At 38.8% G+C, this 72,089-nt stretch overlaps 2 protein-coding genes and 2 pseudogenes across 2 annotated transcripts; 2 read left to right on the forward strand and 2 right to left on the reverse strand.

The window, feature by feature from the left end:
• Window positions 1-21,644: 21,644 nt before the first annotated feature.
• On the forward strand, window positions 21,645-41,434 carry LOC149817020 (uncharacterized). The gene is made up of 2 exons (XM_089986858.1): window positions 21,645-21,827; window positions 41,110-41,434. The coding sequence occupies exons 1-2, from the start codon at window positions 21,645-21,647 to the stop codon at window positions 41,374-41,376; spliced, it is 450 nt and encodes a 149-aa protein (XP_089842984.1). The 3' UTR covers window positions 41,377-41,434.
• Window positions 41,435-46,262: 4,828 nt separating this feature from the next.
• On the reverse strand, window positions 46,263-52,400 carry LOC149817021 (uncharacterized). The gene is made up of 6 exons (XM_089987008.1): window positions 52,268-52,400; window positions 52,069-52,127; window positions 48,560-49,203; window positions 48,221-48,345; window positions 47,632-48,073; window positions 46,263-47,037 (listed from the first exon to the last, which is right to left on the reverse strand). Exons 1-6 carry the CDS (start codon window positions 52,398-52,400, stop codon window positions 46,263-46,265), a joined length of 2,178 nt encoding a protein of 725 aa, XP_089843134.1.
• A 9,277-nt stretch (window positions 52,401-61,677) lies between these two features.
• Window positions 61,678-66,127, reverse strand: LOC149817022 (putative pentatricopeptide repeat-containing protein At3g15130 pseudogene; annotated as a pseudogene).
• Window positions 66,128-66,460: 333 nt separating this feature from the next.
• On the forward strand, window positions 66,461-68,059 carry LOC149817023 (pentatricopeptide repeat-containing protein At2g20540 pseudogene; annotated as a pseudogene).
• The last annotated feature ends 4,030 nt before the right edge of the window (window positions 68,060-72,089 follow it).

A 72,089-nucleotide genomic window follows, 5' to 3' on the forward strand; every position in this document is an offset into this window, starting at 1 on the left:
GACTGTAGTGCCGGACCAAGCTCAACCTCTGACCAGGCCCAACGGTTAGACCACATGGCCAAGCGGGCCACTGCAACGCAGGCCCAACAGTAGGGCCGCAGGCTTGGCCTTTGGCCAGGCGGGCCACTATAGCGCACGTCGCAGGCCTGGCCTTCTCAGGCAAGCCACTGCAGTCGCAGGCCAGGCCTCCGGCCAGGCCCAACGATTAGGCCGCAGACGTGGCCTTCGGCCAGGTGGCCTGCTGCAACGTAGGCATGGCCTCCGACCAGACCCATTGCGGCAAGGCCGCAGGCCTGTTTATTTTTTTTGGATGGATCCTGGCATTCAGACAGGGTCCATGTGGGCAGAGGCTCATGGCCTACGGCTGGTGCCGCAAGCCATTTTTTTTGGCTGGGCCCCAGCTAGTTCGTGGATACTCGGACCCGGTCCAAGATTATTATTATATTTATTTTTATTTTAATTTTTAATATATATATATATATATGCATGATATGCTATATATACATATATTGAAGTATATATAATTTGTCACATATACATGTTTATGTTATGCATTTGAGGAGTTTGAAGTACTTACTCCATGAGTTAATACTCTATTTATACAGTTATAATATAGTTTAGATGAATATAATCATCATAGAGAAAGTGAGAGATATTTGTGAACGTACTGAGCTTTTGATTCCACGCCCTGAGAGAAATTATATATTATCTAATCGTGTGATTATGACTGCATATAGATGTGCTAATGATTAGATCACAACATGCATAAATAACATAATTGTGCATTGTATTTTTATTAGGACATGACTGCACGTACCAAGCAAATCCATAATGAACTTAGCACGAATTGAGAAACTGAATGGTGATAACTATGATATATGGCATAAGAAGATTCAGTTTACACTAGAGGAGGCTGAGGCCATGGAGGCTCTCAACCATACTGTGGAACGACCTAAAATTGGTAATGGGGCACAATCTCATAGGGATATGGAGACCTATGAGAAATGGAAGTGCATGAATATTGTTGCGCGTGTTACCATGCTATATTATATGCAGAATGACATCATGTGCCAATTTGAGTATTATAAGACTGCTCAACAGATGTGGATGACCCTTAAAGATAAGTTTAGAGGAACATCAGCTACAAAGCTTAGAAGGCTGACCATCAGGTTTGATTCCTACAAGAAGTCTCCTCAGCACACTAAGAGCCAGCATCTCAGGGAGATGACAAATATGATAAGAGAGCTCAATAGTGCATGACATATCCTTACAGATAAACAGCAGGTCCAGGCTCTGATTCGGTCTCTGACACATAGTTGGGAGCATATAAAAATTAATATGATACATAACGAGAGTATTAAGACTTTCAATGATATTCCTTGTCATATAGAGCTAGAAAATGATTGCCTAAAAGCGACTCAACCATCTAGCATGAGAGCATATATGGCAGAAAGCTCGAAGAGGCCAAAATTTTTTAAGAAAAAATTTTATGGACCAAGGAAGTTCAAGAAGGGACAAGACAAAGAGAAAGAAAAGAAGCATTATCATCGCTCTGGGAAGCGTGGTAGCAGAAAAAATAAGGTGAATACAAAATGCTTTAAGTGTGACAATTTGGGTCACTATGCTCGTGAATGTCATGAACAGGAGAAGGTACACTCTCTTATAACTCCTGATTTATGTACAAATGTTTGTAGTTGTGCACTAATTATTGAATCTAATCCTATGTGGATTTTAGACTCAGGAGCTACCGACCATGTGACCAAAGACCGCACAAACTTCGTCGAATACAGGAAGATGTCATTTGGTTCAAAGTGGTTGTTCCTGAGGAACCACTCTAAAGCAGAAGTCAAAGGGATCGTAACCTGTAAATTGGATTTGCGAGAAGGACGATCTTTATTATTACATGATGTTCTGTATGTTCTAGAGATTCGACGAAATTTGATTTCAGTTTCTGCTTTATCTATGTTAAACTATAAACTTGTGTTTGGAGATGTCAATGTTGACATCTTTTGTGGATAAACTTTTGTTGCTTTTGGTTTCTTGATGAATGGTTTCTATGTGTTGGACACATAACTTAAAAGTTTGAATGTTAGTGATGAATGTTTTTCTCTTGTTTCAACTGCTAGTAATATGAATGTCGATGTATCTATATGGCATGCTCGACTTAGATATATAGGGGAAAAGAGAATGGATAGGCTCGCACAAGAGGGTCTTTTGAGATCCTATGCAAAGATTGAAATGCCTATATGTGAGCATTGTCTCGCTGGAAAAGTGACTCGATTGCCTTTTGGAAAGATAATTAGAGCAACCTATCCTCTTTAATTAATTCATTCTGATATATGTGGACCAATGAATGTGGCAACAAGGCATGGAGTCTCTTATTTCATTACTTTTATTGATGATTATACACGATTTAGCCATGTGTATTTATTTTCACATAAATCTGAAGCATTGGATTGCTTTAGATCTTTTATGAACATGGTAGAGAATCAACTTGATCGTAGGATCAAGGCTTTGAGAACAGATCGTGGACGTGAATATCTATCCGAATAATTCAAAGAATTATGTGATGAAAAAAGGATAGATAGACAATTGACTACTCCTCGAACTCTGCAACAAAATGGTGTTTCAAAAATGAGGAATATGACCCTCTTAGAGATGATCAGGTCCATGAAGGCGCAGACAAATTTACCCATTTCCTTTTGAGGTGATTGTTTGTTGACTAAAGCCCATGTATTAAATCGTGTATCAACTAAATCTATTTTTTCAACTTCCTACGAATTATGGACAGGCAGAAAACCTGATTTGGCTCATCTCAAACCCTGAGGGTCTGCTGCATATGTCCATAATCTTTCCCATCAACATGGAAAATTGGGTCTTAGGAGAAAGAACTGTATCTTTATAAGATACTGTGAACATTCAAAATGATATATATTCTTAGGAGAGAATACAAATGGAAGTATTTCTGAGATAGATTCTAGAGATGTCACATTTATTGAGAGTGATTTTCCTAAAAGAGGAGAGATAGAGTGTAACTTTTAATTCTATGAATTGGATGATTCAGATCAATCTAAAGAGATTGATCATCATGTTTTAGAGATACAAGAGGATGTTTCTATACCACTATTGGATAGTGAGAGTAACACTCAAGTGGATATCGACTTTGATGAAGATTTGACAACTCAAAAGAGTTCATGGAAGAAAAATCCTCGCCGGAGATTTCAAATCGAATGGGAAGCTTTTGTGATCATGCCCCAAGATGATAAGATACCTAAGAGTGTTAGAGATGCTTTATCTTGTTCTAAAAGGGATTAATGACGCAAGGCAATAGAAGAGAAAATAAAATCCATGGCATCCAATGAGGTCTGGGATCTTGTTAATCTTTGAAAAAGAAGAAAACCTATTAGGAGCAAATGGGTTCTCAATATAAAGAGGAATGCTGATGGATCTATCGAGTGATACAAAGCACGTTTGGTTGCTAAAGGATACACACAGATGGCAGGGATAGACTATGAGGAGACATTATCTCCTGTGGTCAAATTGATCTCTATTCGCTTTTTGTTAGCCATGGTGTCACATATGGATTTAGAATTACATTAAATGGATGTTAAGACAGCATTCCTAAATGAAAAACTAAATGAAGAAATATACATGGAACAACCCGAGGGGTTTGTTACTGCTGGATTTGAGCGCAAAGCATGCAAGCTCAAATGATCTATTTATGGATTGAAGCAATCATCCAGACAGTGGTATTTAAGGTTTCATGAGACCATCATGAGCAATGACTTTGCTATGATTGATGAAGACCACTGTGTTTATCTTAAGCGTCAAAGTCCAAAATTTGTAATTCTAACTCTATATGTAGATGATATTTTATTGGCTAGTAATCATTTAGAGTTTCTGAAAACCATTAAAGAATGGTTGTCTATTCATTTTGAAATAAAAAACATGGGTGAAGCATGCTTTATGCTGGGCATAGAGATTAAAAAAGATTGTTCAAAAAGAGTTTTTTCTCTTTTACAAGAGTCGTATATAAAGGTCTTAGAACGATTTCATATGCAAGATTGTAAACTCATAGATACTCCTATTGCAAAAGAAAATGATTTAAGTCTTAAAGTACATCCAAAGGAATCAAAAGAAATAGAAGTTATGTCCAAAGTCCCTTACTCCAGTGCAGCAGACAGCCTAATGTACCTAATGATCTGCACTCGACCTGACATATATTATGCAATAGGGTTGGTGAGTAGATATCAAACTAATCCGGGACAAACGCATTAGAAGGTTGTCAAGAGGATTATGCGATATCTTAAAGGCACATCAGATTCAGTTCTTTGCTACCATGGTGGTAACATGCGTGTAGTAGGCTATACAGATGTAGATTGGGGCGGGGACCCTGATGAGCGTAAGTCTATGTCTGACTATGTGTTCTTGATAAATAATGGTGTTATATCTTGGTGTAGCAAGAAGCAGACGTGTGTAGCCTTGTCCACAATGGAAGCTGAATTTGTTGCAGGCTCGTTGACAGTGCAGGAATGTGTTTGGTTAAGGAGATTCGTCAAAAAATTGGGTGTCACTTCTGATGCAAAACTGCCAATGACTTTATTTTGTGATAATCAAGCGGCAATTGCGTTTGTCAAAGATCCTCAGTTTCACAGTAGAACAAAACATATAGACACGAGTTGCAAGTATATGCGCGACATTGTATCTAAAGGCAAGGTTGCCTTGGCATATGTTAATACCCAAGATATGGTGGCAGATCCCTTTACTAAGTTGATTAATAAGGATTCTTATGTTAAGCATGTAAAATCTATAGGTATTTGTAAGTTTTGATACTAATGTTATTCATATTTCTTTCTATGATTATTGTATAGCATGTTGCACATCTATATGAGTATGCTACCAGGTTTGAAATAAATCTTCTCACACGGATTTAGATGCTGCTTGTGAGCGAGATGAGATGGGATGTAATAAAATTCAGGGTTGCTAAATTAATAAGCATGTCGGATTTTGGGGATACCATGTGTTAATAACTCAAAAGAGTGAGAGTATAATGAGTTATGATATCCGCCATATATATATGTATATGGGATACATCGCCCTAACTGGGTTAGGATGAGGTCTCGTGTATATTTAACTATATGGAGAGACCGACCTTGCTATCTAAATATCAAGGGTAACCTGGTTGACCAGATCTGAGGACTTGGATAAACATTGTATGGGAATGTGCATCTTGAAGGACTTAAGTTAGTTTCTCAGGGAGAAACTGAACTAGTAAAGATCTGTACGACAAAGAATTTATGGTGTATGCATACACTCACTAGAGTGAGATAGTCTTGTTGTAATATGTGAGTCATACCACGTATATCGCACCATAACTATAGGTCAACCACAAAAAGAAATGAAGAATGATCTCTACTTCTTCACTGTGTGAGTTCTTGATATATATATATATATATATATATATATATATATATATATATATATATATATATATATATATATATATATATATATATATATATATATATATATTGGTATTGGTATCCTTATTGACTTTTGACCTTATTTTAAGGAGAAAGATGAGTGTTGCTACTTTAGCATGTTGCTTAAGGCTATGTCCGATCCGGTCTAAATGAACATGTCTGAGAAAGCAACTTATCTTGATTCAAAGAAAGAGTGTTGGAAAGGAAGATCATTTGACATTTTCAGATTATGCACATGTTAAAAAGCTAACTTATTTTACCACATCCTGAGGATGCTGGGTTTATGATTAAACATGTGACATAATAGAAGGCCTTGTCTGGCATAACTTGGCACTATAAATATGTGCAGAGGGATTCGGTATGCTAGAATATGAAAAATGTATTTGATCTAGAATACAATGAGCTTCTTACCTAGCTTGTGCAGGTATACCTTGTGTCATCTTATTTTTTGCAGGTTTAGGCTATTATGTTATACTAACCGGTATATAATATGCCTCCATTCCCTAAGCTCACAGGGCGCACAATCTATTTGCCATTTTGAATACCTGATGTCATTCACCATTTGATATGAACACATATGGTGTTTCTACTTTTAAGATCTCTTCTTATCATGTGCGAGTGGGAGAATGTTGGGTTGGGTACCGGGTCCACCCATGATGGGCGAGATCCAGACCCGTCCCACCTTTTGATGAGGGGGCGGTTTGGAAACCGTTCACCTCCCCATCTTTTCCTAATTTTTTGATTCCTCATTTGTGTGAGGTAGAGGGAGAACAGAAAGTCTGAATGTGTGTACAGTGAAACATACAAAGAGTCTGAATGTGTGCATAGTGAGAGAGAGAGAGAGAGAGATAGAGAGAAGTGTAAACACACGGAGAGAAAGAGATCTTGTGCAGTGAGTGAACATTTTGAAGAAGAAGAAGACAGTGAGGCCATCTTCGTGGTGACAGTGCGTCGTGGGGCACTTGGATTCGTGGGTTCACCATTCTCTCCAAGTGAAGGCATGCATCCGTTGAGCAAGACAAACATCAACAATCGTTTTTTTGCTTCCGCTACAAAGAGGTATTTATTTATTTTATCCTTCAGATTGTCTATGGGCAGAGGTAGAAATGGTGGATAATATGCATCCTGTGGCTGGTAACTTGTACCATGTAAGTTAACTGTCCCGACTTAAAATTTAGGTTCTTATGTGTTCCCTCTTTTGTTTTCCTTTTCATATCCAGATTGGTGGATGCAGATGTACAATCTCAACAATTCTTTGCTTGAAGAATAGGATGTCATCCGAAGTGTAAATATGGGGGGTAGATTGAGAAGGCTATCCCATTGTAGTGGCCCTACTGACAGCCTTGTTCCTCTTTGGATCTGTGGCTGTCCTCTGCTAAGCCTGTATAATGGGTATACCCATTCTTTTCATCGTACGTATGATTCTACAACCGTGTGAAGTAAAATCGAGTCCAGTCCGCACTCTGTTAGCTTGATGTTGCAATCGAAAATACACTTGTAACCTCAGCATGAACCTGTTGTGCTATTTATTGGTCTTCTGGATAGCTGGAAAAAAAAAGGAAGAACTGTTTGAGCAGAGATTACTGTTTTTCTGCTTTTGCCCATAATTTCATTATATTAGCTATTTCTTGTGGTATCAGTGTATATGTCATCTTTTTCTCTTCAGCTGTTTGAGTCAGCTTTTCTGCTGCTCTTTCTTTATTTCCAGTGAAACTGCAGTTTTCCAACGGTTATATCCTGTTGAATAACTCAGGATTTGGTTATCTATCCCTAAAACAACATTCTAGGATGAGTATTTACAGGAGAAATCAAAGAAACCAAAACCCTAATTTAACATAAGTTCAAGAAGGATCCAATATCTATCTGTAATCCAAAATGCATTTCAAAAAACTAATGCCCATATTAAATCTAAATAAAGAAAATTGATCCTGAACTCGGACGCATCTTGATTCCCCCCTTGCGTCACTTGACTGGTTGTGCATGAAGGGTTTTGTATGGCAAACAAAATCTCGTCCTTGAATTTGTTTGAAAAACGAGATCGGAGACTAAACTGTTTAGCCAATTGGATTTGGAAAGATTTGCCAAGTACCGTTCGGTATGAATTGATCAGTTCCTTTGGAGCCGAACCCTGATCCATCAACTTTGCGAAGCTCCATGCAATGCTGGACCAAGTCTGTGTGATATGCTTTGGGTATTCTGGTGTAAGTTCAGACAGTTGAGACTTTCCCCTTGCTTTGCTGGAAAGTCACCATCTGTTGATCTGATCTAAAGTTATTTATGGTGATCAAGGACCTGTTAGTAGGGATGGCAGTGGACAGGGGGAAAGCGGGGCCCCGCCCCGCCTCGCCCCGTTTGGACCGGGGATTAAGGGTATGAAACGGGGATGAAGGCGGGGGTGGAGGATAAAATCCATCCCCACCACGGAGGCGGGGCGGGGGTGGACGTGCACTTTTCCCCGCCCCGCCCCGCCCCGTCCCCGCCACGATCCCCGCCTCATCCCCGCCCCGACCACTTTTCCCCGCAATATCCCCCCCCCCCCCCCCGCCTCATCCCCGTTTGGACCGGGGATGAAGGGTATGAAACGGGGATGGAGGCGGGGTGGAGGATAAAATCCATCCCCGCCGCGGAGGCAGGGCGGGGGTGGAGGATAAAATTTTGAGGCGGGGCGGGGGTGGAAACCTTGTCCCCCGCCCCGCCCCACTGCCATCCCTACCTGTTAGAACCTCGTCGCATGTGCCATTGGTCCATTTTTAAAACAATTGCTTGTGAAAATGTTCTTGAATAGGGGTTTACTGGCAGTTTCGTTTCTAATGACATACCGCAATTCTTAAAAGAGAATAAAGTAGCTGCTGCTCCCTAATGTTTGTTTTTATGGTGTCAAGGAAACTTTCCCAAAATTGTGGCTTTTGGGGGAAAGTTTTGAACGTGTTTGATGGCACATGTGGGCCCCAAAAAAAAACTGAGTTTTTTTCTTTGGAGATAAAAAGTTGGCGCCATCAAACACGCCTTTAAGTTCATATTTCTTAAAATTTGATTCTCCCCTTAAACCATTATGTGTTTTCACGAGTAACGTGTAGGTACTAAGCAGATCTATAGAAACCGCCATTTTTAGGCACCTTTGTTTCTTTTCTTGTTTTTTTCTTTTTAAATCTAACTGTACGGTGTATTCTACATGCTTGATTTTGTAAGAATCAGCTTTTGAATAGTCCAAATAAAATAATTGAGTAGGCTTTTTAGAGCTTGAAAATCAACAGTTTAAAATTTTCATAAATATTTAAAGTCTCAAAAATTATTTATGGAAAATGATCTTGCCTACTGATAGTTGGACCCGATTCCAAAAAAATCTTACAATTTTTTTATATTTCTCTTTGATGTCCAAAATCGCAAATTTTTTACATTGTTAGGACCCTTTTACCCTTCACAACTGCTAATTTGTGTCTTTTTTGTAAAATTGTGCTGCCTGTCGACTAGTTTCAACTCCCACTTAAATCCAGAATTGCATGTTTTTTTACGCAAAAACTCAGACCTCACGAACTCGCATAAATTTATTTACGAATTTTTGGTGAAACTAAAACCACCAAAATCGCAAATATCTTACTCTTTTTGCATATACGTCAATATTTCTTATAAAAATATTTGCAAAACTCCATTTAAACTGAAACCACTAAAATTCTACTGTTTCACATAAATCATACTTTTGTGCATATAATTAATAATTGTGCATTAACATATTTGTGAAAATCCTATTGTTTCACAAATGAATTGGTTATTTGCGATTTTAATTGTTTCAGTAGTTATGCAAAACAATAGGATTGTTGCAAAATTGTTGGATTTGTACTAGTTAATAGGATTTTCATAAATAGTTGCAAATTTATGAATTAATATGCAAAAAATATGACATATGCAATTTTAGTGGTTGCAGTTTAAGTGGACATATGTTTAAGTGAATTTATACAATATTTGTGATTTTAGTGGTTTCAATTTTTTAAGTGGATTTTCGCATATAACAACCTAAATAACAGTGAAGTAAGCAAATAAACATTCAAATGATTTGAAAACATATGAGCGTATAAACAATGATGTTATATACAAATCATTCAACAATGCTTTCAGTTTGAATATTTAAATCATTTAAACATTCAACAGTGCTTTCAGTTTAAACATCCAAATGATTCAAACATTCAACAGTGGTTTCAGTTTTACATTCAAATAATTTAAACATTCAATAGTAGTTTCAGTTTTACATTTAATCAATATCATTATATACAAATCAATGACAAACAAACGACTTTGTATAAAAATTCATTCATAGAAACATTCAAATGACATTAAACACAAATCAATGAGTTATAATGTCGATCTTCGAATATAAAAAAAAATAAAAAACAAGTAAATGGATTTCCACAGTTGAGAATGATGTGATTGTCACGATCGTAGCTCCTCGATGACCTTATTTGTGTTATCCAAAAGGCCAACTTGAGTATATATCATATCCTCTCGAGTATGTATCCTATTTTTTAACATGCGAACTTCTTTTAAGTGCAAAAGTCAACTCTTCTTATGATTCACTTACAATCGTTTTGTACTTCTCTCCAAAATTCTTATTTCTTAGAAAGACCCTCTTTGCTGTTGAAGAACATGCAACCTTCTGAGCGACTACAAAATCGTCATTGGTGGCACGTTTTATGGATGCTAAGTCGATGTCTTTACCGCCCTCGTGTTAGTCTTGAAGTTCAAAGAGGAATACCACAGAGTAATCCTTCGTCTAAGCATGCACTTTTTGTTGTGCATGAAGAGCAATATCGAACTCCTAAGCGATATTTGCATCCGACCCAACTACACGATCCTCACTTACATCTACTTTCTGAGGAGGGTCCACATTAACCTTAGCCCCTTTGTCAGATACCTCATTCGTGCTCGCACTACTGCCACTATAGGTGGCCGCATCTCCAACTTCATTTATCTGGGTATTGAGGTTAGCAACAACCTCATAGTGAGCCAATGGGTCACCCTCCCCTTCCTTAGATGCTTTTGGGATGGGAGACAAGATTGTGCTTACAAACTGCTTAAATTTTTTTGCATATTCTGCTTTAGATACAGGCCACTTGGGAATTTGCAGTTGTTCATATATGACAATTCAGGGTTTTTTTTAGCTCACTGCTTGAACGCAGTTGCATGTGATTATTTATGGTACATTTTTTATAGAAAAACATTGGACACCCATATTTTTGTCTCTGGATGTGGCTCCCTCTCTACCTAGATCTACACACTAAGTCGTGCTTCAAAATTATCAGGATGACCGAATTTATAGTTCTTCGTTGGCTTTTGTTGTTGTGTTTGCAAAATTTCAGATGATGTGCGTGTGGTCCCCTTTGACATAGTCTTCTTCTTATTGGTCATATTGTATTAATAAACATATTCAAATTTTTTTACAACAATAATACATAGAATATTGAACAAGCATTGCAAAAACCAAACAAATTATTTGAGTTTCAAAAAGCATTTAAAAAAAAGAAAACACTATGCTTACCAAAAATAACAAAAAAATATTTTATTTTAAGAAAAATAAAACAAAAGTGAACATTTTTTCATTCAGTCGTTAAACAAAATGGAACCGTGTTTGATTCAGCCGTTAAACAAAAGGGTACACTGTGTTTACCGAAAAAATATGTCGTCAATGATTCAGCAATGATGAAATGCCTTCGATGAATAGTTGCCAAAAACATTTGACGAAAATAGTTGTCAAAAGGAAAGTAGGTTTGGGACCACTGGTTGAGGACAAAAGACAAAAAAACCTAGATTATGCAAAAATAATCAGGTTGGAGATCACAATGGGTTTATATATGATTCAAGAAAATATTTTACAATAAATAAGCAATATCACATATGTGTCATACTTTTGTAAATAGTGAAGTATGATATTTGCAATATAAGGCGATTCACAAATTATGTTATGTGAGATTGTGTAGTATATGTGAATAAGTAAGATATTTACGAATTTAGTGGGTTTTCACTGATAAATTTATGTGATATCGTATCATATATGTGAATAAGTAGGATATTTGCGAATTTGGTGGTAAGTGGTAAGTACAGTTTCACACATAAATTTATGTGATTTCAGAAAGTATATGCAAAAACACAAGATATTTGCAAATTTAGTGGTAAGTGCAGTTTCACACATGTTTTTTTTATTTCATGAAATATATGCGAAAGAGTAGGATATTTACAATTTTGGTGGTTTCAGTTTCACAAAAAAATCGCAAATAAATTTATGCGAGTTCGTGAGGTTTAAGTTTCTGCATAAAAAATCTCCATTTCTGGATTTAAGTGGGAGTTGAAACTAGCCGACAAGTGGTACAATTTTATTGTAATAAGGCATAAATTCGCAGTTGCAAAGGGTAAAAGGGTGCTAATGATATCGAATATTTATGATTTTCGACATCGATAGAATATAAAAAACTATAGGATTTTTAGGAAATCATTCAAATTATTTGTATAGTTCAAACATTTTCTAAATTATTTACTTATTCATTAAAGAAACATGATCTAAGTGTCCAATGGGCATCACCCCTCTGCGTAAGTCAATGCATAGCATAGGCCTTGGGGGTAAGGGTCCTAGCCTTGCAGTTTTACATTACCGGCATGACGACCGTAGGTATGGCAGGCTGAGCTAGCACCACCAGATATTTATGTTGGGTATGGTTTCTTCGGGTTATAAATAAAAAAAGTGTTGATTTTAGCAAATGGATCACGTGAAATGCATATGCAAGGTCAGATATCTGGAAAAAGTATAAAAAATGCCCAGTTCATACTAAGTTTGTATGTATGGTGGTGTGTATCATCTTGTTCTCTTGTTTTCCTCAACTGTCAGATGTGTTTGGGTAGATACAAAAGAAATCATTGAGAATCCTCTTGCAATGAAGTGAGATTGTTGGTGAAAAGTGATTGACACCTAGTAATTCAAGTTTGCATGGATTCATTATTGGTGATACTTGTGTCTCGTTTGATATATGCAAGAGAGATAGAGAGAGGTTATATATAAAGTGCTTATTAGCTGCAAGCAAGGAGCTTTTCAAATACCTTTGGAGTTTTTTTAAGCGTAAAAAATCAATGGTTCAATTTTTTTTTAAAGATTTTTTAAAATGAAAAAAACATGTTACAATAGTCGATTCCTATTAAATAAGTCATTTTGAAATGTTTATGGGGTCAATTTGCTAAACATGGCTTGAAAGATCAAGAATTCATATTGTCACACTGTACTGATAGTAGAATGGCAGAAAATGATCATAGTGTCATCGAAAAATTGCATGTTTTTGCAAACTCCTATAAATATGTCAAAATTCTTCACGTACCCGAAAGTGTCGATTCTCAACTTATTTAGAACCATTTTACCCTACATGCAAAAATTTGATAAGAGTTGTGTGACATAAATGAGATACACATATAATTTACACGAACCTGCAAATATTCACATAAATATCTTGCGGATCTCCTTCAAATGAGAGGAGATTTGTACATAATTTGTGTGAAGCTGCTGACATTTACACAAATATCTTGTGAATCTCTTTGAAAGTAGAGGAGTTTCAAGTATAATTTATGTGGCAGACATTCATATAAATATCTTTTGAATCTCCTTAAAACTTGAGGAGATTCACGTATAATTTATGCGGGCTTACTTTCATTTGCATGAATATCTTGCAAATCTCCTTTAAACTAAAGAAGCTTTCCATGTTTGCATAGACCCATTGCCGTTTAAATGAAATATTTTATAAATCTCCTTCAAACTAGAGGAGATTCTCATGTAGTTTGCACATACCTGCTAATATTCACACAAAATTTTGTAAATATTCTTTAAACAAGAGGAGATTTGAGAATAATTCATGTAGACCTATTAAAATTCACACGAATATATATCTTGTGAATTTTCTTTAAACTAGAGGAGATTCACGTATAATTTACATGGACCTACTGATATTCTAAAAAATATCTTGTGAATTTCCTTCAAACTATAGGAGATTCATGTGTAATATGCACATACCTACTGACATTCCCATACATATCTTATGAATCTTCTTCAAACTAAAACAGATTCACATATAATTTGTGTGAACTTATTGACATTTGCATAAATATCGTATGAATCTCCTTTAAAGTAGAAGAAATTCACATATAATAGGTACAAACCTGCTAACATTCTCACTAATATCTTATGAGTCACCTTCAAACTAGAAGAGATTCACGTTTAATGCTCTAAAATAGACACAAGATATCTATAAGAATAGTTGTAGGTCCGCACAAACTATATATGAATCTCCTTTAGTTTAAAGGAGATTCACAAGATATTTGTATCAATGTCAATAGGTATGTTCAAATTACATGCAAATCCTCCAGCTTGAAAGAGTTTCACAATATATTCGTGTGAGTGTCAGAAAGGCAACACAAATTATATATGAATATCTTCTAGTTTGAAGAAGATTCATAAGATATTCATATGAATGTCAGTAGGTTCACACAAATTACATATGAATCTCCTATAATTTGAAAGAAAGTCATAAAATATTTCATATGAATGTCAGTAGGTTTACGCAAATTACACACACATATTCTCTAGCTTTAAGGAGATTGCAAAATATTGGTGTGAATTCAGAAAGTCCGCATAAATTATACACAAATTTCTTTTAGTTTGAAAGTGATTAATAGGATATTCATGCAAATGTCAGCAAGTTCACACAAATTACAACATGAATCTCCTCTAATTTGATGGAGATTTACAAGATATTGGTGTGAATATCAGTAGGTCCACCCAAATTACATGTGAAACTCTTCCAGTTTAAAAGAGATTCACAATACAAGGGTAAAATGATCCAGAATATGTTGAGAATTGACACTTTTGGCTACACAAAAAAATTTGATATATTTGTAAGCATTTGCAAAAAAAATATACATTTTTTTAGAATAATGTGATCATTTTTGCAAAAATATTGCAAGTTGACACCATGCACTTTAAAATAGCTATGCAAATGGGTCATATTGAATGAATCAAATCTAAATCCAAATTTTTACTAGTGAGACCAAATTTAAATTTGAAAAATGATCATACTGTACGACAAAAATGATATGTTTTCTGAAAAACTTATACTTTTCAAAATCTGCATGATGTCCAAAACCAAACTTTTCAGTTGTAAAAGGACCTTTTCACCCTTCGCACATGTAAATTTCCTCCAGATATGCAAACTTTCCTCTTAAATATCCAAATATGTAAATTTTCTCTCGTATTTGCAAATTTTCTCCCAAATATGTGAATTTCCTTCCACACATTTGCAAATGTCCTCCTTACTGCTTCCACATTTGCAAATGTCATAACCTTTACATGTGAATGTCCTTACACATTTAAGAACATCCTCTTGCTTGTGCCCCTTATGCAATTTTTAGTAAAAAGAGTTTGTTGAAAAAAATCGACACTTGAAATGTGTGATGGACCTTTAGTGACACTTTAAAAGCACATAAAACCTTTAGTGATACTTCAAAAGCGTCGTTTTAAAAGCACATATTTAGGGGGGAAATCACAAAATACAGTATGCCATTCACATATTTTGGGGAAAATTTGCATATTTGGGAGGACATTCATATATTCTCATATTTTTACAGGAAATTCGCAAATGTATGGGAGAAAATCTTTATATTTGAGAGAAAATTCACAAATATGAGAGAAAATCCATATATTTGGGAGAAAATTAAAAAAAAATCACATATTCTGATATTTAAGAGGGATGTTCACATATCTAAAAGAAATTTACATGTATAAAGGGTGAAAAAGTCTTTTTACAGTCGAAAAGTTGCAGTTTTGGACATTGACAAATTTTTGAAATTGTAAGGTTTTTATGGAAACACGTCATTTTTTCGATTTAAATTTGAGTTGCAATATAGATCATATTGAAATTTTAAATTATTAAATTGTTCTTTTAGCTTTTAAAGGAGTATCCATGTCATGCAACATTCTGCAAAATGACGGTGACTGTTGAGGCTTTTAATTGTCATTTGTCAAATTGTTCCCTTGTGACCTACTTTGTACGGTTGTGTCTAGAGTCTGTTTTGCTTTGGTTGAGTCATGATGTAAGTGTTGAGTCACTTGTAACTTTCTACAGGCCATCCTTATACTTTGGTTCAGGTTGATCAATACCCTAAAGGGTTAGCCCGTAGATCTGAATTGTAATGCGCTTGCGAGCAAAATAGTGAATGAATGCAAATGCATTAAGCTTTCTTTGTTCACCCTCATTGTGATTATCTTCAAGTAATTGCAATCTCTCTCTCTCTTCTCTTTCACTCTCCATACTCAAAGCTTCCGTTGTGGTAAGCAAGTGACCGGAAAGGCTTGCGGTGGTAAGGAAGGACTATCGCGCCACACTAGCCTATTAAAGAAATAGGTCTGTGACAAGTGGTACCAGAGCCCGTTCTCGAGCTCGGGAAGAGACTCCGGAGTCTGTGTCGAGAAACACACTGACAGGTTACGATTTATGAGTAAGACATCGTGGTGCCCTAATACAACTTATGTAGCACCAAAGGAAAGGCAGTCGCTGAGACCGAGGATATGGGTTCACCTCGGGGCCATGAGCAGATGATTGAGATTGTCAATAGACTGGTGGCTGATGTAAGTTCGCATAAGGAAGCGATTTCATGCACAATTGAGTTGTTTAGAGCAATGGACGATGAGGTAACAAGACTGCAAGAGCAGGTAAACTTGTTGATGGGACATGCTACATCGCTGACCACAACAATGACTGCCCTGCAGACTGAAGTAAGGAAGCTTCAGTTAAAGAACCGCATGTTGTAATGGACAATGACCTTAAATGGCAAAAATGATGATAGGCCATCAAAGATAGATGTGCCGAGGCTAGTAAAGTTCAATGGTTCTAGAGACAACAAGGCCATAGAGAATTTTTTGTTCCAGATAGAAGACTATCTGGATATTCAGAACGTATTGGCCGAGGACCTCATGGTGAAGACTGCAACAACTCTGCTCAACGAAGATGCTATATCCTGGTGGAGAAGGAAACGTAGCAACATGGAAAGAGGGCATTATGTCATTAATACTTTTGAGGCCTTCAAAACTGAGCTACGAAACTACTTTATGTCGCAGAATGTACAACGCCAAACATATCAGATGGTGTTAGAATTGAAGTACATTGGAGTCTTGATAGATTACATCAGGACATTCTAGAAGCTCATATTAGACATACCTAATATGCCAGATGAAGACATACTCAACTAGTTTATTGTGAGACTATATCCATGGGCACAATCTAAAGTGAAAAAGAGCAATCTCGAGACTTTGGAAGATGCATATATGACGACCGAGCACCTAGTGGATACTCAGTGCAAGACCTTCACTCCATCGACCAAGGTCGGGAAGAAGCCAGACTATAAAGGCAAGAAAAAGGATCAGCGCAATAATAAAGGTGAGGCATCGACCCAACACCATTTTGACAGAAAACAGAACTACAAGAAGTACAACAATAACAACAACAAAGGGTGGGTTGTGACTTGTTGGTTCTGTGGCGATAGGTATATCACAAGGCAATGTACTAAGTGTCTCATGAAAGATGATGGATATGCCAATACGGTATAAGCAAAGAGTGAATATACTGAGGTCGTGTGGCTCAGAATGAGAGCCATGCAGACCATAAATGTGGTCAGAAGCTATGCAATAAAAAATATACCAGTTAGCAAAAAACTCATGTACTTAGAAGTCATTGCGAATGGGAAGTCTACTATGGCAATGATAGACTCTGGGGCCACACATAACTTCGTCTCATAGGAAGAGGCGGAGCGGTTGGGCTTGAAGCCCAGGCCAAAGCAGAGGACCATCAAGACGGTGAACTTTGAGGACAAGCCTATCCTTGGCGAAGCAAGGGATGTGGCTATCTAAATTGGGAGTTGGGCTGACAAAGCCAACTTCTCAGTGGTGTCCCTAGATGATTTTCAGATGATTTTGAGCATGGAGTTTCTTCGCAACTAGAATGTAATGATGTTGCCGAAGGTGAACTCATTGACAATCATGGGGTCAAACTCATCGCACACGGTGTAGTGTCTGACTTTTGGAGGCAAGACTTCAATGCTATATGCTATGCAATTGAAGAAGGGTGTCAAGCGGGGATAACAATAATTCCTAGTTGTTGTGCGCACTTAAGAAGGGAAGGTTGAAGTAACAGTGCAGCCGACACTTGCCCCATTGTTGGTGGAGTTTTAAGAAGTGATGCCTCTGAAACTGTCGAAGCGTCTACCGCCTAGACGCGAGATCAATCACAAGATTGAGTTGACCCCGAGAGCAAAGCCTCCTGCCATGGTCCCTTATCGTATAGGACTGGCTAAATTGAAGGAGTTGCGTAGGTAGCTAGATGAGATGTTAGAAGCAGGCATCATTCGTCCTTTGAAAGCACCATTTGGTGCTCCTGTACTCTTTCAGATGAAACATGATAGTTCCAAACAACTATGTGTAGATTATTGTGCGTTAAATAAGGTTACGATGAAGAACAAGTATCTGTTACCACTGATAGCGAACTTGTTCGATCAACTAGGCAGTGCCTGTATCTTTTCAAAGTTAGATTTATGATCGAGTTAGTGGCAAGTGAGGATTGCAGATGCTGACGAGCCAAAGACAACTTGTGTCACTTGTTATGGTGCCTATGAATTTATGGTGATGCCATTCGGGTTGACGAATGCTCTGGACACATTAATGACATTGATGGATAATATCTTCTACCCTTAAACAAGTTTGTGGTAGTCTATCTTGATGACATCGTGATTTACAACATCAACATGGAGGAACATGTCGAGCACTTGCGAATAGTATTTCAAGTGCTGAAGGAGAATGACCTCTGTGTCAAGAGAGAGAAGTGTATCTTCGGGCAGAAGGAGATCAACTTCCTTGGCCACGTTGTGGGGCGTGGTTTGCTGCGCATGGACGGGCAGAAGATAAGAGTCATCTAGGAATGCAGTCCACCAAGCAAAGTGTCAGAGTTGCAGTCATTCATTGTCTTGGCAAACTATTATCAGCAGTTCATCGAAGGCTACTCCCTCATTGTTACGCCCCTTACAAGTTTGCTGAAGAAGAATCAGGTATGGCTCTGGACAAAAGCCTGCCAAGATGCCTTTGATGGCTTGAAGAAAGCCTTGGTGAGGTAACTTGTGCTACGGTTGTCGGACCACACAAGACCTTTTGAAGTCCACACAGATACTTCAAACTTTACCATCGGCGGAGTTATTATGCAGGAGGGACATCTGATTGCTTGCGAGAGTAAAAAACTGAAGGATGTGGAGAGGTGCTACACTATGCACGAACATGAGATGACAGCCATTGTGTATTGTCTCAGGACATGGCAGCACTATCTTCTCGGTGCCCAGTTCGTCATCAAGATGGACAATGTCGCCATGAGCTATTTCCAGACACAGAAGAAGCTGACACCTAAGCAAGCTCGATGGCAAATGTTTCTAGTTAAGTTTGACTTCGCTTTGGAGTATAAGGTGAGAAAAATCAATGTTGTTGGTGACACCCTGAGTCACAAAGTGGAACTGGCAGTTGCGCAGGTAGAGCCTTCTGAAGTTCAGTTGGAGGGTGCATTGCTGGACAACATCCATGAAGGTATACAACAAGATACAATGGCGTAACACCTTGTCTCTTTGGCGCAAGCAGGAAAGACTCGATGGTTTTAGCTACGGGACGGTCTCCTTGTTACCAAAGGGGGACACCTCTTTGTGCCATGGTGGGGAAGCCTTCGCTGCAAACTGCTTAGGGAGTGCCATGATACGTTATGGGCCGATCATCCAAGTTAAAAGTGGACCTTAGAAATCCTTGAGCGCGGCTACTATTGGCCGCAAATGAAAGATGATGTGGAGGGGTATGTGCGAACGTGCCTCATTTGCTAGCAAGACAAGGGGACCAACCAGAAGACTGTCGACCTTCTTGAGCCTCTGCCCATTCCAGAACATCATTGGAAAAACATTTCCATGGACTTCATTATTAGTCTGTAAAAGGTAGATAGCTTCAACTCCATCCTGGTGGTGGTGGATCATTTCTCTAAGTACGTCGCCTTTATCCCAGCTTCAAAGGAATACCCCACAGAGAAGACTGCGGAGCTATTTGACAAGCATGTTGTGAAGCACTGAGATGTACCAAGAATTATTGTGAGCGATCACGATGCTCGCTTCACAGACAAATTCTGACGTGTAGTGTTTCAACTACTCGACTCTGATCTGCTAATTTCAATAAGTTTCCACCCACAGATGAATGGGTAGACAGAGCGCATCAACGGGTTGTTGGAGCAGTACCTCAGGCATTTTGTTAGTGCCAATCAAAAAGATGGGTGAAGCTCCTGGACATAGCCTAATTCTGCTACAATCTTCAGAAAAATGAGTCTTCAGGCCACAGTCCATTCAAAATAGCCACGGGGCAGCAACTGCTGATTCCATATACTCTAGCTGCACAAGAGAAGGGAAGGCCATCCTTTGTCTATCAGTTTGTTCGAGACTGGTACGAGCAAACCAAGCTGACAAAGGCATTCTGCACAAGGCGGCTAAGAGGATGAAAAAGTGGGCGGACAAGCATCGTTGGCTTGCTGAGTTCCGTGTTGATGAAGCTTTATCCTGATCACACATGCATCTTCCGTGGATAGTACCACAGACTGATCAAAAAATATGAGGGATCATTCACCATCACCAAGAGAGTGGGCAAGCTGGACCTGCCCCCAGACTTCAAGGTGCACCAGTGTTTCACGTGTGCAACCTAAAACCGTTTTATGCGGATGAGAGAGATTCAGAACATAGCGTGCTATAATGTGCTCCTATCCTGTAGAAGGTTCCGGCAGCACAACACGCTGAGAAGCGTCTCAACAAGATCCTTCATCACAAGGTCAACTATTTGGGCGAAGCGAAGAAGTATTTTGTGTAGTGGGAGGAGACAGTGGAACCGATGTGGGAGCCAACATTCCGGATGAAGAGCCACTATCCAGATGAAGAGCCACTATCCAGATGAAGTCAGGACTTACCATGAAACAGATGGCATAAAGGGCGGTGCATGATTTAAAGGAGAGTACATGTTCTCTTGTGACCTACTTTGGTCCAGGTTGATCAATACCTTGAAGGGTTATCATGTAGATCTGAACTTTAATACGCCTACAAGCAAAATAGTGAATGAATGCAAATGCGTTGAGCTTTTTTTGTTTATCCTCATTGTGATTACTTTTAAGTGATTGCAATTTTTCTTTCTCTCTTATCTTTCGTTCTATTGCACTCTTTATACTCAAAGCTTCTACAACAACAAACGAGTGACAAAAAAAGCTTGCGACTGCACTGGTCTGTTGAAGAAATAGGCAGGTGACACAAATGGATTGTCGTTTAAATGTAAGCTGAGAGAAATTAGGAAAGCTACTTAGCATGGCATCCTGTGGGACGAGAGAGACTGAGAGTATCGACTACTAAAAGTGTCGTAATTCATAATAGAAATTTCGATAATAATTATACAAGCGCGACTTTTAAAAGAACCGAAGCACGCGGGCACCAAAAGTTAGGGGTGGTAAAATCTGACACGACCTGCCAACCCGACCCGCCAACCCGCTTCTTAGCCGAGTTCGGGTTCGGCTTAAACGGGTTCATGTCGTAAACGGGTTGATCCGCCTAACCTGTTTATTAAACGGGTCGGGTTCATGTTAGGGGTATGCCAACCCGGCTGACCTAAAATAAACGGGTTAGGCGGGTGGGTCAACCCGTTTACCCGAACCTGACCCGCCCGCCAACCGTTTACCCGAACCCGACCCGCCAACCTGTTTATTAAACGGGTTAACCGTGTCGTGTGGGGTTACCCCATTAATAAATGGGTCGGTTTCGTGTTTGCCACAGTCGACCCGTTTAATAAACGGGTCGGGTTCGTGTTGAGGTATGCTGACCCGCCAACCCGACCCGACCCGATTGCCACCCCTACCGAAAGTACCTTACTCTTCTTTTGCTGCGGCGTGGGCCCTGTTCCTGGTGAGCTTCTCTCTCTCTCTGAAATGCTCTGAAATGTGAAGATAGTGCTTACTTCCATCTTTGTGGGTATTCTGTCATTGATAAGTTCTGGGCCTTCCGTCTTGTGGGAGTTCGTTTTTCGAAGGGAACATTGCAGAAATAATGCCGCTCTATGATTGTATGCTTCTGCTGAAGCCCCACATAGAGAAGGCAGCCCTCATTGATTTGGTGGCAAGAGTGGGGAACCATGTCTGCAAAAGAAATGGGGTTGTCACGGATATGAAATCATTCGGAAAGATTCATTTGGGGTATGGGATCAAGAAATTAGACGACAGATACTACCAGGTGAGTGGTCTGCATTTCCCTACTTTGAAACTTTCGGAGAAGAATGTCTTTTTAGTGCATATTTTGATCTTTATTGGCGAGGTTTGTATAGATTTTATGCACCATGTTGAAAATTCTTTCTGTTCTTCATATTGGGTGTTTGGATTGTTTTTATTGCGCTTCCTTTGATCGTGGGTTATTCTTGTACTTGGCTTATTTATTATTTTCTTTTGATTGTTGGGTATTCTTATTCTTGGCTTCGTTTGATCGTGGAAAATACATTTATGTTCTTTTTTGGGAAAGGAACGGGACTCATTTCAACCTTAAAACTTCAGTTGTGCACTAATAATGCTTTTGAATTGCTTGTATAAGTGCAATAGAATGATTCCATAGTTCTAGTGAGAGTATCATCGAATGATCAGGTTGTGGAAAGTGCATTTTGGAGGAACAGCTTGGACAAGATTCTTATATATGGAAATGCCTGGGAATATCATTTCTACTTGTGAAGCTTGGGGCGCACTTCTTATGATGGAAACGATTTGGTCTCAAAGCAATTGTGGCAATGATTTTGAAGAATTGTTGGATCTATTGGGCTAAACAAAACATTAAGTATAAGAAATTATTGGCTTGAAAGCACGTCTGATGATTGCTCGCTTCGTGGTTGTGTGGATGCACGCTCTTATACCAGTGTTCTTGATAAGTGGGTGCATGCAAACACCTACTTGAATAGAATAGTCTTATGACTTCTGTAGACTTTTCTACAGTGTAAAAGGATTCCAAGAAGCCCCAACTCCAAGATGGAAACAATTTCAGTCTTCCCACTATTTTGATGTATCAGATGGCACTTTTGGAGATGCAAAAGGATAGCAAGGAGCCAACAGAACCTGTTGAAGACAATGGTAGAACTTAAAAAGAACTCAAAGGAATTTGGCACAAGAATTTATAGCAAGAAGTATTCTAGTTTCTTGGGCACGAGGCTATCACTCTCCACTCAAAAGCACATTGAGCATGTTATGATTTTTTTTCTATTTAAGTTATTTAATAGGAAAAAGTAGTAGAGTGGTCAAGGTGCACCCCTTTCTAATATAATCCCATCATCCATAATTGTGGATAGTTTTTATAATATGAGATCGTCTACATGTATGAAACACAAAGCACTTATTGGAACATTTTTGTCTTTTATCAACATCCATATGCACATTAGCTCTTTACAATTGATCCAACTTGGGCCCAAACTTGTATAATTTTTGGCAACTCAATCAACATAAGGTATTGTATTTGAATCCAAAGCAAAGTCTAAATCTAAAATTGGACGTAGAAATGAACCTAGACTCAATAGAGTCATTTAAAGCCAAAGCCAAGGTTGAAGCCAACTTGAATTGGGTGAAACATAGATGTTACTGGCTCTTATAAAAGGCATACAACCACTAGGGATAACAGAGTTTCCAGTCAGGGAAGTAGGGGTGGGAAGCAAGGTTTTAAAACCCGTGACTCGGAACTCGACTCGTTCTTTATTGACTCGTGACTCGGCGGGTCAACTCGGTGACTCGGACCGGGTTTTGTTAACTTTTGATTTTAAAAGAAAAACAATATATAATTTGTCTGAAACCATGTTTTTGAGTAAACATAGTCTCCAAACGTCTGTAAGAATATAAAAACAACTGCAAAGAGCTATAGAGGTTTGCTTGAATAATTGAATTTGATATCTATACAAGCACTTTGACTAATTCATGACTTGAATTAGAGGATTTGGTCACCATGAGTTCAGTCTGCTACTACCTAAGGTTCCTAAAATGGCCAATCATATATGCTAGCTTGTTTTAAAAGTTTTAATTCCCTCTCTAACAAATCCATAAATGTAAAACAGGGATATATGTGCATATTGAAAGTTTACAGAATGCCCAATATCAACATAAATAAGCAATTTTCTCATGTATAAAACTATGCAGGAAACATATTAATGGCACAACTATAAAAAGACTACTAATATTTGAATATGTACAATGCTTGTTCACATAACAAATGGATGATGAAACCTAAATGTGACTTCCCATAGGCACAATTGACCCGCCATATATAGTGAGAATCATTTCTTTAAAATATTTTGCTAGAATAAGTTGATAACACAGGGTGAACAGTAGTTCGAACAACATGGCGATTTTATTCTATGGATTTAAATGCTTTTTTATCTTTAAATGATTTTTATTTTCTTTTTTATACAAAATCTGGGGGTAACCCTTGTTAAAATATATGTACTTATATATTTCGAAACTGTAATTTGAAACTCAAAAAACAAATTTCAAACATCCCAAAACTCGCCCGAGTCAGGCCGAGTCAAGCCGAGTCAAGCCCGAGTCAAGCCCGAGTTTTGGCAAACCAAGTTTGCCTTGCCGGGTTGACTCGCTGGAGGGGCGAGCCGAGCCGAGTCAACGAGTTTTAAAACACTGGCGGGAAATGATTCGAGAAGCGAGGCACTTCCAAAATTTTAAGAAGCGGGAAGCGCAAGACGATTTAGAAGTGAACTAGGAATTGTGTTGGAAGCGAAAAGAGATGCAAACCGGAAGCGAGGGGGAAGTGAAAAAGGGGGAAAAAAAGAAAAAAAAGGAAAAAACAAAAAAAAAAGGAAAAAGAAGGGGAAGCGAGCTTCCCATTAACGGGGAAGTGTGCTTACCCTAAATGGGAAGCATGCTTTTCAATTTTTTTAGTGCTTCCCAACACATTTCGGAAGCGCCAGGTTTCACTCTTTCGAAACGTGCTTCGGGGAAGCGCGCTTCTCCAGCCCTAGGATAAATCCACACTGACAATGAAGGTTATTCTCTTTTTGTTCATTGTGATTAGTTTGAAAAGTATTTTTTGAACATTATTAAGGACTTAGTCAGACCTCTGTAATATATATTGAGTACGAATAATGTATAAATCAATTTTTATGTTTAAAATTATAATTTGGTGAAAGACAAATTAATGAAATTTGCTTATGTGAATCATAAAAAAATCACCAAAGTGCCACTAAAGACACGCATGCGTAGATGTATAGACCAAGGTTGCCAGACTAGGAAGCGAAAGCGGAAAACGATACGGGAAGCTAAAGCGAGAAGTGATGCATTTTAAAATGTATATGAAGCGGGAAATGATGGATAAAAAACAATATAAGAATTGAATGGGAATCGAAATGTAACACAAATAAAAAGTAAAATAAAAGTAACTTTTCTTAAATTTCATGATTTTTTAGTGTAAGAATTAAATTTTTAACAAAATCTAAAAATGATGACGGCCAATTTAGAGAAAACACATGGAAGTGAGTGAGAAGCGTGAGAGGAAACACTTAAAAACCATGAAAAGTAGAGTGAGAGAATATATAAGAAGAATAGATGAAGCATGTGGGAAGCATGGGAGAATCGAGATGTCATGAAATGGCATGGATCCCAATGCACTCCATATTGGCCTCCAAGAACATGAAAACATTTGGATAAAAACATGAGAGCTAAAAGGTTACATGAAAAATAGTGAATGAACAATTCCATTCATAATGGACATTTGAGAAACAAAAGAAAAAATTACATACGTTCCTCACTACATAACTCTCAAAGCACACATATAATATCTAATACTACCCATCACTTTCTCTGCCTTACATATACACACACCCTTTATTTATAGAGGAAAAAGGGAGGAAGTCCTCAATAGCCAAAAAGGAGAAGCCTCCCAATAGCTAGAATTCTGACCATTGACTTAGTCCCAATATATATATATATATTGTATATATATATATTATAATAAATATATTATATATATATATTATATGTATATAAAAATATATACGTATACATGTGAACATATACATATATACTATACTATATACATAAGTATGTATATATACAAATAACAATATATATATATATATATATATATATATATATATATATATATATATATGTGTGTGTGTGTGTGTGTGTGTGTGTGTGTACAAAAAGATACATTTAATCTTAACACCCCCCCTCAAACTTACAGTGACTCACTGTAAATTTGCAAATACAAATAAGCAACCCATTACTTGTCTTCATCAGTTTCTTTCATTCATTGCTTCCTTCAGGAGGTGCTATATTATATGCTCCATTACAGAGGGGATCTTTAATTATCATCAATCCTTGAAAACCTGTAAATAGAGCTAACAAAACAACCAACTATACAAAAATATATCTTAAGAATATTTCAAAGGATAATTATATTAGCTATATATTATGGAGAGATGATGGCCAAGCACACAATATATAAAAACTATTTAATTTAACATCATTTAAAGTGAGCAAAACATTAATTTCAAATATGATAAACTTTTATCATTTTAATCATACATGAAAATATGCATTATTTAAAGTGAATACACATATATTTATCACATAAAACATATGATTATTAAAGAAATGACTCACAAAAGAGTTAAAATTACAAAATTTTACATAGCGGAAGACATAAAAGACAAGTGTTAAAAAATATATATTTTTTTAAAAGATAATACCAAGTGTCAAATACACACAATAACCACTATGGGCAAACACATAAGAGATTTCACTAATGAAATGTTTAGAAAAGCATGTAATGAAATACACGAAATTACAAAAAATAAACTGCAAAATCACAAACAAGTCCAAGCATGAACACCACAAAGATACGAAGACACAATACAAAGCATAAGTCCACTATGAGACAATACAAAGAGCCAACCAAGGGCAACCCAAGCAAATATATATATATATATATATATATATATATATATATTTGTCTATTGAATATACAACAACAACAACTACGCCTTCATCCCAAAATTGTCTATTGAATATATGCTTGAAAAAACATAACCTTATGTAAATTAGGCAAGACAATTAATCATGGAATAACTCATGCAACTAAAGCATATACAATGCAAAATGCATGAAAATATTTGAACAATCATTTATCATAAAAGAGTAAATGAGTTTAGAAAAATTACGAAGAGATTTTAAAAATCTCATACATCATAATAAATGAACTTTGCAAATTAAAATACTAGTTTAACCATCACAAGCAATCACCTCACTTGATTTTCAATCCTCAAAAATCAAGTGTATCAACGACTAGACCATGAGCACAAATATAATGTCACTAAAGGGACGAAGACACACACGAAAGTGTGTATAAACATCCCATCTACATATAATGATACTCGAAACAAGTGTATCAACGACTAGAACAAGAGCATAATCACAAAGCCAACGATGGGCTAAACTCACACACGAATGTATGAATAAACATCTCTTGTCTACATATAATGACACTAAAAAAAAGTGTATCAATAACTAAATCAAGAGTATAATTTCAATGCCAACAATGGGCTAAAAACACACACGAATGTATGCACAATCATTTCTTGTCTACATATAATGACACTTAAATAAGAGGCATAAAAAGGAGAAAACTCTCGAGGTAAGAAAACTTGTAATAAAAACACACTAATGTTATCAATAAAAATATCAATTTTAACCATCTTTCGAAACACCATGGTTTAAAAAATAGATAGTTATCACAATTAAACAGAGTTACAAGCATCTATAATAACAATGACCATACAACAAATGAGTGATACAACACACTCAAATCCACAGATCAAACAACTGTCAATTAGAGTCAAACTATAAGTTGACAATCTAAACTGACATAAAACGAGGCACACAATTCACCCCAACAAACATCTCTGAATCAACAAAAGCATATATAGATCCAGAGGCCAATCAAACTATCAATCAGATCCAAGATTGGTGTCAACACGCCACTCATAAACTTTGATAATTGCATATTGATTAGATGATTTGAAGTGCACACATAACTCACCTCAACGGCTAACTCAGAATACCAACAATAATGGGTTCAGAGGCCAATCAACCATCAATCAAACTCAAGACAAGTGACAACACATCACTTATAACCCTTGAGAATCTAGATTGATAATATGGCATGAGGTGCATACATAACTCACCTCAATGACTAACCCTAACACAACAATAAGGCCAAGAGAGATGATGCATCATATATAAAATTTTGTGATGGACAAAATCATGAGAAGACAATAAATATTCACATAATTCATTTTTCAAATAGGTGAGTTTATATCAAACATTCAATTTGAAAAAATAAGTTTCAAATCAAATTCAATAAAGTTAGGTAAAAAATCTTTGCATAAGAATTTATGCAATCATATGCACAATAATATTTCAATTCTATACAATACATGATATCTTATGACAATTTTCACAAATTTTAACGAGTCGTGCTCAATATGAGCACTCTACATAGAGAAGGGATCATAAATCTACCAAAAACAAACAAGTGCACTAAGCACATCACATAAAAAAGGTTAATAAGTATCATCAAAGAGACAAGGGCACATATGATCTCTAATCATGAACCCATATATGTCATATAACAAATATGAAATTTCTAAGAAAAATATCAAAGCATAAGAGAGAAACCATTAGGAGTTGCAAGAGTGCACAAGTTTCCGAATCAATAAATTACCAATGGACAAAAAACACATAAATCCACCAAGGACTAAATGATAAGTATAAAAAAAAAGTTTTAACAATGCTCAAGAGGAAGTAGTATGTATCATTGTCTTTCTAACTTTATATGTATGGTAGGCGGTTTTTCTAAATGGGTTATGTTAATATTACATGTTTTTCTTTTGAAATTAGAATACATAAAGATTATTATCTTTTGATATATTAAATATATGTTTTTGAATTATGAATATATAGTGAAAAACTATATTTTTGCCAAGATATGTGATTTCTTAAAATCCTATTTTGCAAAATATTAAATTTCATGTTTGAATGTTTCTTAATGTATGTGTATGCATAAACTACCTTGGGATTGTTAATATATTGTGATATTTCTTTAGATTATTTTTAATTATGAGACCAAGATATTATGCTATCATAGAGGCCCTTTTTATCATCATATAAATGTGTTATTTCATGTACATCTGAGTGACATGGCTCTATCATTATACCACTTATTAAGTAAGATTATTTCAAAATTAATGTGACATCTCTTGGTATATGCCTCGAGTAATTTTTATGAGTATTAAGCATGGCTTGTTATCATATACTCGAAGGCATATTTTAAAATATTAAATGTGTTTCTCTATTGTGGTTATGTAATATTAACATAACCCATTTAGAAAAACCACCTACCATATATATAAAGTTAGAATGACAATGATACATACTAGAATACGAAATCCTTGAGTCCATACCATTCATAAATACAAATCCTTTATAAGACCATGATGTCAAGACTCTGATACCATGTCATGAAATGACACGGATCCCAACACACTTCATAATGGTCTCTAAGAACATAAAAACATTTGGATAAAAACATAAGAGCTAAAAGGTTACATGAAAAATAGTGAATGGACAATTCCATTAATAATGGATATTAAGAATATTAAAGGAAAATTACATTTAATAACTCTAGTCATAATGGACACTAGAGAAACAAAAGAAAAAATTACAAGTTCCTTGCTACATAACTCTCAAAGCACACATAAAATACCTAATACTACCCATCACTCTGCCAACCTTACACATAACATACACCCTTTTTTATAGAGAAAGGGAGGAAGAGAGAAAGTCCTCTCAATAGCCAAAAGGGAGAAGCCTCCCAACGGCTAGAATTTCTAGCCGTTGAGACTAAGTCAACTTGTTTGACTTAGTCCCAATATATATATATTGTAAATATATATATTTATATATATTATAATAAATATATATAATATATACATATTGTATGTATATAAAAATATATATATGTATACATGTGAACATATACATATATACTATATACATACATATACATATATACTATACTATGTATATATACATTTAATCTTAACACGAGATTCTCATCAAGTTTCGGAAGTGAAGAGTATCGCACTTCCGAAGCGAGTTTCTGGGAAGCGGGCTTCCCACCTATTTAAGAAGCTTCTGGTAACTCTGGTATAGACACTAAAGCACACATGCAAAACGGGCAACATAGGCCTTTTCTGTAAGATGATGGCTATCTTTACGCCATAATGGATGTTTTGGAAAAGGAATCACCGGGTCTCAAACTGTGTTGACTTTAGTTTCAAACAGCAACTATACTCATTTGTTGACAAGAACTTATTTCAATTTTTGCCTGGAAGTAAATTCTATGGATACTAAATGCTACCTCTTAAGTTATTTCTAAATGAAGGTTCAGGTATAACAGATATGTGCACCTATAGATAGAATTTCCCAAAACGTATAGGAAACTGCAGAATTTACCTTAATAGAAACTGCACATTAAGACCTATCCAATGGGGGATTATTTGGCTTTGTTTCTAAGTTGTAGTGCAGGCACAGGGATTTCAGATCTAGTTAGTGTTCAAGAATATGATGTAATTAGTCTCCGGTGGTTCTAGATATATGGAGCAGATATTGATTGATAAGGATCCATGTGGTAAATTTGTGAGAATTGGGTTTCTTGTTGATAGGAAATAAAGGGCATCAATAAGTGATGAGTTGAGAGACTGATAAATTAAATCTTAGTTTTTTCTAATGTTTTATGTTTTATAGTTCAATTTTAGATTATTATTATTTTTCATTTTCATAGTAAATCACATTATATACACTCCACCTGTGTATAACTGTTTATACACTGCCGGTCCCAAGCCCGGATAAAGGAGGAGGGTTGCGGTAGGCCTGTGACAGCCAACATAAAAACTTAGTCATACCCTATGAATATGAACCAATATGAGAATTTCGTTGGGGCGTTCCCTACTGAGCGACGCGTTGTACTCTATAGGCCCGGAGGCAGTGATAAATGGGCAAGGGTTGCTAGGTCATCGCCCGGAAGCGACGCGTCACACCGGCGCCCGGGTGTGGTGTCAAATAGGCAAGGGTTCCCTCACTTTGTTGGACGGGTGGGGGTAAAGAAGTTAGTCCAAGAACATAAAATTAGGTTAGCCACCTGGAACATAGGATCTTTAACTGGTAAGTTGGTAGAGTTAGTAGATGTTATGTGTAGGAGAAAGATTGATATTTTATGTCTACAAGAGACCAAATGGGTAGGTGAGAAAACAAAAGTGATAGAACCTTGGGGATATAAGATTTGGCATACAGGAATAAATAAGAATAGAAATAGGAATGAAGTAGGGATTGTTATGAGTCGTGAGTTTATAAATTATGTAGTTGAGGTCCGTAGGAAGGGTGATAGGATTTTACTTATTAAATTAGTATTAGGTTCAAATATTATTAATATTATTAGTGTTTATGCACCTCAAGTAGGTTTAGATGATTCCATTAAGTGTCAATTTTGGGAAGATTTAGATGGAGTAGTACAAGGGATATCTTATAGAGAAAGGCTTTTCATCGGCGGTGACCTTAATGGGCATGTAGGCATTAGTAGGGATGGATTTGAGAGTATCCATGGAGGCTATGGTATAGGAAAAAGAAACGAAAGTGGAGAAAGGATTTTAGATTTTGGTTTGTCCTATGATATGATCTTAGCAAACACTTGGTTTAGGAAGAGGGAGTCTCACCTAGTAACATTTAAAAGTGGGGTTAATATGAGTCAGATAGATTTTTTCCTACTTAGAAAGAGAGATAGGGGTTGTTGCATCGATTGTAAGGTTATACCTGGAGAAAGTGTAGCTACACAACATAGAGTCTTAATTTTAGATCTTAGAATTAGACAATGCCGCAAAAGGGATAGACATAGGATAGATCCTAGAATTAAGTGGTGGGCACTGAAAGGAGCTAAACAAGGAATGTTTGTAGAGCAGATAGTTAAGGAAGCTGATTGGTGTCTCAAGGAGGATTCAAAATCAATGTGGAATAAGATAGCGGGTGGCATGAGTAAGGTGGCTAAGGAGGTATTGGGTGAGTCTAAAGGCGGTGCACCGCTAGGTAAGGATACATCGTGGTGGAACGAGGATGTCAAATTAGCTATTAAGGTTAAAAGAGAGTGTTATAGAAATCTAACTAAGAGTCGTGATAATGAGAATTTGAAGAAGTATATGATAGCAAAGAAGGAAGCTAAAAAAGTAGTTCGGAACGCGAGAGATAAGATATATAAGGAGGTTTATGACAAGTTGAATACCAAAGAGGGCGAGAAGGATATTTATAGGCTTGCAATGATGAGAGATAGGAAATCGAGGGATCTGGGTATGGTTAGATGTATCAAAGATGAAACACAAAGGGTTTTAGTCAAAGATGAGGAGATTAAGGAGAGATGAAAAGATTATTTTGATAAACTATTTAATGAAAGTCATGCTCAAGATCTTGGAGACTTCTCCATTCCTTTTCATGAGATGAATCGTGACTTCATGCGCAAGATTCAAAAGAAAGAAATTGCAGAGGCTTTGAAGAAAATGAAATCAAGAAGGGCAGTTAGCCCAGATGGTATACCTATCGAGGCTTGAAAATGCTTGGGAGATAAAGTTTTAGAATGGTTGACAAATCTTTTAACAAGATTTGGCGGACAAATAAGATGCCTAATGAGTGGAGGAAGAGTACTTTGGTGCCTCTATATAAGAATAAGGGTGATATACAAGATTGCACAAACTATCGTGGTATAAAACTCATGAGTCATACTATGAAACTTTGGGAGAGGGTGATTGAGTCTAGGTTGAGGAAGGTTGTCATGATATCGAAGAATCAATTTGGTTTTATGCCTAGAAGATCAACTATGGAAGCTATACATTTTCTTAGACAACTTATTGAGAGAAATAGATAGAGGAACAAAGATTTGCATATGGTTTTTATTGATTTGGAGAAGGCATACGATAGAGTACCTAGGGACGTTCTCTGGTGGACAATGATGAAGAAAGGTGTTTCTCTCAAGTACATTAGTATAATTAAGGATATGTATGAAGGAGTAATAACCAATGTTCGCACTTGTGGAGGGGTGACAACCAATTTTCCTATAATGGTTGGGTTACATCAAGGATCTGCTTTAAGCCCTTTCCTATTTGCTATAGTGATGGATGAGCTTACGAGATCAATTCAAGAAAATGTGCCCTGGTGTATGTTGTTTGCTGATGATATTGTTTTGATTGATGAGTCTAGAACTGGGGTTAATGCTAAGTTAGAATTATGGAGACAGACATTGGAAGCAAGAGGTTTTAAGTTGAGTAAGAGTAAGACAGAATACATGTAATGTCGGTTTAGTAAGCAACGAAGGAGTGATGGGAGTGTAGTGAAACTTGGTGAGCAAGAAATACCGGTGGATGATTGTTTCAAATATTTGGGATCTATCATTCAAAAGTATGGAGAAATTGATGGAGATGTAAATCATAGGATAAAGGTTGGGTGGATGAAATGGAAAAGTGCAACTGGAGTGTTGTGCGTGTTAAAATATGTGTACTCGTACACATATATGTATATTGAAATATAATCCTTATATATATATATATATATATATATATATATATATATATATATATATAAAGATACGTATACATATATATGTATACGTATCTCTATTTATATATATATATTTTCTCTTCCTAAAATACCCTCAAGGGTATTCTTGTAATTTGTCATTTTACGCATATTCCAATTGGAATATGCATGTAATTTTTCTTTTATTTTTTAGTTTCTTTTTTTTTTGTGGTTTGCGCCACCTAGGGAGGCTCCCCAAAGAGTCGTTGGGGAGCCCCCAACGGTCACAAATGTGACCGTTGGGGGCTCCCAACGACTCCTTTGGGAGCCCCCTATGTGGCTCCTCTCTTGTGTTATAAATAGGGGTCTCCCCCTTTGTATTCTTCACTCCTTGGAGGAGCATTTGCTCCATTGTATTGGGTTTTTACCCTCTTCTTCCTTTTTTTTCTTCAATGATATTCAACTTATGACTTTAAGTCATATTTTGCCCCTTTTGTGGGTTTATGTGTTAGCACATTATGTGCTTGTGTTGTTCCCTTTAGTGGGTATATTCGCACTTTATGTGCATGTGTATGGGTTCATTATTGAACCTAATGTATTCAAAGCCACTTTCTAACATGGTATCAGAGCAAGGTCACGATGGGGTTGTCCTTTGGTGCAACAGAAAGCGTGTTGCTCAAGAAATGGTGAAGTATTCATTGTTCCTCTTTTTTTTTCTTAAGTTTCCGGTATGTATCTCTTTTCCTAACACATTATGCATTATGAAACTATTTTTCTTGCATATATTTTGTACATTTAGTGATTATGATAGTTGAATCATTTCTTTTCACATTTCATGTGTTCGTATATTTTAAAATATCTCTTTTTTTGGTAAACTTGTTTGTTGTCCAAATATATAATTCTTGTTTATATATTTATCGATTACTCATCACATATAATAGTAATTTATGTTTTTCAAAATTGTCTTCAATTATGAGAGATTTATGATTTTTACATAAGTATTTCATGATTGACCTATAAGTTAACTTTTAAAAATTATATATGATTTCTTGCTAAATTAATGATCTTTGCTTAAAAACTCTTGACTCTCGTATAAAGCCTAATTTGTTTTGAGTTCCTCTTTTGTTTATGGATTTTAGTGCATCTTTTGTGAAAAATTTGATAGAATTCTTGTATGAGATTCTCTCACATCTAAATCTTTGTTGTTTACCTTTTTATGAATCCTAAGTAGTTCTTGTTAATGATAACTATTTATGAGAAAGGCCTTTCAATGTTTGTTGATTATTTAAAATAATTTTGAAAAATTGTTTGTGATAAATATGTTGTATGAACCATTGTGTTCATTAGGAAAGATCTTTTAAAAGAACTTCTCACACTATATCGAATGCATAGTGTATCTATTGCATCTTTTGGTATAAAAGATTTCATTAATTTTGACTTTTCTTTTAAGGATGCAACTTTATAAACTTGTTGGTTTGTATTTTTCACATAAGGTTTCAAAACCTCTTGAGATGCCTACGTTGGCCGTAATATGGTCTTCTTTGTCTTAAATTGCATGTGTCAAGCATATAATTGCATAATTAAAGCTTGAGAGTCTCAAGCATTTTGTTCTTTCTATAAAATACATGCAATAGTGCATGTTTATTATTTTTACGCTTTTGCGTACTTTGTTCAAGTGTTGTGAGAGTGCCTTCGTGCACATCTTTTCTAAAGTATTTGTGCTCGTATGCGTATTGTCTTGTCATAGACAATTTTTACATGTGAAGCTTTTGTGCACATTTCTATTTGGGAAAATATAATGAATTTAGATATTGACTCTTTTGTTTAGTCATTATAAAACATTGTAAGTACTTATAGCACTTTATACGTTTCCGCATATCTCATCTCAATCAAAGAATATTAAAGCTTGTTGTATGGGATTTAATCCCAATTCTATAAATTTTCAAGTACTTTTGAATATTCTTTCTTTAAGTATTGTGTTAAAGCTCTCTTTGAAAACCGTTACGGTTCTTGTAATTCCTTTGTTATAAGCTTGAGTGTCTTGATTATCCCAAGATGATTTCTTTATATCATTATGTTTGTTGAAAAAGTATTTTTGCCTTTTATGACACTTATTTTATCCATCATAAGTTATCTATGTCACACGGACTCGGCTAAGGAGGTGCCGCACCCGAGTCGACACGCCCCGACACGGGTGCGGCTTCGGACTCGGCCCGGACTCGGTCAACGAGTCCAGGCCGAGTCCGTCTACATTTTGGACTCGGTCAACTTTGACCGAGTCCAAAAATGTCCCTAAAAAATCAAATTTTTATATTTTTTATTTAAAAAAATATATATAAAAAGAGTCACAGACTGTGACTGTGCTGCAGTCATAGACTGTGACTGTGCACAGTCACAGGCTGTGCAGTGTGCACAGTCACAAACTGTGCACAGTGCACAGTCGCACAGTCTGTGACTGTGACTATGACTGTGACTGTGCACAGTCACAGTGCTGTGGACTGTGCCTGTGCACAATCACACTGTGGCATTTTAAAAATAAAATAAAATAAATACATTTTGTGCATCCATGCGACTATTGAAGAAATCCAATACCTAAAGAAAAGAATGTTTCAGTTAATAAAAAGGCTTCCATCTCCATGATATTTTAAACTAGAAATTATTTAACACACTTAGTAAATTTTGAGAAGATGAATCACAAAAATCTCACATAACAGGAAAAGTCAATACCGTATAAATGTTTTCAACAAGCTCAATAAAATTATATATATATATATATATATATATATATATATATATATATATATATATATATATATATATATATATTTTGCCGAGTCCCCGTGTCCAAAAATTTTAAAATTGTGCCGCACCCGTGTCGCACCCGCACCCGCACCCGCACCCGCACCCATGTGACATAGGTTATATGATGCATCAATCCTTTTATGGCCTTATTGTTATATTAGAGATGTTTGTTGAGGTGAGTTATGGGCACCTTGTGTTATGTCATTTTAGATTGTCCACTTGCCATATTAAAGATGGTTGTTGAGGTGAGTTATGGGCACCTTGGGACTCTAAAATGATTTGTTATATGATCTCTAATTATGAGTGTGACACTCGTTTTCTCTTTCTTTTGGCCATTGATCTTATGGATGCTCTTATTTATATATAAATGTGATGGATATATGATTTTTAAAACCTTAAATGTTTTAAGGTATATTAAAATCAAGGTTTTTGGGATTATTGCCCAACCTTTTATTGTTTATAAATCTTATGAGTGTGTTTGCACATTTGTGTTTTGTGCTTCTGTGCACAAGTGTTCTTGGTGTGTGTATATTCACACATTTATTTCAAAATATTATTGTTATGGGTATTCTTTTTGAAGAATAGTGTTCTATTGATTCAAGGTTTTATTTATATGTTTGTCATTACAAGTTTTATTACCTCAAAAGTCTTCTCCTTTTATGCCCCTTATCTAAGTGTCATCATATGTAGACAAGACATATTATTACACCTTTGTGTGTTGGTAGCCCTTTGTTGGCTTTTGTTCTCTTGGTCTAGTAGCTGAACACACTTGTCTTAAGTATTATTATATGTAGACAAGACACGTTGATTCACACCATGGTGTGTGATTTTTTCCTATGTTGGCATTTGTGTCCTTGTTCTAGTCGCTGAGATGTGTGCCCATGGTTGGCTTCTTTCACTCATTTCAAGTGTCATCTTATGTAGACAAGAGACGTATTGTGTTTTAGCCCATGGTTGGCTTGATACTCTTGTTCTAGTAGCTGAACATATTTGGTCTTGAGTGTATTTTTACGTAGACAAGAGATACTTTTGGTTCATGTTGGTGGGTATTCTCTTGTTCTTGTCGTTGATGCACTCATGTCAAGTATTATTACATGTAGACAAGAGGTTCTTTTGCACACCTTTGTGTGTGTCTTTGGCCTTTAATGGCATGTTATTTATTCTTGATCTTGTAGCTTATACACTTGATTTATGGGTTTTTGGAGGACTAATGAGGTAGTTGCTTGTAATGGATGAACTATTATTGAAACTTATGAAATTTCATTCATATGTTGCTTTCTTTTAGTGAATCATATCTTTGATATGCACACTTTAAAATCAAATTGATATTTTTTGCATTTAATCTATATATTAAGTGCTTATGGTCTTATGCAAAATGAGTTTTTTGTCATTTGAGTGAGATTTTTCTAAATATGTAAAGTTCTCTACTCATTATTTTGCCTCCTAAATGATTTTAAAACCTTTTGAACTCTTGTGTTCATTTTGACTAAAGTATGTTTGAAGCATGATCATTAATGATTTCTTTAAGTGTTAATTCATTTTATGATAGTATATGCATATGCTCATTATGGCCTTTTAGGCCCTCTTTCATTAAAGCATATGTAGCTTATGCCTCTTCGTAGGCTTATTGTGGTGTCCCTTAGTGGACCATTTTGTTATTCCCCATTATGGGGTTGTGTTTGTCCAATATTGGACCTTATGAATGCATTATGCATTATTGCAATCCATTTTCGTTCACTCGTTAACATGATATATGATTTTGAAACTTTGGTTTTCTAATTTTTCTTTTCATGTTAAAGTAATTATCCTATCATGTGCTTTAAATTTCTATGCATAAGTTATAATTTTGCACCATGGTTTTACGGATGAGTCATTCGATATGGTTTCAATTAACCTTGTTAGGAATGTTCCATTTGAGTAAAGTGCAAAGATATTTTTTACTTGTTCTTTGTTGTTATTCCACAGGATCTTGGAGATAGGATAAAAAGAAGTACCCTGAATGGATCGGGGAATGTGTTCACCATTAGAAGGCAATTGGAAGAAGGCATTTACAAGTTTCAATAGCATCCTTACGGAAGCCTCTTGGAGTCTTGCGCCTTTTTTCAATCTTTTCGTTTCCCTGCAAAGATTGAGGGGGGGTGTTAAAATATGTGTACTCGTACACATATATGTATATTGAAATATAATCCTTAAATGTACATGTATATATATATATATATAAAGATACATATACATATATATGCATACGTATCTCTATTTATATATATATATATATAAATATAAATATATATATATATATATATATGTATATATATATATATATATATATATATATATATTTTCTCTTCCTAAAATACCCTCAAGGGTATTCTTGTAATTTGTCAATTTACGCATATTTCAATTGGAATATACATGTAATTTTTCTTTTATTTTTTAGTTTCTTTTTATTTTTATTTTTGTGGTTTGCGCCACCTAGGGAGGCTCCCCAAAGAGTCGTTGGGGAGCCTCCAACGGTCACAAATGTGACCGTTGGGGGCTCCCAACGACTCCTTTGGGAGCCCCCTATGTGGCTCCTCTCTTGTGTTATAAATAGGGGTCTCTCCCTTTGTATTCTTCACTCCTTGGAGGAGCATTTGCTCCATTGTATTGGGTTTTTACCCTCTTCTTCCTTTTTTTCTTCAATGATATTCAACTTATGACTTTAAGTCATATTTTGCCTCTTTTGTGGGTTTATGTATTAGCACATTATGTGCTTGTGTTGTTCCCTTTAGTGGGTATATTCGCACTTTATGTGCATGTGTATGAGTTCATTATTGAACCTAATGTATTCAAAGTCACTTTCTAACAGTATGATCGTAGAATGCCATTGCGGTTGAAGGGAAAGTTTTATAGGACGACTATTAGGCCCGCTTTACTATATGGTCAGGAATGTTGGGCTGCCAAGAGACATCATATTCAAAAAATGAGTTTAGCTGAGATGCGTATGTTGAGATGGATGTGTGGAAATACAATAAAAGACAAGATTCAGAACGAGGTGATATGTAAGAAGGTAGGCGTTGCACCCATTGAAAATAAGATGAGAGAGAATCGTTTACGGTGGTTTGGACATATTCGGCGAAGGCCTAATGATGCTCCAATTAGAAGGATGGAGAAATGGGAAAATATATTAGTTAATAGAGGTCGGGGTAGGCCTGGAGGTGATAGGAAAGGATATGAATGCTTTGAACCTCACCGAGGACATGGCATTGGATAGAAATGATTGGAAGAGAAGGATTCATGTGGAAGACCCAGAATGATTTTCTTTTTTGGTTCATATCTCCGACCCCAATTGTTTTGGGATGAAGGCGTAATTGTTGTTGTTGTTGTATAGTAAATCACATTAGATATTTCTAGTCTTTTTTTTATAATTTGATTATCTTTACGTCATGGGTAAGGATCTACTGTCTCAAGGCTTTGAGAACATCTAAGGAAGGCTGTCCCTGTGATAGTTAAGTTGAGGGTCTTGGTAACAGGAAGGTGCTAATTGAGGTGGATATAGAGATGGGAATTCTATCTCTGGTTTATGATTTGGTGAGGTAGGGATGGTTACTCCACCAGAGTTGGCATGTGTGAAGCTGATCTAGGATGATGGGAATGAGAATGGTGAGGGATAGGTTGTGTTGTTTGCATAGGTAAAACCTACTTGAACTTACAATAAACAAGTTTCTAGCATTGGGAAGTTTGCTAGGTGCATGGTTGGAAACCAATCCAACAGTGATGACCTAGATGGATTGGGTCGGGAGGATACAATTTAAACCAAACTGACTTGGTGGTGATTCAGAACACAAGATTGGTTCTATCATTTTGATGAAATAAACAAATAAGGGCCTAAGCCTTATTAGCATCAGGTTAGCAGCACCGTTGCTTATATTAAATTTACTGAACTGCCCCTCTTGTATAATAACGTAAGGGTCAAATAATTTCTATAAGGATAACAGAGATATTTCATATGCATCTTAACCATGAAACTCCATCAAGTCTTTTTCTGATTATTTTCTAAAAGGATGGTCCTAAAACATCATTTTTAAAAGCATGGCTTTTGGAACATGGGGCAAGAGATGGGGTCTGCATTTGGAAACCCTTGGTTTTTTATATGGGGTGAATTTGTTGATGTAGTGATGTACTGAGTATTTGTAAGTGTATTTACTGCAACAAAATCAATTCTATTCCATCTGTTCCTTTTATTAGTTAAATAGTTCATATCTGAAATGATCGAGTATCAGGATTCCATCAAATGCTCTAGTATAATTAAGCAAAAGCATCTCAGCGGCATACATATGAGGTTCCACACATGAAAAGCTTTGCTGCTGTATGTGATTCTGATTGCAAAGTAGAATTTAGGAGCTAAATCTGAGCAACTACAAAAGCTGTGCTATATTCTGGATCTCACTGATGCACGACTAGCATCTTTTGAAAATTAATTGGACAAAATATAGAAGCTAAGGCTGGACATAAAAGAATGAGCATGGATTACCCATGTATAGGTATTTTGGAATTTGGACATGACCCATGGCTTGTTTGTACTCTCTGATGTCCACGGCATTTAGGACACTTGAACATGTTGCATCTTCAATGGCTATTGCTAGCTATTTCAAAATGTACTTTCTAATTTGTATACATATGAATTAGATGTAAACAACGATATATCCAACTCAAGGATAATCATAAATCAAGTCATGATACATAATATTACATGATGTACTAGGTGTTTAATATGAAAAGCAACATTTTCACGAGTATTTTTAAAGTTATCACTTGAAGCACCTGTTGGCAGTATTTTTGTGTCAAAAGATGCACTTATTATTAATTGTTTATTTTTTATCAATGATGAGCCGCTGCCCATCTATGAGAAAGGATAATTTGTGGTTGTTGGGCTGGGTCTCTCTCGTACACTGCATGAATTTGTGCGGGGTCTGGCAGATTGGCTTATTTGTATATCTGTCTACCAACTTAGCCTAAATATACCAATCTTACATAATCAATAAGATCCCCCTCAGAAGCATACCTTGGTGCTTGTACAGGGCCAGCTGATGCAGTTGACAGTGATGGTGACTCCCAACTTAAACAAGGAACTCCATTACCTGAACAAAGAAAGCCGCTTGCTGCGTTGGCTTCTAGTCAAGCATAGAGATACTAAATATGGTTTGGACTTTGTTAACGAGGAAGGCCTAAGGGGTGATTTCAGCAAGTATCAGCATAGCTTCTTATATGATGAAGAAGATGAAGTTGATGACAATGACGATGATGATGATGATGATTACGAGGTGGAAGAGACTACCTATCAGTAATCCTAGGCCTTTCATATCAGTTTCATGGAACTGGTATCCATGGCGTATAGCTTGCTCAAGCCTCATTTCATCGAAAAAGGATATTTTCGTATAACAGACATCGAGGATATTTTGGTATGACAGCGTTCTTTTTCTGGAGTTCCAATGCAAAATCTGTTTAGCTGAATAAGCTAGATATTTATTTGCATTACTTGCGTGGAATCTGTTTTGTTTTCCACTCTGGAAATCTTGGATGATTGATGTCTATACTTTTTCATTTTTTGTTGGTTCATCCTGTTTGGGAAGTTTAAAGATAATGGCTTGGATCCAAATGAAGTGGTTAACATATATACAAAAACTTCTTGGAATTTTGGCTGCTTCAGTTGAGTGAATATGTGACAATAACAAGAAATTCAATGGCATTTGGCTGCAGTTGGGTGTATGTGTGTGTTTTTTAGCTATGCTGGAGAAAAACCACTTCTCTCTACTATCATCGAGCTCACTGGGTAAAACCTAAGGTCCCCCTTATCCACTGGGGAGTACATCCAGCTTTGACCTTGCGGCAAGGACGTGCATCCCATGAGTTTTGAACCTGCGGTGTCTCTTCATCTTGGTGTTGTTCACTGGCCGCTCTTACCAGATGAGCAGAGCCCTGTGAAGTTAGTTGAGCGACTATGTTAGCATAACAAGAAACCAGGCCAGGTTCATGAGTTCATATGTTTTTCAGATGCGTTCATGAACTCGCCAGTACACTGCAGTTGTGTTTGGTATGTGGCTTGCTTTAGCCTCATTACGCAGACTGAAGAATGTTTAGTTCTTGTAGCTGCCATTTTCTTTTCTGAAGCTTTACTATAGCAACTAATTATTCCAATCCACTAGATATTGATCAAATCCTCATGTAAAGTTAAAAAGGTTACCAAGATTTTCTGTTGGCACTTCTAATGTTGTAGTGCACCTTTTGGACGAACATAGCTATAGATTTTGGTGTGATATGATAAGAAAATAATTTTTTATTGAAAATCATGATATTTTTATAATTCACCAATTGCGTAATTAAAAATAATTAAAGTGATTCCATTGGATTTTGTCCTATATAATTTATGTCTATAAGTTAATTATTTTTGTTATATTGATGAAATTTAATATTATATGTTTATTTATCTACAATGCATTCTTTATTGTATACAGTTATTAAAAGGTTAAAAAAAAAACACTTAGATTCATCAAGTTCATCTAGTTTATTGGTCCGATTAAAAAAGAAGAGCTTCCTTAACGAGTTCATGGAGCATTTGATTAAAGATGGTTGTTTTCTTTAGCAAAAAGCTTGAGATGGAAGGGGAGATGGCGATTTTCGGGAACCCCACTCCGCCGTTTGGTTGCCAAAGTTGGAAGGGGGTGAGGAGTTCGGAACGGAGTTGGGAGGCTCCGCTCGTTCCATTTGGCAGAGTTCAATATCCTACCCGAGCTTGAGATGAATCTCAGCCTGCTAGCATAGTGATAAATATAGGTAATATTTTGAAAATATTGTAAAGAGTTCAATACTTTGGTTATCAAAATATCATGATATTTTGCAGGAAATCAAATTTTAATGAAAATATTACAATTTCTCAAAATATCACCACAATAACGTTTAAAGGAAAAATATCATGATTTTATCATGTTATTTAATTTTGTAACGGCTATTTTGTGGGGACAAATGGGTTGTTTTATTTATTTTTGATAGGCAAGCTGGGTTAGGCAGACCCCTACCAGATATCTTAAGCCTCATGTGTCAGAGGAATTCAAATCTGGGCCTCAGGACCTCCTGCTTACCACATGGGATACCACCCTGGGTGGTGGGTTGCTTTATTTTTGTTAGATGAAAAAAACACCAAATTTTATTAAATAGTGCAGCCATTTTTTTTTGACAGAGAAAGCTGGGTTAGGCATACCCCTACCAGTTATACAACCATACCATTTGGTGTTGGAACTTGCAACGTTGCACCACAAGGTGACTTGCGCTAACTGCTTCTGCCAGGCAATTGGTAATAGCAGCCAGTATATATATCTTTTGACTAGGGTTAGGCAGACTCTTACCAGTTATACAATCATACCATTGGGTTTCGAACTTGCAACGTCCCAACATGAAGTGACGTGCACTAACTACTCCTGCCTACAAGTGGAGGCCCCCTGTTGGCAATAGGAGCCAATATTTGCACACACGCGCACACACTCACATACATACATAAGTCAGATCAAGGTCAAAACCTACTTACACACTCCTAACACAAGATCCAACACCATTTTTACTACGCAAACCATGTAGATTACAACCGTAGGATTTGATTAAAAAAATTTAAAAAGATGAAAAAACACCAAAATTTACTAAATGGTACAGTATGACCAATAGCAGCAAATATTTACACACATGCACGCACACATGCTCACACACACATAGGGATGTCAACAGGTAGGATGTAATCCGACATCCAACCCGAATTCGAATCTGATTAGTCAGGTTCGGTAGCCAAATGCGTATCAGATTGAAAATAGGAGGTCAGATTCATCAGTTTTGCATTGAAACCCAACCTGAATCCGATTAAAAACCGAATCAGAATAAAACCCAAACCCAATTTAACTGTAAATATTGGGTTTTAAGCTAGTCGGATCCGTACTCGGGTTTTAACTTTTTCTATCGGACTCCGAATATGATTAAGTAAGGTCCGATTAAGTCAGATTTGGTAATGCCTAGATCCAACCAATTGACATCCCTACACAGACATAAGTAGGATCAAAGTCAAGGCTGGCTAAACCAGAACTCAACCCAACAATTAAGTGTACCATAATTTTGAACACATATTCAAAGCTAGACCAACTTTGAGTCAGATCAGGTTTCATTAGGTTAACCCATCGGATAATGGGTCTAATACTTTCTCTCTCGTTTTTATTTACCACCCCTAACTATGCCATTCAGTAACCAACTTCAAATGGACACAGCTAGGTCCAACTCGATCCAATCCGACCCGATCTGAAATGGCCCTAGACTTCCCGTTCCAGAGGAGATGCCATGATCTGCAGTTAATTTGACTCGTCTCGTCATGATACGACTCGTATATTACCACTCACGAATCGGAAATGTTACCAGCGATCTGTCCTCTGTTCGTCACAAGAGAACCGGATTCGGCTCGACTCTCTACATTCTGAGTCGAGACATTGAGTCTTTTATACAACGGGAGAGCCACAGACGCAGTGAGGGGCGAAGGAAGAAGAGGCCAACTAGGGGTTTATCGTTCCGGCCGCTAGGGTTTTCCGGCGAATTGTCGATCGTCGGAATGCGGTGAGGTCCAGCCGAAAGATGTCAGATCCCTACTGGAAAGTCGATGGAGATCCCTCCGTGCCTGCTGGGAAGAGGCCGAGACCTGCCTACGATACGCTTCTTCTTTGAATATATTTGAGAACGAAAATGAAAAATGAAAAATGAAAACTAAAAGATGATCATATATTTCAGCAAACTCAAAGAACATATATAATAGACACTTACATGGATTAACCACCCACTAAACTTAACCACCTACTAACTCTAAGCACTATCCTATTAACTTGCAGTAACCCACTAATGTGTAGTTACCCATTAACTTGCAGTAACCCACTAACGTACAATTACCTATAAAAATAGGAACTGAATCAGAACAAACTTCCCTTTCCTACGAAAGAAATAAATCAACAGACTCCTAAAAACTAGGACAAAGCTAAGACTTATTCAAAAATTAAAACTAAAGTTTTAACACCCTCCCGTAAACTGAGTGTTATTCAACAATCAGTTTAAAGGAATTCTTCATCGGACCAGCAGCTCCTTCAAACTGGATCTTCCATGGAACAAACACCGAGTAGCCTTCGTAGCTTTACGAATACATCCAATTTGAGAGGCTTTGTGAATATATCCGCAATTTGATCCTCACTCTTGCAATAGATCAGATCAATAGTGCCATCATTTGCAAGATCACACAAAAAATGATACCGCACATCAATATGTTTGCTTCTCCCGTGCAAAATTGGATTTTTTGACAGCTTGATTGCTGAAGTGTTATCACAATAGACCGGTGTGGGGCTATTTTGATAAAAGACCAATTCTTTAAGAAGCCTTTTTAACCAAATTGCTTGAGATGCACACGCCGCTGCAGCAGCGAATTCAACTTCAGTGGTTGACAAAGTAACAATTTGTTGATTTTTCGATGACCAAGATACAACCCCTGATCCCATTAAGAATACATAGCCTGAAGTGCTTCTTCTATCATCTTGATCACCTGCATAATCACTGTCAGTGAAGCCAAGTACACCAGAATTTTCACTTTTCCTGTAAAGTATGCCAAAACTAATTGTCCTTTGCAAGTATCGGAGAATTCTTTTGGCAGCAAGAAGATGCAATTATGGAGGAGTTTCCATGTATCTACTGATGAGGCCGACTGCGTGCATTATGTCTTGTCTCGTTTAAGTCAAATACGTAAGGCTCCCCACAATTTGCTTGTAGAGAGTTGAGTCAGCCTTCTTTCCTTCATGGTCTTCGGTAAGCTTTAGTCCAACTTCAACTAGAGTACCAACTGAATTGCAATTTGTCATCTGAAATCTTTCCAAGATTTCTCAAACTGTGAGATAAAGATCCCACCGGAATTTTGTGCTACTTCATAACCAAGAAAGTAATGCATCAATCCAAGATCAGACATCTCAAATTCATTCATCATTGAGTGCTTGAAATCATCAAACATAGCACTACTACTTCCAGTGAAAATTAAATCATCCACATATAAGCATACAATTAATGACTCACCAGTACTTCCAGATTTAACAAACAAAGTATGCTCATATGGACATTGATGAAAGCCTAACCTTGAGAAATATGTCGTGATACGACTGTACCATGCCCGAGGAGCTTATTTTAGCCCATAAAGAGCCTTTCTCAGCTTATACACTTTGTTCTCCTTTCCTTGTTGCACGTATCCTTGAGGTTGATCAACATAAACTGATTCTTGCAACTCACTTTGCAAGAATGCAGATTTTACATCCAATTGGAAAATTGGCCATGAGTTTTGTGCTGCTAGTGCAAGCACTAACCGAATGGTATCATGCCATGCAACTGGAGCAAAAACCTCTTTATAGTCCATGCCATATTCTTTCTTGTAGCCTTTTGCAATAAGGCGGGCTTTGTGCTTATGGACTTTCCCTTCCGCATTCAACTTTGTCTTGTAAACCCACTTAACACCAATTGACTTCTGCCATTTGGGAAGATCTGTCAATTCCCAAGTATTATTTTTCTCAATGGCTGCAACTTCTTCATCCATCTCAATCTGCCATTTGGGGTATTTGACATCTTGAAAGGTAATAGGAGCACAGTCTGGAAATAGGGAAAAGTGAATAAGTGGATCATCTGATTGATTAATTCCTCGTACCTCATAATCTTGCATCCATGCTGGTCTCCTTCTGCTACGTTTAGGTCTGGTCATGATTGAGGATTCTGAGTTATCCTCTCCAGGCATTGTAGCTGGTTGGTTCAAAGAGGTAGACTGCTGCGAGCCAGTGGTTTGATCACCGAGTGTTTGTTGAGGATGACTTTCCTCTGCATCGTTCTTCAAACTCACTAGAATGTATAGAGTAAAATGACTACCAGCTTCTGTCCATATGTTCTCTTCATAAAAAACAACATCCCGACTGATAATAATTTTCTAAGTGACAGAATTGAACAACTTATATGCCTTAGACTGGTCACTAACCCCGAGGAAAACACATTTTTCCCCTTTGTCATCAAGCTTCTTCCTTTTTTCATCTGGTACATGCATGTACGCTATGCACCCAAAAATTTCCAAGTGGTTCACACTCGGTCTTCTACCGCTCCATGCTTCTTCAGGAGTTCTATTTCGGACAACATTAGTAGGACTTTTGTTCAATAGATAAATACTCCACAAGACTGCCTCAGGCCAAAATCTCTTAGGAAGAAATGACCTATTCAGCATACTCTGCACCATATTTAGGATCGTTCGATTTTTCCGTTCCGCAACACCATTTTGCTGTGGGGAGTAAGAGGTTGTTAGCTGCCTTTTGATTTCATGTAACTCACAAAAATTCGTAAATTCCTATGACATGTATTCACCACCTCGGTTTGTTCGGAGAGTTTTAATAGGCTGCCCAACTTCTTTCTCAACAAGAGTATTATATTTTTTAAATGCCTAGAAAGCTTCAGACTTTTTTTGCAGCAAATAGACCCATGTTTTGCGACTAAAGTCATCGATAAAGGTAATAAAGTACCTTTTACCACCGTTGGATGCAGGGTTAATGGGACCATATATGTCAGAATACACCAACTCCAACACCTTCTTGCCTCTCCATGCATTTCCTTTCGGGAAAGGATCCTGATGTTGTTTACCAATGACACACTCTTCACAAACTTGTGAAGAGTGATCAGTTTGTGGAAGTCCTGTCACCATGTTCTTTTGTTGTAGCAACTTCAAACTGGAGAAGTTCAAACGACCGTAGCGAAAGTGCCACAACCAAGCTGCATCTTTTACCACAACAAAACAAGGAAGTATATCCTTCTGAATTGATAAAGGAAATATTCTATTTACCGTCATGCTGATCTGATTGATCAGTCCCTTCATTGGATCATGAATATGACACATTCCATCCTTAATGATGATCATGTATTCCTTTTCTTGAAGTTGACCCACACTTAACAATTTACTCTTCAAACCTGGAACGTAGAACACATTTGAAATGGTTTGATGAGAACTCTTAGAGGACTAGATTTGTACGCTGCCTTTCCCCATGATAGAAATAGTTGAACCGTAGGACTCGTCTAATTCAGAGAATATAGACTTGTTCCCACACATGTGATTACTTGATCCTATATCCAAGTACCACATGCTTGGACGGGTTTCCTCAGCGGCATTACAAGCCATTAGAAGAGAAATTTCTTCCTTTGCAAAATTTGATTTTGCACCCCTTCCTTTGTGCATCTTAGTTCTGCATTCAGAGCGATAATGGTCATGGTCAAATCTGTTACATCTGAAACATTTGACTTTAGATTTATCAAATGGTTTTGATTCTTGGTCACCACCATGCTTATCATTCCTTCCTCCACCTCTGCCTTGATCTTTGTTGTTGGTGCTGCTTCCTCCCTTTCTAAGCCAGCAACCCTTCTGTTGAGAAGATGGGGTTGGTCAAGTGTTGTAGCTACAATGCTTGCTCTACAACTTCATGCTGATTAAGTCGCTGCTCATGAATAGTCTGTGTACTCATCAATTCATCAATCGAAAGGATATCAAGATCCTTCGATTCTTCAGTGGAGCAGACCACATGATCAAACTTCCTTGTCATTGATCGAAGAATCTTTTCAATAACAGTGATTTCTTCATTCATTCTCATCTTGTTTGCAATTGTCAAAGTTCTGGAGAAATATTTCTCCACTGATTCTGCTGGCTGCATACGAAGATTCTCAAATTGGGTGCGAAGTGCTTGAAGTTGTGACTGTTTCACCTTTGCATTGCCTCGATATTTTTGCTTCATTGCATCCCATATTTGTTCCGAAGTCTCTTTGGTGAGAATGGTCTCCAGGATTATGCGATCAATGGCCTGAAGCAGATAGTTCTTTGCCTTCAAGTCCTTCAATTTGAGTTCCTCCAACTTCGTTTTTTGTGCATCCATCAACACCACATTTCTTGCTTGTTCGACAAAACCAGTTTCCATGAGAGTCCAATATTCTTTGGATCTCAAGAAATTCTTCATCAACATGCTCCAATGATCATAATGACCATCGAAGCGTGATATAGAGGGTTGGATGAAATTCTCTGCTCTTTGGTCCTTTGCCATTAGAGTATGCTGCTGCAACACAGGAGTGAGTAGAAAGAGTTGCTGCTTTATTGGAGATGATCTACTTTAGCCTCTGTTAATGGCTCTGCTGATAATATTTGAGAACGAAAATGAAAAATAGAAACTAAAAGATGATCATATATTTCAGCAAACTCAAAGAACATATATAATAGACGCTTACATGAATTAACCACCCACTAAACTTAACCACGTACTAACTCTCAGCAGTATCCTATTAACTTGTAGTAACCCATAAAAATAGGAACTGAATCAAAACAAACTTCCCTTTCCTACGAAAGAAATAAAGCAACAGACTCCTAAAAACTAGGACAAAGCTGAGACTTATTCAAAAATTAAAACTAAACTAAAGTTCTAACAGGACACCCTACCTCTAACGCCACTTCTGCTGCTCTGATCTTTTGTTTCTTCTTTGAGTGATCGGATGGATCTCGTTGCTCCGTTGATTGCATTTCTTGATTCTGATATTGCCCAGAAAAGGCTATATTTTGGGTTCTGGGCTCTTGGATGAAGTGTATTTCCTATTTCCTTCAAAATTGAACCCTGGAGCTCGTAATTTTGTGGCTAGAAATCAAAAGTTTTGTTTGTGAAGTTATCGGAGTAAAACCCCAAAAATCATGATTTGGTTTCTAATTTAGGTTTAGGTAGAACAAAATCTCACTATAACTCATAATTTTTGCTGGAATTGGGGTCAGAAAAGTGGGCTTTCTAGAGCTCATACCTTATGGTGAAGCTAAAGATGATCAAACTTTAGAATGCAGCACTCTTGTTTAAACTAAGACAAAGAATGATTAATCAATTGCTTTCTACATGGAATCTCTGGAAGTAATCATGACCCTTTTGGTGGTTGATTTTCACATGAATAGTTCAAGCTGTTGTGATGGCTAATAAGTGTAAAGACTTGTTCTCAGTGTGTAACTACATCTTAGTTTGGGGTCAGTTTAAACATAATCCTGTACAAGCTGGCATGTGATTAGTTGATGCATTACAGTGTGGCAGTTCTTACTAAAAAGTATAGGCTCTGAAAGATTCTGAGGTGTTAAATATTTGAACAAATTTGGGAACGGTTTTGGTGTAGTATTTGCGTTTGGCAGAATTTTTTGGTGTGCTTGGAAGCATTGTCCCAAAAAAAACAGGATTAGCTGGGATGTTGCATTTATGGGTACAAAGCGATTCACCAGTTTGTCCCATTTTTCTGGATAAGTGAGCTTACCCAATTACTCCCAGGGGGCGTTTGAACAGCAGACAGCAGAGGACAGGACAGCGCATCCTGTCATCTTGTCCTGTACTGACCGCAGACAGGACAGGACAGGACACGCAATCCCACCCTGTCCATGTGCCATAAAAAAAGATTTTTTTTTTTGTGTCCGGGTGTGCGGGCACGTAACAGCGGAGGATGCGTATTTTGCATCAGCAGGATGCACCAAGTGGGTGTCTGCATGTCCCGTGTTTGCGTGGGTGCACGGACTCTCATGGGGCCCGTGCACGAACAGCGCATCAAATGCCCCCTTAGGGATGTGCTTGCATACACAAAGACATGAATATCCTGAACATGGATGGTTGTTATTGGTTTTTCGATTTCATATGGGACTTGCTACACAAATTTTGAACTTATACCCTTTGACTCCAAGGATGATGAAATATCTATAGGAGATTGTGGCATAAACCCAGCTCTATTATGATATGGATTGCAGCTATGTCAAACCAATTAGAAGACTCAGAACAGAAAGCATAACACGTTGATGGACCAAAGATTTCTTTCCTATTAACTTGGTGAAGTGATACAAAGTTTTCTGGCATAGTTGAATGCAAGAGTCACTTGCCAGGCTGCGAGTATGATATGATGCAAACTTTCAATCTTCATTCTTATTCTTCCTGTATCTGAAAAAATATATGGTTTTCCTTTGCTTTTTCGTGAATAATAGCCACAGGATGTCTTTGTTCCCTTCTCAGAAAAAAAGGACTCTGTTCCATTAATCATTGGTTGATTAAACATTTAGTGTTTAGGTTTTTCTGTTCTTGTGGTTCTGTCAGTGGTAGAATGCTTGCAATGATGTCTCAGTTGTTCCTTTATATCTTTTTTTTTTATTGAAACTTAGAACTGAAAATATTTTTAATGTGCTTTGGACAATCCATAGATTTTGTTGTTGGACATTATGGGTTACGGGTCCAACCCGCAGTCTGACCCGGTTTGACACCCTATTAGTGGATCACGTAAGTGGCTGGTTAATGGAGATAGTGGGTGGGAGTTACGTGAATGTGGAGAGACCACATTCACGTAACTGCCCAAATTCCTGGGTTAGGGGCTACGAAGTTGATGAAAGTTCATAGCCATATCCTGCCCAAATTCACTTCTGCATTCAAGCTTAAGCAGAACAGGGTCCTGCTCACCGTCGACATAAGGCCTGGGCTCATTGTGGGCGTCGACCGGCTGAGGAGAACGCCGAATCACCTACACGATCAATGGCGAATCCAGGTACGCTCCCTGTTCAATTGTTTTCACAGGGTATCGCCCTACATTGGGTTATGGGCCCACAATGCGCCGCGCATTCCCGCTGCGCGTGGCCGTGTAGGCTGTAACGGCGTTTTGGCGTCGGTGGAGTCGTCGTGGGGCGACAACCACCGATTAGCCGAAGACTGTTGCTATGAGGCGACAGTCATCACCGGCAAATGTCACCGGAAAAAGGCGACATCTTTTTTTTTTCCCTGTTCTGGCAAACCTTAAAAAAAAAATTTGTTTTATACCTGTGGCCGTTGGGCTGCAGGGAGGATTTGCCGTCGGCAGGTTCTTTGCCGGAGATGTTGCCGTGGTTGAACGCCGGATGGCCGGCGTCAGGGGCCTCAAAACCCCCATTTCACTGTCGGGAAGTTTTTGCCGTCGCCGGGTTCATAGCCGGAGCTGTAGGGTTGGCCGACGTCTGGACATTTTGCCGGAAAGCTGCAGGTGACAACGGCGGTCTTGCCGGTGCCACGGATCACCCACCCCATTGCCGGAGGAACCTGCAAAATCGGCGATGAAAAAAAAATATGTATATATATATATATATATAACCCTTACCTGTCGCCGGGAAGGGGGTGGGTTGTCGCCGTGGGTTTTCGCCGTGGAGGGGCAGCCACTGGCCGGCGGCATCCTTGCTGATGTTGCCGGGGCTGCCGCCGGACTGGCAGGCACTGCCATGCCCTTCAGCCATCGGCTTCTTCTCCCTAGTCGCCGTGGGGCGACGTCGTCTGACGAGGAGGGGGGGCTGTCGCCGGACCGGCGTCACCGTGGGGTGACGCAGGTCACCGACACCGGTCGCCGTGACGGCGACGTGGGTCGCCGAGGAACCGAAATAAAGGGAAAACCCCCTTTCGGTTTTCCCTAAAACCGAAACAGAAACCATCAGGTTTCTGTTTTAGGTTTTAAAAATCGGACCGGATCGGGTCCGGCGAGGCGACCCGTGGACAGACCCGATCCAAACCCTTTTGGGTGGATCGGGTCTGCACTTTTACTTTTTGGATCTGACCCGGACCCATAAAGGTACCGGGTCTAGGTCTGATCCGGAAAGGATCGGGTCCGATCCAGACCCATTTTGGATCGGGTCCGATCCGGGACCATTAAGGACCGGGTCGGACTCGGATCCGGTTTAATCTGGGTCGTAACCGGTATCCGGTTTGGACCGGGTCATACCCGGATCCATGTAGGACCGGGTCATACCCGGGTCCATTTTGGACCGGGTCCAACCCAGTATTCGTTTTGGACCGGGTCCGACCCGGGTCTGTTTTGGACCGGGCCGACCCGGGCCTGTTTAAGACCGGGTCTAACCCAGGTTCTGTTCGGGCCGGGTCTGATCCGTATTAAGTATGGGTCGGGTCAGACCCGAATCCCTTTTAAAACTGGGTTGGATCCATAAAAACAGGATCCAAACACTATTGAGACTGAATCGGATCAGGAACCTGATCTGACCCCTTCCGGAACCGGTTCGGAGCCGTTTTTGACCGGTTCTTTCCAATTTTTCACCGGTTCCGGGATGCTGAGATCCTGTTTTCATAAATATAAAGAAATACAGGGATTTTGGCATACGGTTATAGGGTTTTATGAACTTTTGTTCATATTATGTATCGGTTTATAAGGTTCAAAACCGGTTCGGACCCTTAGATGACCGATTCGGGGCGGTTTCAGACCGGTTCAGAGTGTTTTTAGACCGGTTCCTACATGTGGACTCTGGGTTTTACCCATATGAGCATGTTTTTGTTATTTTTCATGCTTTATAAAGTATTTATTTTGAATAATGCATGACTTATGCATGTTAATTCATGTATTTAGCGTTGGTTAAGTTATGCATGATGATTTTAAGCATGAATTATGACTAAATTTATGACAATTAGTTTATGCATTATGTCATGAATATACATGCATTAAAATGTGTGCATGAGTGTGCTCCATAATACGAATAGGTTTTTCGGTAAAAGATTTTGATTAACCGATTCATGTAATCACCAAAGTGATCTGAGTAGTGTTAATTAAAGATTCTTTGGACCATATTAAGATTCGTAATTATGATTGTGTGTGAATTTATGAAACATCGATTCTACCCAAAGGTAGGTCGTTGTGTTTCAAATTTACACAGGGTGTGATAGTAGATGTGCATTCCAGCCCATGAAGCATGTTCGTACCCAAAAGGTACAATGTTGAATTGCCTCTGGATTCATGATCTACTAGTTTCACCAACTGTAGTCAATTCCTTGAGAATTGAAGAGACGGAGCAATTATGAGTATTGTCGTTTTCACCAAAGTGAAACGATAATGGCTCAACTATGCTTGTCTCAGAAAAGGTGAAAAATAAAGGGTCTCACTTTTACCTTTTCAACACGAGTCTCGTTTGAGCAATAATAGTAACATCTTTTCATTTTTTTTTCGTTCCTTTAATTTATCAGGTTCCTTCCATATCGACGGTTCTAGTAGTATCCCTATCTTAGACGGATCGAATTTTTCTGATTGGAAAGAAATTGTGTTATTCACTTTGGGCTATATGGATTTAGATTTAGCCCTTAGAATTGACGAACCTCCCACTCTTACAGAGCAGAGTACAGCTAATCAGAAGGCTGCCTCTGAGAAGTGGGAGCGCTCGAACAGACTTAGCCTATTGCTTTTGCAATCTCAGGTGGCTAAGAACATTCGAGGCGCAATTCCTCACTGTAGGACTGTGAAGGAATTTCTGGGAGCCATTGAGGCTCAGTTCGTCACTTCCAATAAGGCAAGGGCCAGTACTCTCATGTCTAAATTAGTGTCTATGAAATATGCTGGTGACAGTCACATCCGACAGCACATTTTGAAAATGAGGAATATTGCGACTCAACTGAATGACATGAAGTTCGCCATCTCTGACTCATTTTTAGTCCATCTGATCTTAACCTCATTACCTACTGAGTATGGACCCTTTAAAATCTCCTACAACACACATAATGATGAGTGGTCTTTTAATGACCTCTTGAGTAAGTGTGTTGAGGAAGAGGAGAGGTTGAAGGGTGAGAGGGTGCCAAGTGCACATATGGCCTCTCATAAGGATAAACAGAGGTCGAGGCCAAAAAAAAGCTCCTTCAAAAAGAAGAATCAGAAGAGAGCCATTGGGGAGAGTTCAAACTCTCAGGCGAAAGTCAAATCCCAGTTTGGTGGCCCTTCTATAAAGTGTTTCTTCTGCAAAAAGAAAGGGCATAAGAAGGTGGACTGTTTGAAGTTCAAGAAATGGCTCGAAAATAAAAGTAATAAGTCATTTATTTCTCATGAGTGCAATCTAATTCATGTTCCATTGCATAGTTGGTGGATTGATTCTGGTGCCACGGTGCACATTGCCAACTCTTTGCAGTCAATGAACATCAATCCCAACTAGATCCGGTTGTTGATGAGGATATACAACAACAACAGGATGCAGAGGCTCATTTTGAACCACCTGTAGCACCTGTATGGAGGTCCACTAGAATTAGGAAATCTGCTATCCATCCAGACTATGTGGTGTATTTACAAGAGTCAAATGATTTCATAGACATTGATGAAGATCCCTTCACATTTGCAGAAGCCATTGAAAGTGAAAGATCAACACATTGGATCAATGCCATGAAAGAAGAGCTTGATTCTATGGCAAAGAACCAAGTGTGGGATCTTGTACCTAGACCTGATGGAGTTAGACCTGTTGGTTGTAAATGGGTTTACAAAACCAAAACAGACTCTAAAGGTCATGTGGAGAGGTACAAGGCTAGACTTGTTGCAAAAAGTTTCACACAGATAGAGGGCATTGATTATAATGAGACTTTTTCTCCTGTCTCAACTAAAGATTCATTAAGGATAATCATGGCCCTCGTAGCTTATTTTGATTTAGAGCTGCATCAGATGGATGTAAAAACCGTCTTCCTGAATGGGGATCTGGATGAGGAGGTATACATGCAACAACCTCCTGGTTTCAGTATAGATGACTCAAATAACTTAGTTTGCAAATTGAATAAGTCAATTTATGGACTTAAACAGGCCTCCCACCAGTGGTATAAGAAGTTCAATCAGGTAATAATGAACTTTGGATTCACTGAAAACATTGTTGATCAGTGTATTTACATTAATACTAGTGGGAGTAAGTTCATAATTTTGGTTTTATATATTGACGATATTCTTCTTGCAACTAATGATTTGAGTCTTTTACATGAAACAAAAGACTTTCTTTCCTCTCATTTCGATATGAAAGATATGGGTGAGGCCACTTATGTCCTTGGAATCGAGATCCGTCGTAACAGAACTAAGGGTGTCCTTGGCCTATCTCAGAAATCCTATATCCTTAAGGTTCTTAAAAGATATGGGATGGAGAATTGTTCTCCTAGTTCGGCACTTATAGTGAAAGGGGATAAATTGAGTTTGAAGGACTGTCCTTATGATGATATTGCGAAGGCTCAGATGGTTGTTGTCCCATATGCTTCAGCAGTTGGGAGTTTACAGTATGCGCAGACCTGCACTCGACCTGATATAGCATTTGCTGTGGAAATGCTTGGTAGATATCAGTCGAATCTAGGCATTGCGCACTGGAAGGCAGCAAAGAAGGTCATGCGCTATTTACAAGGAACAAAAGACTATATGTTGACCTACAGGAAAGCTGACCATCTAGAGGTCGTTGGATTCTCTGATGCGGACTTAGGAGGATGTATTGACAGTAGAAAATCCACTACTGGATACATTTTTCTTTTAGCAGGTGGTGCTGTCTCATGGAGAAGCGGAAAGCAGTCTACCACTGCTGCTCATACCATGGAGGCGGAATTTATTGCTCTATACGAGACTTCGTCACAGGCCATTTGGATAAGGAACTTCATTATGGGTCTTGGTATAGTGGACTCTATTGAGAGACCACTAAAGATCTTTTGTGATAATGAAGCAGTCGTGTCCTTTTCAAATAACAACAAGAGCTCAACATCGTGTCGACACATGGAGTTAAAATATTTTGTTGTTAAAGAAATGACTGAGAATCATCTAGTATGTATTGATACAATTGGGACGAAGGAAATGACTGCGGATCCCCTTACTAAAGGGCTAGCACCGGGATTGTATTCCCAACATGTAAAGGGAATGGGTCTTTTTTATTCCTTCTGATGTATGACAATACATTATGTAATCACATTTGTGTTTATGTTTTGATTCTCTAAGGTTTTGAGTTATTGTTGATTTTGCATAAATGATCTCTCATATGGGTTAGAGAGAATAGCAGAATAACAATATTAAAGGACCAATAGAATAGGTGAGAGACCAACCTATTCATAAAGGTAATTTCTTTACATGCCTAAGCACTGAAGGTGAATTGTAGTGTAGTATAAGGAAATATGACATTTCATAAAGGGGTGTTCATATCCTTGACTCATACGATTCATCCTTGTGATAAAGGGTGGCATGTGAACCCACATGAAGAATTAAATCGAGATAACGGTATACATCTCAATTTAGTACACTTTTGGTGTCAATGGGTCAAGTGGGAGAATGTTGGACATTATGGGTTACAGGTCCAACCCGCAGTCTGACCCGGTTTGACACCCTATTAGTGGGTCACGTAAGTGGCTGGTTAATGGAGATAGTGGGTGGGAGTTACGTGAATGTGGAGAGACCACATTCACGTAACTGCCCAAATTCCTCCATTATATATGGGGTTAGGGGCTACGAAGTTGATGAGAGTTCATAGCCATATCCTGCCAAAATTCACTTCTGCATTCAAGCTTAAGCAGAACAGGGTCCTGCTCACCATCGACATAATGCCTGGGCTCATTGTGGGCGTCGACCGGCTGAGGAGAACGCCGAATCACCTACACGATCAATGGCGAATCCAGGTACGCTCCCTGTCCAATTGTTTTCACAGGGTATCGCCCTACATTTGTACCTTCTGAAGCTGGAATTGAGATGCCTGGTGCTCAGGAGGTGCCTGGTTATTTGTCACGTGATGATAGTCATGCTGCAACTCATGTTGGAAAATAATCTAATCTCTTGTACCGTTGAAACCGGTATCAAACCTGATTTCATTGTTTGGTGGTGGCAGTCATTGTAATATGTTACATAGGGACTGCTAATCAAAATATAAGAACATACTAATATGAAATGGCCCTCTATTCGTTTCCTCCTCTTCCATCTAAAATCGTTTACAGGAAAGAAGAATAGAACTTGAGGGCATTGAAGGGGCCAGACCACCAAGTCACACTTGAGGAAAGAGGAAGAAGAGAGCTCGATGTACATCACAACATCCACCCACTCGCTCCACCATCGTCTTTGTAAAAGATTTATAAATTGTTAAGGGTTCTGTGCAGTCAATATATTTAATGTATTGAGTATTTTGATTGTTGAATTTAGGGTTTATTGTTTCATGGAAGGGTTGCGTCGCTGTGCTTTGTTCTTAGCATTTTGGAGCTGGGGTTAGGCAGACCCCTACCAGTTACATTATTCTTATAAGGAAAATGACATTATATAATTTTTAGAAACTGGTACCATTGTTAAGAAACTACGTACCAAAACCTCGTATCAATGTGTATTAGAAACTCGTACCAAAATTTGTAGTCATGTTTGAATTAAAACATAACTGAAATTTTTGAGAGCCTTGCGTACCCATACCCGTACCCATCTCTGGAAACTATGGTATGATCGCTATCTGCAAAATGGGGTTCCATTACCAAGTTTCTTTTCGTGAGTCTGTATTTTCTGGGTATATTTATAGTTGTTCACATTGTATATTCCGATATCATTTTTCCGCAAATTCCTTGTCACGGGTCTGTAGAACCCAGCAATATGCCTGCTGCGGGATTTGGTGGTAGACCAGTTGTAGGAGAGGTAGTTGGGCCTCCTGTTGGTGAGCCTGTCTTGATGGGTGGTCCAGGGCTTGTCCTTCCAGATGGTAGAAGCATGGGGTTTAGCAACCAGCCACCCATTGATCCAGTAGCAAGACCTCGGATGCTTCCAATACTCTTTTTGTTGACGGCCTTCCTCCTGACTGTAACACATCGAGAAGTTGCCTGTACTTACAATGGCATTTAATTTGTATTTGAAGTTCTTCTATGTTTTTTTTTTTTTGCCAAATGTAAATTTGTATGTTTTTAGTTGTAGCTGTTCCCGGACAAGATCGTAAAGATATATTTCGGCCATTTCTTGTTTACAAGGTAGTTAGACTTGTAGAGGAGTGAAGACATGTAAGTTCCTAAACTGAAAATTTTGTGGGACACTAGCAGTCGAGTCAAGTATTGCACATGTCAGAATAAAATGATGTTTCTTTTTCATTTAGAATAGATATTTGTTCAAAACAGTAGACCATATGGCAACTTGTTCATCGTAAATTTGTGGCTGATGGTTGGAAAAGGTTTCAAAATTTTCAATAGTACTTGCAATGAAGTGCTTTCTCTCGTTTTAGCGTTTCATAATTAGACACGTGTCAAATGTCTGCAAAGCCAAGAAGGCATAGACAGAAGGGTGACATCTGGTTATCTCATCCTTATGAATAGAATAAGTTACGATTTCCTGAGAAACATAATAGATATAGCCATTGTGAGGAGTTTGATTTAGCATGAGGTTATATATATATATATATATCATTTTTGATGTGGACTTATTCATGCCTTTATTTTACTTGACATCCACTGTTTATTGTTATCCTTGTTCTAGAACTTCATCATGATTCATACCTGGCTTCTGTTTATTACTTTTCTTTTAGGCTAGTAATTTTTGTTTGTTTCTTATTGTTGCATCCTGGAGGAGATCCACTAGTCCTATGTTTTGTTGTTTACAAATGCTAGATGTGCTGCAGCTGCATTGAGTGCCTTGCAAGGTGAGTTCCCTTTCTTAGTTTGCCTTCTTGAAAAGAAAAAATGGATCTCGTTTGTGTTTTAATGTTTCCATAGATATAATTTGGGTGTTCACTTATTGTTGAATGTGATGGATGGATGAATGATAAAAGTTGGGTCATCCTAAATTGTCAATGTAAAAGGATGAAGAATGCTATAGTATAGGATTGAAGTTCTTTCCTGGGACTGGAGAGTAATGTAGATGAGAGGCCTGTGCTTGGAAAAGTTGGTCCTGTGCACCTGTAACATTTAGTTTTTTGTGAGGATAAGTTGAATTGAATATTGAAGAAATGACTCAGAGCAGAACCAGGAATTTGTTTATCCATCTTGTGATGCTGCCTGTTGCACTTTGTCAGATATATTTGGGATTAGTGAAAACAAGGCGAAGGAGATTTTGGAGAGAAAAGATTGATAACTTTACAGATGAAAATAGGAATTGTCGGAAGACGTATTCTTCAATCCCACAGCTGGGTCTAGATGCCATTTCCCAATTGGTTATACAAGAGAGGAAATGTGACCAATATGAGATAAACGTAAGAAAATGCCTTCTAAAACATTTGGCTTGAATTTGTGGAACTTGCGGCCTTTCAGTTTTGCCAAACCTGCTTCATTAAACTTTGGTCTGTTATGTGCTTGAATGTAATTATGGTGATCGGAAGCTGGATTTCATGCTGTATTCATGTTGGCATATTGAGACTGTTAAAACCGCTTCTTGTAGTAAATTTGCGGTCATTCTTGATATTGTTGTGTTTATTTTGTTGTTATTTAAGGGTACATTTGGCCATTTCAGCTCTTAGTAAAATTGGTCTTTTTTTTGTCCCTCAGGTTATAAAATGGATGAACAAGATCAGGACTCACCTACAGGTAGGGGTGGCAATCGGGTCGGGTTGGCGGGTCAGCATACCTCAACCCGAACCCGACCCGTTTATTAAACGGGTCGGCTGTGGCAAACACGAACCCGACCCGTTTAATAAACGGGTAACCCGACACGACCCGCCAACCCATTTAATAAATGGGTTGGGTTGGGTAAACGGGTTTTCAGGTTCGCAGGTCAGGTTGGCGGGTCGGGTTGGCGGGTTGACGGATCGGGTTGGCAGGTAGGCAGGTTGGCGGGTCGGGTTGGCGGGTTGGCAGTCGGGTTGGCGGGTTGACCCACCCGCCTAACCTGTTTATTAAACGGGTCAGCCGGGTTGGCGGGTTGGCATACCCCCAACCCGAACCCGACCTGTTTAATAAACGGGTTACGCGGGTCGACCCGTTTATTAAACGGGTTGGCTTAAGCCCAACCCGAACCTGCCTAAGAGGCGGGTTGGCGGGTCGGGTCAGAAATTGCCACCCCTACCTACAGGTGCAGTTTGCGCGGTATCCTGGACCAAGGTCCGGTGGTGGCATGGGCCCTCGTGGTAGGCGATAAACAGAAAATTGGCAGGAGTGCCTGTATAATTCTGTGCTCACTTGTTTCTGTTCTTGACTTGGTCGAGGCATTTGTAATCTTAAACCGCTCGTGCTCTGATTTCTTTTAGCACAAGTTTTAGGCTCAATGTTTACGGTTCCATCACTCACGATTCACACGGCATAGTGTTATCACTAGAGATTTGTAATCTTAGATCACTTATTGTGCTCTTATTTCTTTTACATAAATTTTAGGCTCAATGTTTATGGCCTCACGAATCACACGGCATATTGTAACCAGAAGAGACATTTGTAATCTTAGACCACTCATTGTGCTCTGATTTCTTCTAGCATAAATCTTATTCTCGATGTTTACGGTCTCACGAATCACACAACATTAATGTGGAAGAGAGAGAGAGAGAGAGAGAGAGATCCATCTTCAGCAGTACATTTTACATTGACCAGATAGGCAGTGGGACTAGTGCAATGTTCGCACTTTGCATTCGATTTAGGCAGAGTACCAGTCTGTCTTCATGCATATATGTTGCCTAATCCGGTGTCATCGTGAAAGACACATTAGGCACATGAATATTAGCTGGACTGAACCCGTTGGAGTTTGGACATTAATTAGGGTTTACAACTCAACCAAGAGGCCTTGGGATAAAAAACAGCACTGCTTGGGGGCAAACACCTAAAAAGAAGATTATTAGGATATAAGTTAAGATCAGGTATTTTTCATGAGTTTTGAATGAATTACCAATGGTCACCACAAGAGCACACTCCATTGTAGAACCTGTGGAACCTATTGGCATCTCTTACCAGTATTTCCCCCTCCAAGACCCTTGATACCCCCTTCAAGAATTCATGACAGTCTCCACACACCCTTAAATTCTTGAAAGCCCTAATGACTTCTCCCATGCCACCAAATCCATGCACAATCCCCAAACCAATAGCTAGCTTCTCACTATGCAACCTTAGGTTTTCTTCCTTGGACTCTACATCCACATATGTAAAGCAAACCTCACCCCTACGACATGTCCCATTTCCTTGATCTTTCTTGTAATCTCAGACAAGGCCTCATGGATTTCTTTGATAAGAGGATGTGAGTCATCCCCACCATAGAAGAAATGAACCTCCTTATCAATCTGTATCCAACTCCAGCCTGCCTCTTTTTTCAGCCCCTTTCTCTTCATCACCTCCCTTATCGCTTCACATTCCTCCCATCGGGCTGCCTCAACGTAGAGGTTGGACAAAGCCACATAATTCACATGATTGTCACTGTCCCGGGCCGATCTTTCGAAATGGGGCATGTGCAGTGTGAAGCTCTACGAAGTGAAAAATGCATCGAGTGTAGGAATGTACGGTATGCATTCACTTGATCGGTGGCGTGCGGTGGTAGCATAACATGCGATAGGCATCGGTATCGTCATTAGTGCATCGTTGTGTGGCGGCACAGACGTGGAGCGTTGTTCAGTTAAGCAGTGCCAACGGATTAGAGGATGTTGCCTTTGGAGATTTGGTTAAGGACCTCTCGACTTGCAAGATCTTTCCCACGCGTAGCGGTTGGACGCACCGCGGTGCGTGTGGGTTAGGGTTGATTACCTCAGGAATCATCTTAGGTGATTCCAACCGAGTATGGTGACTCAGGGCTAGGCGAGTGAATGCCTAGGCGCCGACGAATGAGTCTGAGTGATGCTTTTTGCTATGGTGTTCAATCATCAATTGGTCTTCGGACTGGGGGCTGCAAAGTCTTGTTCCTTCAGTGACGAGGTTTTGCTATGTTATGCGCATGAAGCCACAATACACTCCATGACACACAAGACTAAGGCAAAGTTTGTGCCTTTTTTGTAAGTGATAGCTGATATGGAACAGTTATGCACCAAGCGACATAGACTACATGAAATGCGCATTTGTAAATGCGCTTGATTAACTTTCGCTAGGCAGCTATGCACGGGGTGGTGTGCACGACCAATGAAAATGATTCAGCACATGAAAATGTGTTAGTACACGGTCTTTGGCTGTTAAACTGGCCAGTTTGGGCAGCTCGACTCGTCGTAGGTTTGCGAAACATTCTATGCCCATGACAGAGCGATAGATAGGCTTACGATAGTAAGGAAGGATCATCGCGCTGCACTGACTTATTGAAAAAAGTAAGCCCGTGACATATTGGCATCAGAGCAGAAAGATTTACGAAGACCTTGTTCTTCATTGTGTGTGACAATGAAGAGGACAATGATGGTTTATCGTGGTTACGTAATTTTACGCAGCTGAAGTGTGGTTGGCCGATCATAAAAAGCAAGATTTGGCAGGATGGTATGAGCCATTTTGTCGATGACAAGCAAAAGTGTAAGGTTGTTGTTCAGTTGGCTAAGAGAACGTAGATAAGCCAAAGATTCCTACCAGTTATGTGTCTGGCTCACAAGTGGAGCGTGGTGTTTGCCTTGTGCATGCAGAGAATGCACGTTAGATTCAGCTAGATGGATTTGCATCTTTGGGTATGGAAGATTCAATTAAACTTATATATACTCTCTCAAGATTATGCGTTAGCGAAGTGCCCACGTTGAGCAGAAGGCTCATTGTTTTGGTCCCTTGAGTTGACAGATCTTCAATGGACTGCGCATGTAGAAAAGGTTATTGTTCGTGGCTCGTTGGTTTCTGTGAGAACGTTTTGTTGACTCTAAGAGAGTACAACGTGCTGACTTCGGGAGGAGAGTGCAGTATTGGGGGCAAAGTGTCCTTGTGAGGACGAGTGCCTAGGAAGACACTTTAAAAGACCACATTAGGGTGATACATAAGCAGAGGTCTCCCACTTGAGAACTAGTTTGAACCAGTGAAAAACCACAAGTTGGTGCTTAAGAGAGTAGATATCCCTGCAGCATGCATTGATGGTCGTCTTTTTCTGTGAGGACCACAAAGGGCTTGAACTTGCCCTTGCTGGAGTTGAAAGGCACTCCAGCCATGAGCATCAAGACGATAAGTTTGTCGCGCGGGTGGGGATGACCCGTTTGTGTTTGAGATTGCACTGGGGTCTCACGAGTAAAGAATGCTCGATGTTGATAAAGCAGAAGACCGTTGTCTAAGTGATCGGAGATACGTTAAAGGTATGAAACTTGGCGTGTTAAAGGTTGCGTTGATGATAGATGTAAACCGGAACAAGTTAAGTAGGCTGAAGAAAAAGAGTAAACCAAAGTTAAGTACAAAAGAAAACTGACATAGCAGTGAAGACTGTGTTCTTACCTGCACCAGCATTGTCGAGGACGACAATAGTTTTGGGTGGGGGAGAATGTCTCGGGCCGATCTTTCAGAATGGGGGATGTGCAGTGCGAAGCTCTACTGAGTGGAAAATGCATCAAGTGTAGAAACGTGCGGTATGCGTTTGCTTGATCGATGACATGTAGTGGTAGCATGACATGCGATAGGCATCGATGTCGTCGTTAGTGCATCGTTGTGTGGCGGCACATACGTGGAGTGTTGTTCGGTTAAGCAGTGTCAGCGGCTCAAAGGATGTTGCCTTTGGAGATTTGGTTAAAGACTTCTAGGCTTGCAAGATATTTCTCATGCATAACGGTTGGACGCACGGGGGTACGTGTGGGTTAGGGCTAATTCTCACATAAATCACTTTAGGTGATTCCAACCGAGTATGGTGACTCAGGGCTAGGCGAGTGAATGCTTAGGCGTCGACGAATGAGTTTAGGTGGTGCTCTTTGTTATGGTATTCAATCATCAACTGATTTTCGGACTGGGGGTCATAAGGTCTTGTTCTTTCAGTGACAAAGTTTGAATATGTTGTGCGCATGAAGCCATAATACGCTCCATGACATGCAAGGCTAAGGTAAAGCTTGTGCCTCTTTCGAAAGTGATAGCTGGTATGAGACGGCTATGCACCAAGCGACATGGACTACATGGAATGCGCATTTAGAAATACACTTGATCAACTTTCACTAGGCAGTTGCGCACGGAGTCGTGCGCAGGGCTAATGAAAATTATTCAGCATATGAAAACGTGTTAGTACGTTGCCTTTGGCCGTTAGACTGACCAGCTTGGGCAGCTTGGCGCGTCATGGGTTTGTAAAGCATTCTATGCCCATGACAGAGCGATAGATAGGCTTGAGGCGGTAAGGAAGGATCGTCGTGCCACACTGGCTTATTGAAAAAAGTAAGCCTGTGACACTCACTGTCCAACTTTAGTAAAATTTCCCCAACTTCTTTACACAAATCCACATCTCCATGAATCCTACATGCTCCAGGGAGTGTCTGCCATATAGCACAACTTGGTTCAACTGGCATGCTGTATATCAAATCCTTTGCTTCATTCAAACGTCCAGCACGACCGAGTAGATCCACCATACATGCATAATGCTCCTGCTTGGCCTCAAAACCAATCTGTTCGGTCAATTTTGTGAAATACACACGACCTTCTTCCAAGAGCCCAGCATGACTGCAGGCTGAGAATATGGATGGTAAGAAAGTAACCTCGTCCGGTTCGGTTCCTTGTGCTTCCATTTCATTAAACAGATTGATTGCCTTCTTACCATAGCCATGTTTCCCATACCATGTGATCATCACAGTCCATAAAACTATTCTGCTTCAGGCATCACGCCACACTTGATATACATATCGGCAATGGAGTTGGATACAGAAACATCTGAACCAGAGGGGTTCTTCATGGCATACCCATGGATTTGCTTCCCCTCCTCTATCAATGCGAAGTCTGCAAATGCTTCAATCAGGCTAGATATCATGAAACTATCTATCTGGATTTTACTTCTCCGCAACTCGCCAAACAACTCCATCGCCTCAACTATGCGTGCTTCTTGAGCATAACCAACAATAATCACTGTCCACGAAATTACATTCTTTTGTGGAATCGCCTAAAAGACACTCCGTGCCTCAGAAAGACACCTGCATTTTACATAGAGATCGATGAGTGCACTAGCCAAAATTGTACTCCTGGGTAATCCAAGTGTGACCATAGAAGTATGATTCAGCTTTCCTCTTCCAAGTGAGCCAAGACTGCTACATGTCTTTAAGAGGCTTGACAATGTAAACTCACCGGGTATCTCCCCTTCCTCCTGCATCTTTCTAAATGTTAACAAGGAGCTTCTAAAATTGCCACCATGTACATATCCTGCAATCATGGTATTCCAAGAGATGAAATTTATCATTGGCATTTTCTCGAACATTTGCACCGCATCCTCAAGCATACCAGACTTAGTGTCACGGGCTTACTCTGGAACACTTGGTATACATATCATTAAGTGCGAATCCCAAGCCTTACCCTGCTGTAAATACCCATTCATGAAAGCAGTCCATGAGACTACATTTCTTTCAGGCATTCTATCAAACACTTGGTGTGCAACGTCTGTTCTCCCGCATTTCAACACATATCCACCAGAGTGTTGTTCATAACAAGGTCAGACTCATTCCCCATCTTCAGCAATACCGTATGTATTTGCATCCCCTGAGCTAGCAACCTCGACCTTACACAAGACCTCAGAAGCATCACAAATCTCTGTGCTCTTCGGCCATCGTTGCTGATGAGAAACAGTTTCATCCCTTTGGTCAGAGAATTGGAAAATCTGATTGCACCCATATTACAGAACTGCAGAGACATTAAGCAACTGAAGCAGACTCATGCCCGTATTGTGAAGTTGGGCCTTTCTCAAAGCAACTTCTTGATGACCAAAATGTTGAATTTCTGTGACATCAATGGCAGCACAGACTATGCACTCCTGATTTTCAAGCAAGTGCTAAGGCCAAACATCTTCTTGTATAATGCCATGATCAGAGTTTACAGCAACATCGAATTTTACAATCAAGCTGTTTCAGTCTACAAGCAAATGCTGGCAGATCCACAAAACGAAACACCAATTTTCCCAGATAGATTCAGCTTCCCCTTTGTACTCAAGGCCTCTGCTGGTCTTTTAGACCTTCATCTGGGCCATCAGATTCACACTCATATCTGCAAATTGGGTCTTGATACGCATTCTTATGTCAAAAACGCTCTCTTAGACATGCATGCAAAATGCGGCAACCTAGCAGATGCACAGCATGTGTTTGTTGAAATGTCTGAGAGAGATACTGTCTCCTGGAACACCCTCTTATATGGTTATGCCAGAATTGGTGAGATGCGCAGGGCCAAAGAAGTGTTTGATATAATGCCGGAGAGAACAATTGTCTCTTGGACTGTGATGATATCTGGCTATGTTAGAAGCAACCGTTACCGCGATGCATTACAGGCGTTTCAACATATGCAACTTGCTGAATTGAAACCTGACGAGACCAGCATTGTTTCTGTACTACCAGCTTGTGCACAGTTAGGTGCTCTAGATCTAGGAAAGTGGATCCATGTCTATGCCGATAGGCATAACCTCCTCCACAATACATGCATATGTAATGCGTTGATTGAGATGTATGTAAAATGTGGGAGTGTGGATGAAGCGTGCCAATTGTTTGGTAAAATGCCTGAAAGAGATGTCATCTCATGGAGCACCATGATTAGCGGCCTTGCACATCATAGCCGAAGTCAAGAAGCCATCAAACTTTTCCAAGAAATGAAGAAAGCTGGGGTGAAACCAAACAGTATCACCTTCCTTGGTGTTCTGTCTGCCTGCGTACATGGTGGACTTCTTTATGATGGACTCCAATACTTCGAGTCCATCATTAAAGATCACCACATTAATCCTAGTGTTGAACACTATGGATGTGTGGTTGACCTTCTTGGACGCAAGGGTCGGCTTGATTATGCTCTTGAATTCATAAAGGATATGCCAATAGAACCAGATGCAGCCATATGGGGCTCTTTGCTCAGTGCTTGCAGGATTCACCTAAATGTAAGAATTGCTATAACGGCAATGGAGCACCTTATTCAACTTGAACCAGAAGACATGGGGAACCATCTATTGCTATCCAATATTTATGCAGCCGAGTGCCTATGGGATGATGTTTCGCGAATGAGAAAATTGATGAAGATCAAACAGGTGAAGAAAACACCAGGTTGCAGCTTGATTGAAGTAAACAATTTGGTTCAGGAATTCGTAGCTGGAGAAGGCTCATATCCACAATCAGAAGAGATTTACACCATGCTAGATCTATTAGACAAGGAAATAAGGCTAGCAGAAAATATTGTTACATGAATAGTTACATCAGACTTATCATGATCATTCTCACAAAAGGAACACTTTCTCTTGACAGTTGGTGGTGACCATTTATCTCCTCGGGAATTTGTGGTGATAAAATTCTTCAAAGGACAAGCACTTGGCTGCAAAGCTAGAACTTTTCTCTTATTTTTTTAATGACATATTATAGGTGTTATAATCCAGAATATGACAGTAGATCTAGATTCAGTACCCAAGATCCAGATGTCACTTCTAGAACCCTATAAGGGTTGACCAACACAGTGTAGGTCTCAGGTTGATGACATGGCATCTGACATGGCTTTTCTAATTGATAAAAAGTTAGAGATCCAGAATTCAGAAAAAGAGAAGGAGAAGCAAGACACATGTCAAGCGTAGGAGGCAAGCCAATTAAAAGTGGAGTTCACCTAAAGGGGTGTGCCATGTTGGAGAGCCTTAAGGGACGTCTCCCAGTTCTAGAAGTTGATTAGAGTTAATTAAGTAGTTAATTAATTATGAAAGAATTCTTAGTTAATTTATTTTGTGAGGAGTCCTATTAGAGAAGGAGTCCTATCAGAGGAAGGACTCTAGAATCTTTGTTTAGTCTTTATTTTTTAGTAGGATTCTTTATGCCTTAGGATATGACGATTGAATAGGGACTTTATCCTAGGTCTACCATCTATAAATAGAGGTACGAGGTTCCTCTTTATGGATTGATTAATTAATTATAGTTCTTAGAACTCTCTCTCTCTCTCTAGTTGTTCCTCTTTCTCTTTTCTCTCTCTACTTTCTCATAACCTCTCTGGTCATCCCTGGTTTTCAGTGTACCAGACCTCCTAGGGTTGAGCGCCTAGTCTGTCTCAGGAGCCAGAGTTCCCTTAGTGTCCTGGACCGTGCATTTTTGCTATCTTGAGGAGCTGAGTGACGTCTTCGCATTATAGATCATGTGTTCAAATTTCAGAATGAGAGAAACTCATCACATTCTGCTATTGACCTACAAGGTACCTGTACAACCCTTCCTTAGCCTTAGAATAACTTTTGTTGATTTCCTTAACTCTGAAACCCAAAATCGCATCTTGTTGGGTACCCAAAATACTCAAATTTCTTAAACTGATAACCCCTGATCGTCAACACTTTTTATATTTAGAACACATCTCAGACCCCTCACACACTACCCTAAGAGACTATAGAACCCCTAGACCATGTCCTTTCAGTTCTGGACTGAAATGGTACCTGAAACACTTATCGAGTCCAAATCGCACTTACCTGATTTAGTCGTTTAACCATGCTTTTACTATTTTACCCAATCTACAACCACGAAAAACCTTAGACCTCTCTCCCACCGTATCCAGTAGGGTTCTTCATCCCTGACATGTGTATCACATGTTCTACGATTAAAGAATTTTAGGTTTGATCCTCTTGAGTCCCTTGGGCTCAAATTACAGTTCTCGTCCATTGAAAATTCGGACCTACTTTTTGGGCCTTCTTATGAACCACCTACTTCATAAATTCTAGAGGGTCTAACATAGTGGTATCAGAGCGAATTTGTCCAAATGGATCTTTCTCCTTCCAACATTGATAAGATGAAAGAAATTCGTAAGCATACAGAATAGGCTCGGGCGATTGCCGAACATACACAATCTGAACTTTTTTGGTATGACAAGCAAGCATGGAGCAAGGCAACTACTTGGAGCGTATAGAGCGATCAATTATAGACCTCACAGATCACATCAAGACCCTCCCACTCAACACACCAAGACAATAAGGCCACCAGGGCTTTGTCTTTGCCGATGGGCACATTGAAGGACCAAACAACTCGATTCTCAAGGAGTTGCCTTATAACTTTATGCAGGGCATAGGTAAGAAACCTCAAATTGAAGTACATTCTTTTGCTAGTGAGAACATGAGTGAGTTTTCAAACTCAATCACTTTTTGACATGTCACAACGTGCCCCCGAGGCACGCATTACAGAAGTGGTCACCTGCCTTGAAGGTGGCGCACTACAATGTTACAAATGGTTGAACCTCATACACAGGAAGCCCACTTGGGAGGAGTTTATTGAGCGCATTATGGAGAGATTTGGGCCCATGGTATTGGTGAATTACCATGTGAAGCTAAAAAATCTCAAGCAACGGGGCAACTTGAATGAGTATCAAGCCAAATTCGAGAATCTATACACACTTTTGCCCCAAGTCGATTATGAGACCTTGCTTAGGTCTTATGTCGGCAAGATGCATGAGGATCTTTGTATTGAGGTTCTAGCTATAGCTGCAAAGAGTCCAGAGGAGGCCTATAGGTGGCCAAGCTTCATGACGTGAAGCAAAATAGACTTCAAGCCATGCGGAGGCTGAACTGGCCTATTGATGGCTACGACCATTTCTCGAGTGGCCAAACCAAGCCCGCTTCATCTAAGAGGGTGATGTCAGCCCCTAAAGTGGATCCCATCTCACAAGCACAACGTGAGGAATGCATCAAGAAGGGGTTGTGCTTCAATACATCTTACCTTTTCATGGTGTATATGTGGTCCTTGCTCTGTATTGACTATGAACTTTGGAAAAAGTAGTCTGAAACTTCTCTAATATGGAAATGTCTTTTCAGAAGGATAAAGAGGAGGTGATACTTGCTGCTATCAAATCTTATATAGTGGAGGAAGTAAAATATAAGGTGGTATTGAAGTTGCTATGAGGAACCCAAAGTGCCTACGTGCTCATCGCCCAAGCGATAGAGCCAAAAATGCCCCAGTCCCCTTGGACATTTTTCCCGATATGGAGGATTTGTTGACTGATTTTTCTGATGCATTTGGTAAGCCACATAGGCTGCCCTCTAGACAGTCCCAAGATCATCGTATACCCTTGAAGGAAGGTAAGGGACCCATGAACGTGCGACCATATCAGTATGCCCACTTCTAAAAAGATGATGTTGGAGAATTATCTGCCCTAGTGTGACTCCTTTCTCCTCACCAGTATTCTTAGTGAAGAAGAAGGATGGTACATGGAGGTTTTGCATCGACTACATGACCTTAAATGACATCACCATGAAGGACAAGTTCTTTGTCCCGGTCATCGAAAAACTACTTAACGAATTGCATGGTACCACTTATTTCACCAAGCCATATCTTTATTTGGGGTACCATCATGTGTGTATAGCCCATGATGACATTCATAAGATAACTCTTAGGACTCATGAAGGTTTCTATGAGTTCCTGGTAAGGCCCCTCAGGTTGACCAATGCACCCACAACTTTCTAAGCTATCATGAGTTACGTTTTCAAATCCATGTTACAAAAGTTTATACTTGTTTTCTTCAATGACATATTGATGTATAGTCATTTTTAAAATGCACATATGCAGTATATGTGTGAGGTTTTAAACACCCTATAGGAGCATCACTTGTATACTAAGATGTCTAAGTACCACTTTGGACAAGAACAAGTGAGCTATCTTGGCCATATTGTTTTTATCCAAGGCATCTAAGCCGATCTGAACATGCGATGCAAGCGTGGTCCAAGCCACAAATCGTGCGGGTACTTCGTGGATTCCTCGGGTAGACCGGGTACTACCAGAGGTTTATGAGAGACTATGGTCTCATAGACCAACCCCTTACCTCCCTCTTGAAGAAGGATACTTTCACAAGGACCGACAAAGCCACCGATGCATTTTGAGAAAGTAAAGAAAGCCATATGCTAAGCTCTCATTCTTGCCTTGCCAGACTTTTTCAAGGTCTTTGTGGTAGAGACAAACACATGCAACAGTAGGGTAGGTATTGTCTTCTCGTAAGAGGAATACCCCATTGTATTCATGAGCAAGACCTTGCCCAACCAAAGTCGTGCCTTGTCTAGCTATGCCAAAAAGATGCTTGCTACCGTTCTTGTGGTGGAGAAGTGACACTCCTACCTCCTAGGGTGCAAGTTCATCATATGCACCAACCTCCAAAGCCTCAAATACTTGTTGAGGCAGCATATCACCACCATTGTCAGCCAACAAAGGTGGGTCACGAAGCTCATGGGGTATAACTTCGAGGTCCAATACAAGAAGGGTGTGGAGAACAAAGCG

This window comes from Nuphar pumila, chromosome 14 (genome assembly GCF_984573655.1).
Source record: "Nuphar pumila chromosome 14, dmNupPumi1.hap1.1, whole genome shotgun sequence".
Taxonomy (NCBI): domain Eukaryota; kingdom Viridiplantae; phylum Streptophyta; class Magnoliopsida; order Nymphaeales; family Nymphaeaceae; genus Nuphar; species Nuphar pumila.

Bases quoted from the DNA above. Each gene is read 5' to 3' on its own strand.
- LOC149817020 (XM_089986858.1), top strand. From the start codon at position 21,645: ATGCCGCTCTATGATTGTATGCTTCTGCTGAAGCCCCACATAGAGAAG. The intron at 21,828-41,109 runs GTGAGTGGTCTG...GTGCTTGTACAG, and splicing joins TAGACGACAGATACTACCAG to GGCCAGCTGATGCAGTTGAC.
- LOC149817021 (XM_089987008.1), bottom strand. From the start codon at position 52,400: ATGGCTGAAGGGCATGGCAGTGCCTGCCAGTCCGGCGGCAGCCCCGGC. The intron at 48,074-48,220 runs GTAATCACATGT...TCTACGTTCCAG, and splicing joins GTACTTGGATATAGGATCAA to GTTTGAAGAGTAAATTGTTA. The intron at 47,038-47,631 runs GTACTTTATTAC...AATTATTATCAG, and splicing joins GCATCCAACGGTGGTAAAAG to TCGGGATGTTGTTTTTTATG.